This window comes from Leucopleurus acutus (genome assembly GCF_964270905.1).
Source record: "Leucopleurus acutus genome assembly, chromosome: 13".
In the NCBI taxonomy this organism is placed as follows: Eukaryota; Metazoa; Chordata; class Mammalia; order Artiodactyla; family Delphinidae; genus Leucopleurus; species Leucopleurus acutus.
In genome coordinates, this window is record NC_139155.1 from 73,059,797 (window position 1) to 73,130,178 (window position 70,382).

Sequence of the window (70,382 nt, forward strand, 5' to 3'; positions counted from 1 at the left end):
ACACACAGGCTTCCAAGGACAGAGCAACGGCAGATGGGGGTAGAAGCGGGAGAGGTGGGCAGAAGGGCTGTTTGCGCTGCCTCTAGAAGCTTCCCAGTTTAGAAACAAACTCGGAGTGCGCGCCAGAGATCCACAAACACAGGCAGTCGGAGGTCCTCCGTGGAGTATTTACACTTCCACAGCCAAGGCGGAGGGAGAGGCTGTCAGAATTGGGCAATTCCTTCTGTTCCCTTCCCTGGGCTTGGCAATAGCACCAGGCAACAAGCAGGAGGGAGTGCCAGCTTACCCGGCGTCTCCTACGTGCCTGGCATTTTACAGGAGCTCAGTTACTCTTTGGAGTAGCTTATGTGCTGTGGCCCATTTTACAGATGAGGAAATTGAGGCTCAAACAGAGGAAGCAACAGGCTACAGGTGCTCAGCCAGGCAGCTGCAGAGGCTCAGCTCTGAACTGCCTTGGCTCCTGAGTCCCCAGGTCTTCCCACCCCCTTCCATGGGTGGAGGGAGGCACCCCCACTTGTTGGACAAGGGTCCCTATAAGACTCAGGGGCCATCTGCTATGGAGGCACTGTGATGCCTTCCCACACTGAAACCCGGGTTTGAATCCTGCTTCCCCATTACCTACAGGACAGTGTTGAGCAGAGTAGCAACTTGTGTCCTGGCCTTGTGAGCAGCCTGTTCCCCTCACCCCCAGCACCCCTTTCTCCAATACTGGGGTAAGAAAGGTATGGCATGAAACTTGCCTTCCAGGAAGGGTCAAGAGAGCCAGCCCTAGGCTCCTTGTCACCTGCCCCTCTGGGCTTACCTCGGGGAGGGGTGTGAGTCTGCCCTCAGCCATTCTGGGCACCCTCTTGGTTGGCCCTCAGCTGGTGGGGAAGTCAAGGATGTTGATGGGGCAATGACAACTTTGGCTCCCAACCCAGCCTGAGGGTCAGGAAGGGCCCTATAACATGGTACCATGTGAGTCTCAGAAAGGACACATAGAGACCTGCCAGGCAGGGGAGTGGAAAGGTGTTCTGGGCATTAGGAGTGGCCGTGTAGCAAGCCTGAGTGCTGGAGTGTGCTGCTGAGGGGAAGAGGTGGCCCTGGGGTGGGTGTGTCCTGGAGGCTGAGGTGATGGGAGAGATTTAAGCAGGGAGAGGATCCAGTGAGGGCTCCCTTCACAGTGACGGAGACCCTGAACATCCCTTCCAGTCCGGGGCGGGTGGAGGGGGTGTGTGGAAACCTTCTCAACTCTCTGAGCAGTCTCCTCTCTCAAGGTTAGCTCCCTACCTTCCACCCGCAGTAATCCTTATCACAGGTCTAATTCCATATAAGCTCACCCACCCCCTATCCCTTCTGAGCTTCACAGTTGCTCTGGACCGGGGCTGCACTGGGCTGGGTTTCTTAATGCCCAGTGGCTCATGATTAAGAGCCAGGCTGTGGAGTGGGTCCACCTTGTTGGCTGTGTGACCTTGGGTGAGTAGCTTTGCCTCTCTGAGCCTCAGTTTCCTCATCTGTGAGAAGAAGCAGATAATAGCATCCACTGCCCAGCCTCGTGTTAGGGATTCAGTGAGGGCTGAGCACAGACGATGGCATACCATAAGCACTCCATAAATGCACATTCTCATGGCCACTGGTAGCCTTATCCTCAGAAAAGGGCCTTGAATGGCTCTCCCAGTCCCTCTTGGAGCCAAAGATCAAAGACCCTAGGGCAGGTCAGGGACCCCCACCCTTCCAGCTGCCTGTGCTGTGTCTCCCACCCACCTTCCCAGAGCACCCCACGTGGTGAGCACACGTGGCTCCCATGTGAGCCCTTGGGGGCCTGGGGCCTGGCCAGGGGCCTCCCTGCCCAATCTCCCTTCTGCCCCCTCCGCCTTCCAGTCCCTCACAAACCGGAGGAAGCTAGCGGAGCAGCTCATATTCAAGGACCGTAATTCAATCGGGCGGCGGAGATTCCTCTGGGCTCCGGGGCGGGGGTGAGAACGGGGAGGCGCACACAAAAGGGCCGCCTTATTACCTCCCGCGGGCCGGGGATTGCTGCTCTCCCCCAGCAGCGGCCGGAGCCGCCTTTATTGTGTTAACCCATTTGCGTGTCAAGAGCTATTGTGCGCTTTCTCTGCCTGTGGGGGGCGGGCTGCGGGAGGAGGGCTGCGCGCCGGCCGGTCACCTCTGCGGGCGCCGCCCACCGCCCTGATTGGTTGCTAAGTGATTTGCATCCAAGGTAATCACTTTTATCTCAGAAGGATGTCGACTATAATTATAAGCTACTGACATCTTTTGAAATCTGCCTAATGACTATTTTAGTCTGCACGGGCTGGGGGTGGGGAGGGGGATTCTGGAGGCTGGAGGGGTGGGGTGAGGGAGGAGGCTGGAAGGGGGAGGGATTCCTTCCACCTGGGCCGTTGGTTGGTTTGTTAGTTGAGAAATATCTGAATGCCTACTGCGTGCCTGGAACAAAAGGCGGGGGGGTGGGCGGTTTGCATTCCTAGGGGTGGAGTTAGTACCATTTTAGAGATGGGAAAAATAGAGGTCCAGGGGATGAGCCACCTGCCCAGAATTATACACCCAATAAGTGGTCAGTCGGGACCTAAGTCTCTCTGACCCTAAATTCACGCGCTGGCCACTGGAGTGGAGTGTAGACAGACATAATAATAGTAATCATTCCTGTCTGATACCTCCCAGCGTTTATGTCCTAGCCCTAAGAAATGCAGATGCTATTACTACCCCCATTTGACCAGGGAGGAAACAGGGGCACAGAGAGATTACATTACTACCCAAGGTCACACAGCCAGGGAGGGGCAGAAGTGTGAGATCTGTTGATGGCCAGAAATAGGGGTGCAGCGTGGGCAGTGAGAAGGGTGAAAGGGCAGGCATGGGTTCCAGCTCCCATCTCCCTCACCCCTTTGTGTTTCCATTTGGTAAACAATGGGCATCAGCCTGGGTTGAGGGCACCCTGCTGGCCACTGTCTGGGTGGCAAAGCTCTAAGGAATCTGATGGCCTGCAGCCTCCATGGGGAGAAGATGAGTCTGCAACTGACTCGAATTATAGACAGAGCCAGAGCAGGGCTGGAGGAGAGACACTGAGGAGGGGAAGACTACAGCTGGTCGTGGAGGGCTTCCTGCAGAGGAGACTTTTGCTCTGGGCCCTGAGGACTGGGTGGATCTGCCCAGTATGGAGTGAATGGGGATGTCACTAAGAGGGAGTTTGAGAACCCAGGGGCATGACCAAAGGGGCAGGGGGAGCTTATAAGAGGGCGGAGGTAAAAGGGAGTTAAGCTAGGAGGATGTGCAGTTAAGCTAGGAGTGCTGCGCTAAGTACCTGAGCTGTCCAGGGGAAGAGCAGCCAGAAGCCAGTGAAGGTGTCTGGCAGGGAGGGGTGCAATATGATCTGGGTGCCCGTAGGCCAGTCTGGCAGCCTCTGTAGGGGCTTGGGTGTTGCAGACTGGGATGAACCTTGGCTCCATTCTCGCTGGCTGTGTGTCCTCAGACAAGTCACTTTGCCTCTCTGGGCCTCACTTGCCTCATCTGTTCAAGGGCGTAATAGCAGTTTTCTCACAGGCTTGTGGGTGGGACGAGCTTGAGTGTGCGGAGTGCTTGGGGGAGCTTGACTGAGCCTTTCAGAGCTAGGTGGGCTCAGGCCCAGGACCCAGCCAGTCATCCTGGCCTCACAACAAACCAGCATCCCGGCCACAGCAGCTGTTTGGGGCCCTGGGAGCCCCTGCCATTGTGCAGAGGGCACAGGGGACAAAGGCCTGGGAGGTCAGGGGGTAAGGCCGAGGCTGGCTGTGAACAGGTTCCTGAGGATGGGGACTTAATGACTCAGAACTTACTGACCTAGAGTCTGTGGGGCAGGGGGCCGAGGAGGGGGAGGAGAAGGGAGGTCCAGCCACCAGCTGTCTGCTCCAGGGTTCGCTGCCAAGGCAGGGGCAGCTGCCCCGCAGGGTCCAGGCCTGAGCTTGGCACTGGGAGAGGCAGAGGTGGCAGAGCCTCCTGGCCTGCAGTCCCCAGGCCTGAACTGGGGGCTCGGCTTTGCCCCTCAGCATCTGCGTGACCTCAGTCTCCTCATCTGTAAGATGGGCCAGAGGTCCACTTTGGAGGGCAGCTGTGAGGTTTGGCAGGAACCGACAGCAAGCGGGCAATAAACAGGAACTGCTATTTTTGCTCTTTATTCATCCGTTCATTCCGGGAGATTCACCGCTCTGTGCTAGGCTCCCTGCCAGAAGCTGGGGATGCAAAGATGAACAAGCCCAGTTGCCTTGAGAGGTGGTGAGGCTTTAGACACACCATCACAGTATAGTGGGTAGGTCGCCACAATATAGGAATTCACAGTGTGCGGGCACTGTGCCAGAGGCGGGGTGACAGCAATGAACAAGCCAGATATGGCCCCTTCCCTCTGGGGCCCCCAGTCTTTCAAAAGCATGCTAGGAAATCAGAGGTGGAAATGACTACTTCGAGCTGTAGTATTCAGGGAGGGCTCCCTGGAGGAGGAGGCACTTTCTATTGCTAGCTTTGGGGGCTTCTGTCTAAACACCATCACCTATTATGGGAATCACAGGACACGGCTGGTGTCTGCTGTGTACCAGACAGAGCTTTCCGCTTCGGCAACCACATCCTCATGTGGTTCTGGGAAGGGTGTTTTCGTCCCTGTTTGTAAATGGAGAAACTGAGACTCAGCAAGGTTTTGTCCCTGTTGTGTAAATGGTGAAACTGAGGCTCAGCCCAGGGCCACATGGCAGGTCAGCAGAATCCCCTTCGTTATCCACACAAGCTTTTGCCTGTCCTCTGCCTGTGAGGGTGCTGGGCTGGGTGGGGCTGTCACAGGAGGATCCTTGGGCAGGAGCTAAGGGGACCAGTTCTGGGCCAGCTGTTGCTTTCATGAGCTCACGACCTTGAGCAATTCACCCTCCGCTCTAGCCTGGCCTCAGCCGTGTCCTTTGTAAGATGTCAAGGATAGCAGATCCGTGGCAGGTCTGGCTTGCTTTACACTGCTGTGCCCTTGGCAGACATTGCCAGTCAGTTGCTGCCCTCTTCCCCCGCTGAGTTCTTCCCCTGACCTTGGGTTCTTGCCAGGGAGGGCTCTGGGCAGGTGGCACCAGTCAGTCAGTGGGGCCTACGTGCTGAAGCCTGCTTGCCTGCCTGGCCTCAATAAGCTCAGGGGTCCCTTTAGCCCATCTTTGTACGGTTCAGAGGACCAGGGTACCAGAGCGAGGGATTTCTGGGGAATCTCCTCTGAGGTTATGGGTTGTTCTTCAGCCATGAAGACTGTTGAGGTGTGAGAGTCTGTTACCTTCCTCCAACTCCCAGAGTTGCACAGCCCATCACATGCTCAGCATGGAGTGCTGTAAGCAGATTGCAGATGCTTTCAGTCTGGATAATAATAATAGCATTTATTGAGCTCTTCCTGAGAGCCAGGTCCTTCCTGGGCACCCTCTCATTCATCATTCCCCAGAGCACCTGCAGTGTGCCTCTCAGCACTCCTAGGAAGAAGTCTTAACCCATTTTAGAGATGTGGAAACTGAGGCTAAGAGCCATTAAGCAGAGCAGGGTTACATACTTACTCAGTGGCTGAGCTGGCATTCAAATCCAGGTCTTGAAGTCCACAGCCTGGGACAGACCAGGCAGCCTTCCTGGAGGAGGTGTCATTAAAGGCCAAGGCCTTAAAGGATGGTGGACTTCTGACAGGTGGAGCTGGGCCTTCTGGGAAAGGGAAGGGGGTCCTTTTAGGTGAAGGGAACAGCATGAGAAGCAGCTCAGAGGCCACAGGCAAGAGTGTTTAAGGTTGAGGGACTAGTGTATGGCTGGATGTGGCTGGAATGTTGTGGGGGACGGGGCTGTGGAGGAGACTGTGGTGGTCTTGGCATTTAGACTCTGCCCTCCCGTAGTAGGGAACTATGGCAGATCTTGGAGCACAGGAATGATCCAGTCTTGTCTAAGTGTATTTATTCAGCGCCTCCATGAACCCAGGGTGAGGTCAGCTGGTGCTTGGGGCTACCTCTGGTCTACTGGAGGCTTTAGCCTAGAACCTTGCCTGGCACATAGTAGGTAGGCATCCAAGAAATGTTTGTTGAATGAATCAATGAATGAAAATGCTTACCGGGTTGAAACGCTCCTGGTGTCCCTGTGGGCCCAGCTGCAAGGAGGAGAGAGGCCAGTCTCTCTCGCCAGGAAAAGTTGAACACCAGGCCTGGGGGTGAGGGCTGGGGGAGGGAACCAGGCAGGTACCTGGGGCAGGGACTTCCCGCCTTCCCCAACCCTGCTGCGTGTCCCCAAAGCCCTCCTAGACCTTTCCACAGGGCTGTCCGCCCTCCTCACCACCAGGCGTGGCAGGCAGCCTGGACCCAGCGCTTGGTGGGGATAAAAGATGAAGGTTCGTGACCATTTTTTAACTCAATAAAGGGAGAGACAAGCTGCAGGCTGCAGGCCGGAGATATAATTAGTTCACAGCAGTGGTGCTTTCTTGATTTAGCTTCTAAGAGAACAAGACAAGGATGTTATACCCAATTAGCAGTAACATCCAGTCGGGGCCTCAATAGGTGAGATAACAAGCTATTTTTATGACTTTTCTTTCCCAGCTTGGAGGGGGTGAGGGGAAAGGGGGTATCGGGGCCTTATTTCTTTTCATCGGGGAACAATTATTAGTGAGCGCGGGATTTCCCAAAGCCAAATGATGCATTTATTAACCCAAATTAAGCAGACATGCCAGCGTGGCAGCTGGGGTGGCATTTTGAGGCCAGGACTAGTGGAAGGGGTGCAGGCCCCTCACCTCCACTTTGGAAACCCTTGGAAATGGCTCCAAATGCAGAGGGTCCCTTGGTGTGGCAAGGGGAAGCCCAGGCCCTTGAGATATTCTTAGTGACTGCCTCGATTTCCCTACCTGCTTCGAAGAGGTACAAAGAGGCTTTGCCAGTTCCCCTGGGGATGAGGAAGGAGCCAGTTCTGGCCCGCGGCAGCTCTTCCTGGCACCACCTGATATCCTTTCTGCCAACTGGGCCAGAGGTTCTGGCTCCTCAGCCTTGAACCTGGCATTGCACTCTGCCCGCTGGACCCCCATTATGGCTCGTGCTGCCCGACCACACTCCTGCCTGTCCTGGGTCCCAGCCCGTCTCTGGCAGGGACTGAGTGGTGATTACCTCCTCCCCTCCCCCCTCATTACCCACACAGCCGGGGCACCCAGCACTGGCCAAGTCTCCGCTGGGTAGGGGAGCCCTGCCAAGCCCCACCCCAGCTGCCTGGCCATACTCCGACTCCTGGCGAGGGCTGGGGGATGCCCAGAGAGGGAGCTGGCATGGCTGTCTCAACACACCATCATCTTGGGCCACAAGCCCAGAGCAGGTTCGTGGGCCTCCAACCGTCCTGCAGAATGTGGCCCCGCCCTGCCCCAAGTCCCGTCTCCCCGTCAGTGTGGAGCCCCGTGCTTGTGGCTCACACAACTGACAAATCCAGCCGTGCAAAGTGGGAGTTTAATTGCAAACAGTTTTTATGGATCATGGGCCCATCTGTGCCACCATATGCAAAAGGGAAAAAAAAAATTCCCATAAAAAAGAAAAAACGTTTCTCCCTGCCCCATCCCCCCAAACTGACTCCAAAAGAAACATTTGCCAGGGTTTTTCTGGCTGGAGCCAAGCATGGAGCTGGGATCCACCCTGGGGGCTTCCTTTAGTGTGGGCCCGGCAAAGCCAGGGGGCTAGGCGGGGCGGGGTTGAGCAGGCCCCGTGGGGCCTGACTGCTGAGACGAGGCTTTTTTGGCCTCAGCAAACTGCCAGAAGTTCCTGAACCCACTGGGTTTTCTCTGGGCTCCGGGCCTTTGCACATGCCGTGGAGCTGTCCAAGTATCTGCTGTTCTTTCTTGGCATGGAATGGGCATTGCGCAGTATCGATGCAAATGTGGGCACGAGTGGGGCTCCTGGAACGAGGCGCCTCTTCTTCCGTTTCTAGCCCAGGAAATGCAGCCCCAGGAATTCATTTCCCGCAGGCTGCCCAGGCCTCACAGACTCCACTCTTCCCATTGGTCCTGGCCACCTGGCATGGTGCCCAGCCCGGCTGGGCAGATGAGCCCTGTCCATGGGGTCAGCGCTCCTTGGGACCTCAGGAAGGGCTGAGTGGGCTGGTCATCTGAGAGCACTCACCTCTGGGGCAGCCTGCTAGGGTTCTCTTGCCGCACCACCTCATCCCAGCTGGGGGATGTCGGACTGTTGTTTTTTTCCCCTCCATGCCTCAGTTTTTTCCTCTGTAAAATGGGGATAAGAACTAGATGCGGTACTGCATGTGAAAAGCTTCTGTTATCTGCCTGTCGTATCTCTTCCCCAAGTGAAGGTCTTTGTTCACTGATGTCTTCCCAGGTTCCTAATCAGGACACTCGATGTTTATTGAATGAATAAGTCAGCGAGTGAGTGAATGCATGCATGAGTGAGTGAAGTATTTGGAGGACTCTCTGGGGAGGGAATGAGACACAGGCTCCAGGCCAGCCAGAAACTCAGGGTTTTTACACCCTTTCTATTGGAGTCTAGAAACCACTCTGCAAACTGTGGGGATCATGAGTTCCATTCTACTGATGGGGAAAACTGAGGCCCAGAGAGAGCCAGGGCCTCTCCCAAGGTCATGCAGCTGGAAAGAGGCCCGAGTTGGGACCGGAACTCTGATCTGACCATGTTCCTCGCCCTCACATTGTAGGTGAGGAAGGTTAGGCCCAGAGTGGGGAAGGGATTCAGCCAAGGTCACACGGCAAGGAAACAGCAGGCAGCGTTTGTGGGGTCCTTCCTAGTCCCTTGTAAACTGAGGAAACTCAGCCCCTCCAGCCTCGGAGCCAGGCCAGCCAAGTGTGCTGCTCCTCCCTCCTCCCCTGCCCTCCAGCTCCCCCAGGTCTGCACCAGGATCCCTGTGCCAGTGGGTTTCCCCATCAACTTCACCAACTGGCAGCTCCAGGCCGCATGCTGGGGTCCTGGTGCCTGAGGCCCGGTACTTGGGGCAGCCCTCCTGCAACAGGTAGCGGGGAAAAGGGGACCCCTGGGACCCGAGCAAGCACAGGCCAGCCAGGCCCCTGGCAGGAGCCCAGGGCAGACACCAGGCAGCCCATTCCCCACCTGGCAGTGATCACCAGCTCCCGTTGTAATCATTAGAACTATTAGAAGGAAACGTTCGCTTGAAGCAAATGTCAGGCGCCGAGTTGTGCTTTGTAAACGCTCACAATTAATGCCAATCAGGGCCGGAAAAAAGCCGGCCCGGAATCCTGTCTGTTTCATCTCATTTGTCAGCTGGTGCCGCTCCGTGTTGCACATTTTCATACAATTGCTATAAACATAAAAGGGAAACTCCACAGTGTTCCCGGGCGCCCGGATGGTGCACGCCGGCTTAATTACTTGGGATTCTGCTGTTCACTTGGCCGCCCCGCGCCCATGGAAGGGAGAAAGGGGGACTTTGTGTTGGCAGGATGCGGGCTCCTGGGGGTCAGCCAGGGAGATGGGTCAGGCGCCCGGCCCGGGTCTCCAGCCATACCCTTCACAGGCTGAGGATGACTGTGAAGCAAGGAAAAAAAAAAAAAAAAAACCGCCTAAAATACGTCTGCAAAATCCTCAAGGAGAAAAGAGGGGCTCAGTGTTCACCAGACTTTGGCTTTGAATCCCATCTCCTAGAATGATCCATCAGGTTTATTGTCCTCCCCCTGCATGCCAGGCCCTGTGCCACTTGCCAGCCGGGCCTCAGTTTCCCCACCTGTGAGTTGGGAGTCATAGCCCAGTAGGTCAGGATTTCAGGCTGGCTGGGGCCAAGCTCCGGGCTGCAGGCATGAAGTAGGCTTTTTCTCATTTAGTTGTTACATGGACCCTTTGAGGGCGGGCTGCTCTTCTTAGCAACAGGGAGTGTGAGGCCCGGAGTCTCACAGCCAGAAGTGGTGGAGCCAGGATTGCTGGACTCCAGAGCCCACCCTGCTGTGCCCTCCCAGGGTAACTGTAGTGTCAGAAGGAGATGATGGAGCTAAAAGTCCCAGCACACAGTAGGTGTTTTCATAAACAGTAGCTGCTGTCATCCCACTGCCTGCAGATGGGCCAGGGGTAGTAAGGGGCTCAGGCCCAGGCCTGAGGGACAGCACCAAAAGACGTAGACCTTGCTGGATGGAGGTAGTGAGAGGAGTGGTCTATAGGGGGATGCTGCCTGCCGCCCCCTCCCGCAGTTGCCTCTGACCTGCCTCGGAGGTGCTGGGTGCTAACTGCATGCCAGGCCCGTATACCTAACCAAACCCTCCACTGCCCAGAAAGCTGGGCAGGTTGTCATCATTGCCTCCATTGTACAGATGAGAAAACTGAGGTCCAAACTGATCTAGGGCTGCAGAGCTAGGAGGTGGGGAAGCTGGAGCCAGATTCAGGTTTAGCCACTCCAAAGCCCTTCTCATGCCTTTCCAGCCCCCTCCCCATCAGTGGCCTGGATGTGAGGCCTGGCCAACTCTACGAACCCTCCCCAGGACCCTTTTGAGCTCTCTGGCTCTCTGTGGATGGGGTCTTCTGAGGCCAGGCTGGCTCGGCAGGGACACACCGTCCTTTGTGTAGGCTTGGGCAGGCTTGGGCCAGGCGGGGCAGCCAGTGGAGTGGGGAGAGGCGGTGCAGCCCAGCCGGCCAGGGACAAATGCTCAGAGCAGGAATAGAGGCTCCTTTGTGTGGTGCTCAGTGGGGGAGGGGGTGCTGCCAGCTGCCACCCTGTGTGACCGGGGAGGCCTGAATCCTCCACAGAGGCCTGCCGCCATCCCCAAGGGACTGGCCAGGGAGCCTGTCATCTTCTCCCTGCCACCTCCTTCCACCATTATTTGCCTGCCTCTTGTTTTCTGGGGACCCCGGCTGCTAGAGGAGCCAAGGGCAGCCATTAACCTGGTTTGCCGTGGGCCTACTGTGCGCCAGCACTGGGCCAGACACTCCACCACCCCTGCAGGTCAAGAGCAATAGTCCCACTTACAGGTGAAGACACTGAGGCTCAGGACAGGCCACTTGTCATAGTCACACAGCTGGTCCTGGGGCCAGGATTTGGCCGACTTTAAAGCCTTTTCTTCCCATGGAGTTGCCTTTTGGGCCTAGACCCAGAGCTGCAATTTGAGGTGCCGCCTCAGTTGCCGGGGTGGCCTGAGGAAGGCTGCTGGCTGTCTCTGTTGCCTGGGCAACAGGGTACCAGGTGTCCATTCCATCCCCATCCTGGCCAGGCTCTGGGCTAGCAGCTGCAGCTTCAGTGGAGACCAAGCCCGGGACCTGTTGAGGGCTGCCCTACCCATTAAACCTGCTCTGAGCTTTGATCCCCTTGGCTTAAAAATGAGAATGAAATAGAATCCACCCCTGGGAGCATCAGGGTTGCTGGGCCAGGGCGCAGGTAATGTGCCAAGCTCAGTGCCTACACGTACTCAGGCTGCACAAACGTGGCCTGGGGTTTCCCGGCACCCCTACCACCTCCTGGGAGAGGTGAGAGGACAAGGCAGTGGGTGGGTGGCAGGGATGTGAGGGTAACTCTTAGGAGCACAAGCACATGGCAGGGATTGGCTCACTGTGTCCCTGCCGTAGCCCCATTTTGCAGGTAAGCAGACTGAGGCTCAGATAGCTGAAGTGGCTTGTCCAGGGTCCCAGGGCCCTAAGGAGCCCAGGAACACAGGGGAGGTAGCTTCCCAGAAAGCCCAGCTCTTAGTGTTTTTCTGACCCCCACCTGGCCTGCAGCCACTGACCAAGTCCTGTCTGTGATACCAGCCCTGTGGGAGGCCCAGAACCACCCACAGGAAGCCCCCAAAGGCCACTTGGCTTCCCATGGCGTAGTCCAGCAACCTGGGACCAGCTTGCATCCAGCAGGTCGTTCCCTGCTCCGTGCCTTTGCTCAGGCCGGGGCTCCCAGGAAGCCCCGGGAGCGCCTTCCCCACCCCACGCTCACGCGGGCACGCTCCTGCCTTCTCTTCAGGGGTGGCTCCAACTCTCCTCTTCCCTAAAGGGCTCCAAGTCCCTCCTCTGGGCCTGTACCCTGCTCACCAGTGCCACAGCCCCAAGCCTCTTTCTCCAAACTCTCCGTCCACAGTGTGGCATGTAGTAGGCCTTCAGTGAAGTCTAAACAAAGATGCAGCCCTGGCCATCAGGACCAGGTCCCTGCCTAGCCTAGTGGAAGAAACAGATACAAACAGATCAGTGACAAGGCTGCATTGCATGTCTGGGGATGGGGTCAAGTGCAGGACATCCGAGGAGCAGGCAGGTTCCACCCCAGCTCTCCCTCCTCTACCCAAGGGAGCCAACACTTCCAAGCCCTTACTATGTTCCTGGAAGCTCGGCCATCTCGGTTTAATCCTCCCAGGGCGAGGCAGGGGTTTACGGATGAGACAGAAGGCTCAGGAAGACAGATGCCGGTTGAGGTCACACAGCTTCTGTGGGCAGAGCCTCTGTTGGAGGCTTGGACCATCCGATCCCAAAGCCTGTGCCCTGCTCCCGGGTGGAAAACTCAGGTACCCACGTTGGCCAACCAGGTGACACAGTGAACAAAGCAGCTGCCACTGGGCCTCGTGGGAACGTGGGCTCCAGAGCTGCCAGCTCTAGTTTGTTTTCAAGAGAAACCAGACAATGAGAATTTTAGATGGAATTTTAGTTCTTTCCTTTTCAATACTGGCAACCATGTCACAATTTCTTTTTACTTCAACAAACAGAGCACAGAAAAGATGTTTGTGGGCAGGATTTGTACCCTTCACTGATGTGGTGTTGTCTGGGTGGCGGGAATGATGGGGCTCCCAGGATGTCTTGCCTTCCCCATCCCCGGCCAACAAGAGTCCCCGGAACCCAGTGGCAGCTCCACGCACCCCTGAAGGCACCCCCAGCCGCCGCCTTCACTGCTGGAGGCAGGAGGCAGGGCCCGAGCCCCACGAGGGCACCATCCAAACAGCTATAATCAGCGCCTCGCCAAGACTTCCAACTCACCCAATTATCCTGCGAGAGAAAAAAAAAACACAAAATGAAAACAAATTAACATGTTTGCATAGAAACCGCTGCAGCAACACACACAGCCACGCACACGCACGTGCTGGCGCATGCCCCGGCGAGGCTGGGAGACACCGCTGCCACCCCTCCCCAGGCCTGGCACCCACCTGGCAGGGCTCGCCGGGCCAGGCTGAGCCCACGGCCCGGGGCCAAAATGTGCCCTAGGCCCAGCGACCTGACTGTCCCCACACCTGGCTGGGCACTGTCTTAAGTCCCCTGGCTTTCACGTTCTTCACTTTTTTGTTTTCTTTTCCAATTTAATAAACGCATGAAATTCATCGTATGCCAAAATTCAGCCTCACTGATCTGAACCCCTTTCTTCAGATGGGGAAGCTGAAGCACGTGGAGGTTAGTTGACCTGCCCAAGGCTGCACAGCTGGAGAGGAAGAGCTGGGGTTTGAACCTAGAGGGGTCAGCCCTGGAGTCCTTGCCCACCCCTGCCCAGCGCGCTGTCTCGTTCCGAGGGCTGTGTGGGTGTGGTGGTCAGGATCGCAGAGCCACGTGGAGATGAGTTCAGATCCGTCAGTCCCTCACTGGATGGCTTTGGGCAAGTGACTTGGCCCTCTCTGTGCCTCAGTTTCCCCTCCTGGAAGACTGGGATAATAATGGTCCCTTCCGCAGGGAGGTTAGGAGATTCGGTAGGTGAATGACTGCAAAGTACTACCTCTGGCACCTGCCCACGGGGTGGGGTCCTTCCCAGGTCCACACCGTTCAGTTGGCCCTCCAAGGCCTGGCTTGTCAGAGGATCCCCTGCTGGGGGCCTTTGGGCTCCGAGCCAGGCGCTGCCCTTGCCCCCGGAGCACACAGTCAAGGGGCTCAGCGGCCCTCCCTGCTGGGAAGCTGCTCGTCCTGGGAATGAGCCCTCTCCTGCGGGCTCCCTCGAAGCTCCGTCTGACCCAGGGTTGGGATTGCAGGGCGTGCGCCTGATCCTCCCTGCTGTGTCTGATTCTTCTTCAGGTCCTCGCAGCCTGGCGCACAGCTGGCGCTCAGGCAAGGCTCTGTGACTGGAGCCATCCCCTCGCTCCCACCCCCACCTGGGCATCTCTGGGGCTTGGCCCTGGGAGTTGAAGGAGAAACTGTGCTGGAAGGACTTGGGGCTTAAGATCTTGGGGCTCAAGGGTCCCCAGGCCAGGGCTGCGGACGCCTCCCCAGCCCCCTCCCCCTGCCCTGCAGGACCACAGACAAATCCCTTCATCTCCACAAGCCCCTTGCGTTCATCTCTGGTCCATGATGGTGAAAGCTGAGAGTGGACATCGCCAGCACGGTGGGCACCTAGTGGGCAGTGGATTTGAAGTTGCTAAGAGGGCAACAGAGTAGCCTCTGCCCCTGATCAAGTGACAGTACTTGATCACCCGGCTTAGTCCTCACCACGACTGGGTGAGGGAGGGGAGGTTTCTAGCCCCATTTTTCAGATGGAGAAACTGAGGCCCCAAGGAACTCAGACTCAAGAGAGTCCCACTGGTAAGTGGCAGGGCTGGGGTACAAACACAGCAGTTCTGGGTTTGCGCTTTAGCCGCGGTACTGTTTGGCCCTTCCTGGATGCCACCGGTCCGGGGTGAAGGGGGCAGTGTCTGGCAGGTCTGGACAGTGAGGACCAGCAGGCCGCCGTCCTGGTGGTGGTGGTAGAGGGTTAACTTCATTGGCCTCAGGTTATTTGGCATCAGCCTCGGCCTACAGTCACGCCCACCACTCAGGGCCATGGTGGCCCCCTGAGGGCGGTGGCCCCCTGAGGGCGGTGACCCAGTGCCCCCCCCAGGGGTGGCTGGTGGGACATTGGGTGCCCACTTGGAATCCCAGCCCTCCCTTGGCGTGGCCCTGCCACAGGCCTGAGAGTGCAGCAGACGCAGCTTCATGCCCCCACCCCACCAGCTGGCCTCAGACAAACCCTTGTCCTGTGTCCCCCGGGGGCATGGGAGGCATGGCTGTGCCCGCACCTCTCAGGATGGGCTCAAGCTTGGGACGTGGCTTCAGCATGTGGTCGCTGCCGGCTGAAGCAGCCCCTTGCTCAGACCTGTGAGGAAGCAGCCCTACCCCTCTTCCAGAGGATTCCCAGCCCTCGCGCCTCCGGGACACAGCTTGGGATGGGGCTTGCGTGGCCTCCCATCCGACGTGCCGCTCACCCACCTGCGTTGACAAACACCCGCTCGGTTCTCTGGGGTCCCGGGTGTTCCAGACGTGCAGAGGGGTGTGTTGGATTGAAGTGGTCAACTGTGCAGTGAAACAAGGAGGGGAGAGACCCCAGGGGCCAGGGCAGATGACCAGAGAGGAGAGCTGTGAGCCCCGGGCATGCAGGGAGTGTTCGGGAAAGAAAGGCCCTAGTGTATCCTCTGTTCAGTGCGGATTTATTGAGCATCTGCTTTGTGCCTGGCCTCAGAGTGGGAAGACTAGAGCTGGGTCTGTGAGGCCCCAGGCTCGGCCGCCTCCCGGCTGTGCAGCCCTGGGCAAGCCAGGCAGTCTGTCTGGACCCAGCCTCCTGCCAGGGGGCTGTGGAGAGGGTCAAGGTGGGACGACATTCAGTACGAGGTGGTTGAGAGCCAGGGAGTTCCACCCTCAGAGGTTCAAACCCCTGCCCTGCCCCACCCCTTGGGGGTAGGTGGGAGCCGCTTCGGTGGCTGTGTGTGGAGGGGGCATGGCCCCTGGTTCTGAGAGCAGAAGCTGGGGGCCGGTGGGGTACAAGAAGTAGGGAGAAAGTTCTTTTTCCTCCCCTATGACAAAAGTAATATTTCTCTTTTAGTGTTTGGAAATGACAAGTCTGATGAAGAAAAATTTGGCCGTCATCCAGCTGCCCAGAGCTGGGGACTTGGTCTCACACTGGGGCCATCCTTCCCAGGTGTAGGGCACTTGGGGAGGGTCTGGTCTTGCGTGGCATGAACGGCCGTCCTGGTCAATCAGACCTCACGTGAGTCGGTGCAGGGACACGGCCAAGTCTCGCCTGGGCCCCGCACCGATCGGCACGTTCCGGCCTGGGCTTCTGGAGCCACCTGCCCGCTCGCCTGCCCACCCGGCAGCCCATTGTCTGGCGTGTAGGGGCCGGAGCAGACGTTGTTCTGCACACATCTGATCCCGTCTTTTCCACATCAGATCATTTGTAACCGTCACCAGGCGATCGGCCCCGTCGCTGATTCAATCTCGGCTTTGTGCTGTCACAGCCGTTTTTCTGCGCCGGGCTGATTTTGAAAGGAGGCCCATCTTCTGGGCCCGCTTTTCAGAAGCAGGGGGAGGGGGGGGGCCTTTATGTGTGCGTGTGTGTGTGCACGTCCCCCCCACATGTGCGCACACACACACACACAGGCCTCTGCCTCTCATCACTGAGAGTAGAATTTGGAATGAGGCAGGCAGACGAGGGCCCCAGGCTGCCACCTCCACCCCCTACCACCTGCTCACCCTGAGTACCTACTGTGTGCCCCAGTGTGCAAACACAGCAGAGTCTGTGCTCCAGTACAGGAGGTAGATGTTAAACCATTCCTCAATAAGATCATTTCAGAGTGGTAATGACAGTGAAGGAGCTACAGTGGTGACAGGATAGTGGCCGGGGCAGAGGGTTGCCAGCTTAGACAGAGTGATCAAGGAGGGCCTCTTGGCGGAGGTGATGTTTGAGTTGAGGTGTGAACGAGGGGACGGAGCTGGCACAGAGAGTGCCACCCCATCTGAACTGAGATGTCTTCTACGTGTGAAATCCACCCCAGATTTCAAAAACTTACTATGGAAAGAAGGTCATAAAATACCGCATTAGTAATTTTTGAATACTGCTTCCATGTTGAAGTAATACTATTCTGGATATATTGGATTAAATAAACTATATTATTAAACATAATTCCCCCTGTGGGTACTAGAAAATTTATAATGACATTATATTTCTATAGGAGAGCACTGGATCTAGAGTATTTAGGTAGAGACAAAACTGTAATTGCAGAAGCCCTGGGGTGAGACCAGGGTCGGCCTGTGAGAGGACCAGGTGCACCAGGGGAGAGTGACAGAGTGGGCAAGGAGTGAGGAAGGGGTACGCGCAGGGCCGCGGAGGATATTGCTCGAAATGCCTTGGAGGCCAGCGGGGGAGTTTTGAGTGGGGAAGGCAGTGAGTTCCATATAGGAAAGCTCAGCCTGGCCCCTGCAGGGTGGAGTGTGGAGTGAAGGGGCCCGAGTGGAGGCCTGTAGGTGATGGGGCGCATGGTGGCACCAGGGCCCTGTTGTAGAAGAGTGGTCCACAGGACCTGCTGGAAGCTGGGCTAGACCCGATATGCTTCCATCTGTCTGTCTCTCCACTCCTGGATTTCGATGCCTTCCCCTCCTCCTGTCTCTCTCCCCGCCCACCTCTACCCTCCTTGGCCGCTGTCTCCCTGTCAAGTCAGTGAATTTACAGCACCCCAGCTTTGTGTCCAGGTGGTCAGTGGTTGAAATCCCTTCCGAAAAGTTATTTTTAAGAAAACAGAAATGATGACATATTTACCATAGAAAAATTATAAATGCAGAGAAGCACAAAGAGGAGAAATCAAACCCCCCAGAGGTAGGGGAGGCTCTGACCCAGCTGGGGTTTGAACCCAGGTGGTCTGGCCCCTGCGCCCCAGCACTAAAATCATGGCGCCCTGTGGCCAGATGACACGGAGGGAGCTCCCCTACCAGAGAAGGGCTTAGGGACACTGCATCCCCAGCCTCGCTCATAGCAAGGGCAGAATGGGGAGACCTGGCCCACACAGAAGTGGGGTTTGCCTCTCAGGGGTTAATACTTTTATGTTTGTGCTCTTATTGGTCCCAAGTGCCCTGCCCTGTTCCCCCACCCCTGCCTGGAAGGCTCTACTGATTTCTGCCCCAGCCTGACCCCCAGAAGCATCTGTTGATCCTTGATTTAAAGACTAGCCCTCACCGGCCGCCCCCACCTAGGCTTTTCTCTCCTAAGCACTCCTGGCCATTCCTGCCAGGGCCCAATCTTCCATCGTTCTTCCCCTCCCCCCAGGGTCTAAACCTCATGCCCGGCTGGCCCCAGGCCCCAGGCCCCACCCCAGGCCCACCTCTACCAGCCCCTCCCCCTCCTGAGGCCTCTGTTTCCTCACGGGTACACACACCATGGTAATCATCTCTCTCCTTCTCCCAGGCCTGGGGTGGGTTACATGAGGTGATGTCTGTAAAGTGCTGAGCCCATGGGGAACACTAAAAATAAAAACGAGCTCCTATTATTGCTCTGAGTATTAGATTTTCTCCTTCTCCGTTGCTGGGTTAACCCTGAACTGTGGATGTAGGGACCTGGATAGGCGGGAGGATGGCTGGGCGCATCCAGCCGTTCCTGGCTCTACAGTGGACCTTACCTGTGCCCTTTGCACACAATGTTTCTTCTTCCACACCCCTTATCCCTAGAGTCATCTGGTAACGTGTTGCTCCTCTTGGAAGGGTCCATGCCCTCCTCCAAAAATACTGGGTTGGGCCTTTCTGCTGGGTTCCCCCCCTGGCCCCCATTGTAGCAGCATCACAGCGCTGATGACGTTTGGTATTGATTACGGCTTCACCGCATGCCCCGCTCCCCACCCCCGCCCCACCCCTTTGCTGGAAGGTGACTGCCACTTTGTCATTGAAGAGCCAAGGCCAGAACCAGGAGAGGAACACATGACTTGTAGGATGGGACCCCGCCCCAGACTTCCCCCCTTGGGAGCTGACTCTCAGAGAAACTGGCCAGGGGGTTCTGAGACTTGGGGGCTTTGCTCTCCAGCCAGGGCTTCCCGAAGGTTCATTTTCCTGCGAATGAGCCTTTGTGAGCCCCCCACCTAGGGTACTGTGGTGGGGGCCTCTGGGATAGAGCCAGCCAGGCCTGCTGCTGGTGGCAGTGACTGCCCATCTCACCCCATCACTGATGGGGCGGCTTTTGAGCCTTTGTGAGCCCCCCACCTACCCATGCACCCAGCACCTGCTCTTAGCCTCTCCTTGCCCTGACCCAGCACGTGTCCACAGAAAGCGGCTCTCCCCACCTTGAGGTTTGGGGGACCCTGCCGCTGTCCCCTCTGTCCTGGTGACCCTGCCAGGCCAGGACAGGATGCTCTCGGTCTTCTCCAGCAACCCAGAGCTGCTTCAGGTTCTCCATACTCACTGATTTCTTTCAGGTCTCCAAAAGCTTGTCTGTGTAGCTCTCTGCTTGGGACCCCCTCCCCCTTGCCTTGTTCACTTGGCTGTTTCCTGCTTACCTGTTGATAATCATCATAAATGATACTAGTAATGGCTACCACTTAGGGAGTTACTACTGTGACCCTAGCACTTTCTTCGTACTAAGCTGTGGTAAGGAATTAACTCCTTTTTCAGACGAGGAAACTGAGGCTCAGAGAGATGGAGGCATTTGCCCAAGGCCAGACTTAACGGATGAAGCTGGGATTTAGTTAAGAGACAAAGCTCAGGCATCTGGCTCTGAAACCTGGGACACAATACTGTCACCCTCCTTATGAGGCAGTGGGGCTGCCCCTTTGTCTTGACAGCCCCCAAGCTAGGTAGGACGGCTCCATCAAGGGTACACTTGTCACCCTGCCTTGTAATCGCCCCTCTGACGCGCACACCCCTCTCCTGGCATCTGCCTCAGCATCTAGCACAGGACCTGGCACATAGTAGGTGCTTAATTTGTCACGTGGTCATCTCTGTAGGTTGGAGTGCTGCCCAGGGCAGATCACGTCAAGGTAGTTCCCATGGCGACCGACAGCTAGGCTCCCAGGCTCCGCCCCAACCCCTTTTTCCAGGGTGCCTGAGCTGGGAGCTGGCCATGGTGCTGAACGGCCTGGGGACCGCCGCCCACCCCAGCCCGCAGCCCTGTGTCCCAGTCGGATACGTCCTGAGCCCCGCCTTGCCCTAGCTCCCTGGGCCAGCCTCTCGCTCATCCTCCCTTCATGAGAGGATTTCCTGAGGGCCTTCTGTTCACAAGCACTGGTCATGGCACCGTGAACCCATGGAGAAGGGATCGGGGAGAGCCGCTCGGGGCACTCCAGTTATTCATCAAACATTTATCGGGCATCTCGTGTGTCTCCAAGAAGCCTTTGAGGAACCTGGGCTTCAGGTGAAGGCTGAGTAGAATTTCAAGGGCTTCACGCAGAAGGGGCTGCATGGGCAAAGGCCTGCAAGTGTGCAGGTGAGAGGCATGTCTTGAGGGATGCCTGCCTCTGGACTCTGCTGCCCGCCATCCAGAACTCGTGGCTGGTGGTTCACTCTTTGGCCTCCCCTGCAGCCCAGAGCCACCAGCATCTGTGGCTCCAGTGGTCTGCCCAGGGTAGGGCCCAGACAAGGTGCTAGAAACTATGAGTGAGGATTAAATGGAGGGGTGCTGTCCCCCAGGCAGGAGGCTGGCATCTCTGTCCTAGGAACAGAGGGAGCCAGGTTTTGCTCAGTGGCCAGATTCGCATTTTAGAGAGACCTCCGGCCTCTGGGGGTGGGGATCGATGCAGTGGTAATACTTGGCAGTAGATGAGGCCTCCTCTGGAAGGGGCCAGAGCCCTCCCCCTCCCCCAACCTTAAAAAGAAGAAAGTGAAACTCCCCTTTCTGGTGCTGCAGCCCAAATGGCAGTGGGAAATAATCACTTTTCACAGGCCCCTTTATCCACAGCCAAGCCCTGCGCCAGTTTAATCAGCAGTGCCAGTGTGACCTGGAGATTCCCGGGCTTGAGAGATCAGGAGAGGGGTTAAAGAAAATTACCCTGCCTCCTCCATGCTAATGCAATCTCTAACCAGATCTGCCTAGCCGCAGCTCAAATTGCTTTTTAGATTAACATTTAATTATTAACAGGGTCCCCTGGAAGGCCTCGGGCTCGGGCTTGGAACAGGAATGGGGGAGGGAGCAGCAGGAGGGGGTGGGGGAGGGCTTCTACTCTGGCTGCCTTGCAGAGAGAGTTGGGGCGGGTTGGAGGGGGAAGGGGTAGGGGAGAGTGGGGTCAGGAAGGGAGTGAGAAAGGAGACAGCAGGGAGGAAGAAGGGAAGCGTCAGGATAGGAAGGCAGATGGAGTGAGCGACAGCCATAGAGACAGGAGTGAAGGACAGACAGTGGATCCACCCATCGTGGGGGAAGGGTTGTGCACCCAGGTTCCCTATGGCACTCTCGGGCAAGGGCCCCCCCACCCTTCTCTCCTGGCCAAGGGCAGGCAAACCCTGCCCCTTGTGGTTTAGGGGGCCCCGGGCTTTCTGAGTATTTGTGCTGGCCTGGCTCATGGTGGTGGGGACCCATCCAGAGAAGGATGCCGGTACTCAGGGCCACACAGCCAGGATCCGACCCAGCTCTTCCAGGCTCTCCATCCAATGCTCATTCCCCTCCCCAGGCCCTCGGCCTTCTGCCTCTACTTCAAATTCTTCCCTGCATTTGGGGGCAGGCTCTGGGGCCAGGACAGGGTGAAGGAGAGCAAGGCTTCAAGTGCAGCCCTGGGGATGGAGGTGAGAACTGGGGGGCGGGGGGGGGGGAACTCCTGCCCCCTCCCCGTGAAGGTTGTGAGGCCCTGGGAATAGCATGTTTCTCCTTCGCCTGTTTTTAGGGAACTCAGAGTCCCGACTGTCCACTCAGCACTTAACGTGCTGGGTTTTACCAGCTTCCTGACTCAACATTCCAAATCCCTCAAGAACAGACTACATCTAGAACCCACCCTATGTGGACTCAGCCCTGTGTCTTGCACACAGGCAGTGCACTGGATTGAAAACCACATGGTAACATCCCCTCAAAGGCCCTCCTACGATCGGCTGGGCCACTGCCCGTCAGGTTTCAGCAAGGGAAACTGAGACTCAGAGAAGGGCTGTCGCTTCCTGAAGGTCACTCAGCCAATCAGAACCCCGGTGCTTGCCCCCTGCCCGGCAGGTGCGACCCTAAGGCCTCCGGGGCTGGCCCTCTACTGTGAACTTCTAGTCCCGTTGGACGCAGGGAAGGCCTCACATGACCTTCTCCTCCTAGCCACAGCGGGTCTTTGGCCTTGAGTGGAGCCACAGAGGCCAGAGTAGGGAGCTCCAGGGAGGAGGGAAGGACGGGGGCTGGCAGCGGCACCGCTCATGGCCTTCACAGGGTCACAGCCTCCTCCTGCTGTGGAGCCCAAGTACGTCCCTGCATTCCACGTGCTCCAGGGCCAGCCCAGTCTGGTGAGGGGCAGACTGCTGACCTACAGGATACATGGGGGAAAGTCCTGCCCACCTGCCACTTCAGAGCAATATTGGAGGGCGGAGGGAGAGGCCAGGGAAGTCCACTTTGAACAGGCTGGCCTTGGGAGTAGGCAGTCACTGCCGGTTGGATATTCTGTTTTGGCAGGATGTTCTCTCCGATTTCCATACTCCCAGCGTATGGCATGGGGCTGGCCCGCAAAAGATGCTCAGGGAGTGTTTGCTGCCTGAATGAATGAATGAGTGAATGAATGGCTGGGTAGATGACAGCTGCCTTGAAAGAGTTCCCTCCTGGAGGCAGGGCCTTGCCTTAGCCAACTCTGTACTGTTCTGCTCACGCAAGCCTCTCGCGTTGTCCTCCATGAGTGTTTATGGGATGAGTAGGTGGATTCCTGAGAGTCCCTCTACCTCCTCTCCCTCCTCTCATCTCCCTCTCTGTGACCCCAGCCCCTCCTGGAGTAGAACCAAAGACTTGGGCACCGGGGAGAAGCAGGACTTTGCTTCTGGAGCCAGGGCTGGAGGCCGTACAGTGTGGAGCCGTGTTGACACCCTCGGGCTCTGCCACCCAAAAGCTGTGTGACCTTGGGCAGATTACTTCTGCTCTCTGTGACCATTTCCTAATCTGTGAAATGGGGCTAAAAACAGAACCCACCACAGCAGCTGCTAGGAGGATGCTGTGAGATACAACAGACAGGATGCACACGGGGTGTGGCACAGAGGAAGCATTCAGTCAATGTGCACTGCTACTGTTAGCAGTAACATGCGTATTGTAATTTTCAAGCTCCCTGTTCCCACTGGCAGCGTGGGGGGTGGCTCCCCAACACCCTCTGCAGCCGGACGGGCTGGGAGAGATGACAAAAGGCGGGCAGGGCCAAAGGCCCCAGTTTCCTGTTCTTTTAATAAAAATAAAGACAGCCTTCAGACATCCTTCTGCTATGCATTGTTCTGCCAAGGCGAGCGGCACAGACTCAGTTCCTCCTCGGACTTGGAAAGTTCCTTCCCTTCTTTCCCCTCCCCTGTCACATTTTCTTTATCTGAAGCCTCAGCCATGAAAGGGCATATCGACAGCTGGGGGCGTTATCGGGTGGAGGGGACCTTTTCCTAGGGGTGCTTCCGAGATAAGGCGTCTTATCAGCCCCCACGTCAGGGACGGTGCCGAAGCATTCTAATCATTGAGGCTTGCGACACTTCCCCCCTCCCCCCTTTTTTATTATTAAAGTCACAAAAGACCTTGGGCTTATAAACAGCCCGATTTACTGATAGGGTTTCAGAATGAGCAGCGCTCCCAGGATGGTCCCTGGCTGGGGGAGTAATGAGCTGGGGCGGGGGCTCTGAGGGGCCGGCTTTCTGCAGATGGGATGATGCCAAGCGGGGGGCGGGGGGTGGGTCATGGGAAGATCATGAGTGTTTTAGGCACCTGCTCCAGTCCTGTCTCCAAGCTTGCTGTGTGACCTTGTGCAGGACGCTTGGCTTCTCTGGGCCTCCATCACTTCATCTGACAATAACTGATTCATTAATTTAGCCATTCATTCAACACCTATTTATAAAGTGATTACTCTTTGCCAGGCATTGGGGAGAAAGAGACAAATAAGACATGGTCCTTGCCCCTGAGAAACTCACAGTCCAGTGGAGAAAGACAGACATGAAAATTGGCAATTACAACTCTGTGTGATTAGGGCTGTGAGGGGGGATGCCCAGAGGAGGGGAGCCAGAGTCTGAGTTAAAATGGATCATGTGGCGGTGCTGTAGGCAGAGGGACCAGCACAGGCAAAGGTTTGGAGGTGGGAGGCTGCCAGGCTGGAGGGAGCGCTAGGAGGGAGCTAGGAGAGATGGGGGTGGGAGGCGGGGAGGACAGGTCATAGCGGCCTTGAGGGCCAGGTAGAGGTTAGGCTCTACTCTGGGACCAGAGAGAATTTTTATGGCCAAAAACAGGGCTCTGTTTTGTTTGTCTTGTTTGCAGATGAGGTGGATGATACCGAACTGGCCCCTGCCCACGTCCCACGCTGGAGCCGCCCACCTGCCCCAGCAGCAGGCACAGGGCTCCTGGGAGGATGGGCAGTGGGTTGGGGGGATTGGGGGTGTAGAGAGAGAAATCGCTCCTCTCCAAGTGAAGACAGCCTCTTAGGCTGCTGATCCTCCAGTGGCGAGGGATGAAATGATCCAGGTGGCTGCACCAGAAAAGCTGAGCTGAGGCCTTCACGTGGATACCGTCTCCTCTGGGGGATCCTCTGTGGTCCCCTGGGCTGGACCACGTGGCCGCTCAGCTCCCAGAGCTGCCCGGTCGTCCACCATCCGAGCACTCGGAAACCAGAGTCCTGCTGGGAGGGCAGCTGATGGGGTCTAGAGAGGCCCCAGAACAGGCAGCCTACCCCTCACCCGATTAGCACTGCAGTCCCAGCCTGCCCTTTTCAGCTGAAAAGCATGCTGGGGTGCATGGCCCCTGGGGAGGGGGGGCGCTGGAGAGGGGCTGGGCTTCTGGGCCCCCAGCACCTGGTGAAAGGCCAGAGGTGGGGAGGACCTCCCAAAGTGGGGCTGGGCTTGGCCAGGACCCTGGAGAAAAATGACCTGGGAAGGATCATGGAAGCGCTATTACAAGGCCAGAGAGGGGCAGTAGCTCCCCTGGGGTCACACAGCAGGCACTAGGGCAGGGGAGGTTCCAGGCTTCCAGCCCAGGTTTCCTCGGTGTGCCAGGTGGCTGGCCTCCCTCCTTCCTGGCCCAGCGCTGCCCCAGCCTGTGGGGAGCAGTGTAGCCCAGTGGAGAGGGGGCAGGTTCACCCAGTCACTGTCTGCTGGGTGGCCCCGGGGAGGGTGCTGCCTCCCTCTGGTCTGGGTTTCCCCATCTGTGGAGGGAGAGTGGCTGCTGCTCTGGGCTGGAGCAGGGGGAGGGGCCGGGCTGCCAGGGTCAGCACAGGCCTCTTACCTTCCAGGTGGGCACATAATTGTGCGTGTCCGTGCACTTCCCGCGTATGCTGAGAGGTGCCAGAGGAGCGTGCCATTCGGGGTGGGCGAGGGTATGACGGGGTGTGCCCACCTGCAGGAAAACGTATGCAGCGAGCATGTCCGGGATGCATGTCCACGTGTCCCCAGGTGTCCAGGGGGGCCGGCTGCCCCCATGTGTACGGGTGTGTCCCAAAGGGCCCCAGCATGGCCTGCTCCCGCTGTCCGCGTCCCCAGGGAGCGGCGCCTCGTTCCCGCAGTCAAGGGCTTTCATCCCTGCAATAGCCCTACTTCATTCCCTTTTTAAACCGTATAATTTCTGCCTGATTGTAATGGCATATTTTAAAATTACCAGAAATCAAAGCCAGGAAGTGGATACCAGATCTTTCATTGCATCGCTGCATTAAGGCTGGCGACTGGGCGCGTGGCGCATGAGAACCACCGACCCTCCCCCATCCACCCCCACTTTCTCTCTCTTTTTTTTTTTTCTGAGACAGTAATAGGAGAAAATTGGTTTTGAAACTGAATAAAAGTCCCTTTCAGAGTAAATCATTTCTTTCAGGCTACCTTTGCTGAAAGTAAAATAGAGCATAATGAAAGGTGGGTACGTGATTGTCTTTCATTTACCGGGAGTCCAGGACAGACAGGAGGCTGCACCCGTCTCGGGGAAATAACAAGATTGGAATAATTGCGCTGTAACAAGGAGCTTGTTGTGAAATTAGTATCTTAAGAAAGTAGTGAAAAAAGGCTTTTCCTCATGAATACTTCATTATTAGAAGAAAGCGGCAGAATTTAGGGCTCCAGACACCTGTTTAGTGTTAAATAACTTCTCTTTCTTCCCCTTCAACACACCCTCCCCTCCGCTTTCTTCTTTTTTCAACCCAGCCCAGCTTGGTGGCTCAGGCCTTGGCAGTGGCGGTGGTGTGGGAGCAGGACAGGGTGGGCATGGGGCGCCCAGGCTGGGTGGACATCAGTAGTGTCCAGGGTTGAGCCTGCCTTCTCCTTACCCTGACCCTGGCAGGAGACCTCCCACCCTCTCCGCATCCATCCAGGGCAGGCTGTGTCACCCTGCCCCTCGGGGGCTCTGGGTTCTCGGAAAAGTGGGTTCTGTGAAGATAAAGATGCTCGTTTCTGTGTGAATCTGGGTGAATGAGCACAGGTGGACCTGTGTGGAGCCACATCTGAGCTGCTGCCCATGGGGGACCTCGCCCCAGCCTGGCAGAGCTGCCCTGGGTGGCCCTGCCCTTTCCGTTCGGAGTAGGGCACTCGGTCAGGGGGCCCTGATGGCCCTCGGGGCCTGGGCTCAGGGCTCAGCACAGGTCACCTCTGGTTCTCCCGGGGACACCATCCCGGGCATCTCCCCTCCAGGGGCGCTGTGAGAAGTCTCCAGGCCGGGGATGAGGGCAGACCATCACCTGAATAAGTGGGGACACCCATTCGCCCACTGGCCATTCCCGGGCACCCTTCCATGTTGGTTCCCAAGATGACCAGATGGGGTCTTTGCCCTTGATGAGCTCAAGGCTGAAGGTTGGGGGCGGGGAGGTTGGTACGGATTTGCTGGCAGGCGGTTACAAGAGAGCTGGAGGCCACCACTCTTGGAAGGATGGCCTGCTGGGGGAACACGAAGGGGGAGAGGGTCTGAGCAGGCCTGGGGGCGTCGGGAAGCCCCCTGGAGGAGGTGGCCCACACAGTGAGCAGGGCTGGGCGGGGAGGGGGGAGGTGGGCACAGAGCAGCCCCGGTGACCAGCGCCTCCTCTCCCTCCTCACAGGGCCCCTGCCGCAGAGCGCGTCCCCCCCGCCGCGGGCCCCCAGCTCAGCCATGCTGGCCTGCCTGCAGAGGACCCAGAACGCCCCCGGCCAACACCTGGCCTGCCCGACAAAGAGCCTGGAGCTGCGCAAGTGTGAGTGACACGCCCTCCTTACGGCCCTGGCCCCACCCCTTCCTCTGCCCACCCCGCAGTCCACGGGGCTGCCTCTCCCCTGGACACACCAAGCTTCCCCCACCTCGGGCCCTCGCAGGGCAGCTCCCAGGCGGGGAAAGCCGTCCACGCTCCGGCACATCTGCCCACCAGCACCCTGCTTTGGACCGTCCGTGTTCTCCCAGGCCTTTGCCCAGGCTGTGCTGCCTCCCTGGGGCCCCTCCCCACTCCCTTGGTCTGGCTGACTCCCACTGGGTGTGACCTCCTCCCCAGGAGCCTTCTCTGACCACTACCAGCACCATGGCCCCGACCCCAGCACTTCTTCTGTGACCTGACCGTGTGTCCTGTCTCCCTCTGCATCCGCAGAGAGGATAACGGGGAAGCAAACACAGCCAGCCCTCCAACAATGTAGGTTTGAACTGTGCAGGTCCACTTACAGGTGGATCTCTTTCAGTAGTGAATAGTACAGTACTACAGGGTCCGTGGTTGGTTGAATCCGCAGATATGGAGGAACCGAGGATATGCGGGGCCAACTGTAAGTTATGCCTGAATTAACCACCACGTTGTTCAAAAGTTCACTGTAGTCCTGAATGGGATCCCAGCTTGCGGCCTGAATTGCTGGGTGACCTTGGGCATGTCTTTTCCCTCTCTGGGCCATTAGGGAGCTGGACTTGGTAACCTCCAAGGGTCTGTCCTCCTTTACCATCCAGGACAGGGCTCCCAAACCCTCTGATGTGATTATTTTTAACCACCATAGGTTGTTTGGTTGTTTTTTTTTTTCCCAAGTATTTAGACACATTTAAAAACGGGGAGGTTTGTATAAAAATCTGGATGTAGTGTGTCTTGAACACAAATCAGAGGATCTGGTAACATAAGCCTGTGTTCCTGTCCTGTAGCTATTGGTTAGAATGTAACTATTGCCTCTTTAAAGAGGACACCCATCTCCAGTTCACCACAGTCCCCACCCTTTCCTGTTGCCTCTGTCCAATAGTGCAGGAGTGGTTGCCATTTACCATAGTGTTTACGTTGTTGCTTTTTGCTTTTTTAATATGTATTTTATCTTCAGACATGGTAATATACTCACGTGGTCCAGTATTCAAAAGGAATAAAGGGGTATAGAGATAAAACTCCTCCTCTCCCCGCTGTTGTGTGTCCTCTCAGAAGACGTTTTATGCGCATCCCAGCAAATGTGTGTATATACATATTTTGTCCACTGTCCTACCCCTCACTTTTTCACTTAGCAGTATATCCTATATGTCAGCCTCTAAAGAGCTTCCTCATTCTTTTGCCATATAGTTTTTCATAGCACGGATGATCCATAATTTATTTGACCAGTCCCCTAAGAAGAACCATACCCAACCTGTTGCCATTACAAGCAATGCAGCAACAAACTCTGTCACTGGGTATGTCACAAAGGTGTGAATAAAACTACAGCATAAATTTCTACAAGAAGAAATACTGGGTCGAAGGTATGTGCTTTTGTAATTTTCATGGATGTGGTTTGACTGACTTATCTATTCATCTTCTTGATCTGTTTTTCTCATTGGGTTTTGTCCTTATTAATTTATAGGAGCTCTTTGTATATGATGGAATTAGACTTCTGTCTGCCATATGAATTGCAGATGTTTCCCCCAAATTGTCATTTGTCTTTGATTCTGCCATGGACGAGTTTTTTGAAGTATGGCCTTTGGATTTTGTGTCATACTTAGAATGTCCTTTCTCATGCTGAGATTATTGTTAAAAATTAAAAAAAAGGTGTCCCCAGGGATTCTTCTAGTTCTTCTCTGGTTTAATTTTTAAAATATACGATCTTTGATTATTTGATAATTTATCTGGTGCAAAGTGTGGGGTATGGATGCAAGTGTATTCAAATATCAGTGCGATACTGTTTTCATTGTTGTAGCATTATAACACATTTAAACATTTTTAATGGCTTTATTGAGATATTATTCACGTACCATACAATCCACCCATTTGAAGTGTACCGTTCAGGGGTTTTAGTGTATTTACAGAACTTTGCATCCATCACCACAGTTCATTTTAGAGCATTTTAATCACCTCAGAAGAAATCCCTTACCCACTCCCTCATCGCCCTGGCTCCTCCCTTCTCTATAGATTCCCCTGTTTCAGACTTTGCTAGGAAGGGACTCATACAGTATGTGGCCTTTTGTGACTGGCTTCTTTCTCTCTGCATAGTGTTTCAAGGTTCATCCATGCTGTAAGCATGTGTATAAAACATTTTAATATTTGCTGGTGCTTCTTATTCACCATCCTCTTATGCAGAAATTCCTTGGCTGTTCCATTAGTTTTCTGTCTGGACTGTAGTATCAACTTATCTAGGTAAGAACAAAATCCTGTTTGGGTTTTTACTGGGATTGCATGCAATTTATAAATTAGGAAGAAATGACATTTTTATGATGTCTTTCCCTCCAATAACATGATCTATACCTTTCTGTTTGTTCAGACTTTCTTTTGTGTCCCTCAGGAATGTTTTAGTATTTTCTTCATTTAGATCTTACACATTTTTAAAGTTTCCTTCCTCTGGAAAGTTAATTTTTTTGTTGTTGATAAATTTATTTATTTTTATTTTTGGCTGCCTTGGGTCTTCGTTGCTGCACGTGGGCTCTCTCTAGTTGCGGCGAGCGGGGGCTACTCTTCGTTACGGTACGCGGGCTTCCCATTGCGATGGCTACTCCCATTGTGGAGCACAGGCTCTAGGCGCACGAGCTTCAGTAGTTGTGGCACACGGGCTCAGCAGTTGTGGCTCACGGGCTCTAGAGTGCAGGCTCAGTAGTTGTGGCGCACGGGCTTAGTTGCTCCACGGCATGTGGGATCTTCCTGGACCAGGGCTCGAACCTGTGTCCCCTACATTGGCAGGCGGATTCTTAACCACTGCGCCACCAGGGAAGCCCCTTGCAAGTTTTATACCTTGATTTCTTTGTCTTATTTATTAGTGTTGTCTACTGTCCCTGGCACAGTGAAAAATAATAGTGGTGACAGTAGACATTCTTGCTTTGTCTTTGCCCTTGAGAAGCTTCTAGGATTTCCTCACTACACAGAATGCTGGTTTAGGGGCAGATATTTTATCAGGTTAAATAAGTGTCCATCTATTCCTATTTTATTGAGAACTTAAAAAATCAAGAATGGAATCTGAACTTTACCAAATGACTTTTCAATGTCTGTGAAACTGATCATATGGGTTTTTTCTTTGTTCTGTTAATATGAATAATGATATAGATTTCTTTATATTGAACCATCCTTGCATTCCTGGTTGGTTCCCACGTGGTCACGATAAATATTACGTTATAACATACCACAGAATTGGATTTTATATTTTGTTTAGGAGTTTTGCCTCAATTTCATCAGTGAGAATAGTCTTTAGTTTTCTTTTTCTGGAACAGTTTTTGTTGGGTTTTGCTATCAGTGTTACATTTGCTTCATAAAGACAATGGAGGCTTTCCTTGTTCCTCTGTGCTTTATAACAGCTTAAGTAGAAGTGGATTATCTGTTCTTTAAAGATTGTTTGATCCTTCATGAAGCAGTCTGGGCTAGTGTATTTATTTGGGAGATGGAGGGCTGGGTAACTCTGAGATAATGTTCTCTATTTCTTCTGTAATGATTGATCTAATTGTTCTTGAATGAGTTTGGTAAATTATGTTTCTCTAGAAAAGTACCCATTTTATCCAGGTTTTTGAATTTATTTGCATGAGGTTGCACAAAATAAATTCTTTTAAGTGATTACTTCACCCTTGTTTCTTATATTGTATATTTTGTGTGTGCTCCCCTCCGCATTTTCTTGATTAGGTTAGTTAGCTAATGAGGTTATCTACCCCCCTTTCCCAAAGAACCATCTTTAGGATCCATTTATTAGTAATTACCCTTTTCTGGTTCCTAATTCATTAATTTATGCATTTATCTTTATTAAAATCTTCTTCCTGCTTTCCTTTTTAAAAAATGTCTTGAGAGGCTTAAATCTTTTTACTGCTAAACAAGAAAAAAAGGAAAATTAAGGCTGTGAATTCTCTCAGCACTGCTTTAGCTGTATCCTGTAGGTTCTAGCATGTGTTTTTATTATCAGTATTTTCTAGATAACTTTACAACTTTGGCTTTGATTTCTTCTTCTTTGGCTTCAGGCTCATTTGAGTTCCATCTATCCACCCAGGTAGTAGGTGCCTTTGTATTTTGTTATTTCCCGTTCTATTGCATTATAATCAGAGAATGCTATCTATGATTTCTACTTTTTTGGACTTTAGTGAAGTTCTCTTTGTGATATAATCTCCGGTGATTTTTGTGACTTTTTATGGGAATTTGAAAAGATGTGGCTTTGTTTCCGGGATTCAGAGTTTGGTGTTAACCAGTTATATCTACCCTGTTAATTACATTAGTTAGGTCTTGTGTATCCAAGATGCAATGGGATTTAATGCGCAGGTATTAGTACCTTAAATCTCCATAGTGAACTGCATCCTTCTTGGCTGTATTTAATACTTTTTGGCCTGGATTCAATCTTATCTATTAAGATGGTAACTGCCTATTAAGATGCTTTTTTAATTCACATTTTTCTTGAAACCTTTGCCAGTCCTTTTATTTCAACCTTTCTGAATTACTTTGTTTAGATGTGACTCATATAATATAGAGTTGAATTAAGCTTTGTGATCCAATCTGAATGCCTTTTAAAAAAATTTTAATAGAGTTTAGGCCATTTACATTTATTGATATAACAGATGTCTGGTATTAGTTCAGTCATGCTGTGCTTTGCTTTAATTGCTTTGAAAAGTCTTTCCCTGTGTGATCTAAGTTCTCTGCTTTGTGTACCTACTACTCATAGGGAAGGCTGGTGTTCTTGTTCTAGTGGTGTAGCATTAAATAATTCCCTAATTTTTTTCTCTCTTTGTAACAGCATCTATTCCATCTACCCTAAAATGAACAAAATGATGAAATTAGTGTATTTCCTTTTTCTCCCTACAGCACTTTCTCAGCGTTCACTTCACCCTTTTAAACCTCTATTAACTGACATCAGCTTTAAATATCTTTTGATCCCAGCTATTAAAAATGAGGACACCTGTGTACTTATACTACTGTTCCCCTCTTTCCCCCTCCCCTCTCTTCTTAGTGATACCATTACTTTACTCCTAGGGCTTGTGATGTTAACATCTGGTTACATCACCACACTCCCACAGTTCTACCCATCTCAGTCTCCTAGATAAACAGGGTCCATGCTCATCACCAGTTCTTTTGCCTTATTTTTCCACCATCTGAAGTTGCCCTTTAGTCTACGGCTTAAGGCCTCCTGTGAACAACACTCCCGGAATTCCCGCACATTCAGAATGGTCTGTCGACTTTCTACTTGAATGAGCAAAAAAATAATTCCTGGGTCACTTTGTTTTCTTGAGGATTTTTGTAGACCTTGTTCTGTTCTTTTCTTATGTTGAATGTTGCCACGGAGAAGTTGAAGCCTGAGCCCTCCTCCTTTATATTTCATTTTGATCTTTCCACATCTTTCATGCCATTGCTTTACTAGCCTGTGTCTTGAGATTGACCCTTCAGAGTCTGTTTCTCCTGGAACAGTCTGTGCCTTTCGACAGGCAGTTCCAAGGCTTGTATTATTTCACTTTCCTTCTTTTGGGGACTCTAGTTAAGCACAGATTGGCTGTCTTTTGCCCATCTTCCCTATGTACCCTCTTCTAATTACGCCTTTCTGACTCCCTATTTCCCTTTCATTTTGATCACTTTTCATCCTGTTTTCTATGACTTTTTTTTCCTCCCTGTGCTCATTCCATTTCTCCTTTTATAATAAGTTTTTTCCTCCTACTCTTTGCATTTCTGCTTTATGGAAACAGTTGCTTACTACATTGTTTCCTTCACAATGAAATATTTGGCCATAATCTTCATCTCTCCTGTGGCCACAGTTTTCTGATGGGAAGTGTTTATTTGCCAACCATTACTTATAATTTGCCTTTCCTTCCCTTTTCTTACATATTTTGATTAGGTCCTGTGCTGGTTCAATTTTGATTACTTGCCTCTGGAGGGTATTTCCAGAAAGACAAGGGGGACCTAAGATGTTATATCAACATCCTCAGAACTGAAGGTCCTCTGATGGTGTTCTTTCAGAGATAGGGGTTTACAGAATACATGTCTGCCTCATCAAAAATAGAACAATGACAGATAATCTGGAAGGGCCTTCGGTTCCAAGGAAGAATGTTTTTCATGCACAGCCCCCTTCCCTCCTTTACATGGCCTCCAGGGAGAACACGTTCTCTTTTATAAAATTAGATACTTCACTGAATAGATTGTCCGTGGCACATAATTCAGAAGGCATGAGAATTTACGGTGAAAAATAACTCTCCTTCCCAGAGGAAACCAGCATTAGCAGTTTCTTAAATACCCTCCTGAAAAATGCATGCACGTAGGAGGGGCAGTAAATACCTTTTATGTAAACATTTGCACCCCGACATACTTCTCAGCTCCTTGCCTTTTTTCTTACCGATGTGTCTTGGAGATTATTCCTCACCTGACAGAAAGAGTACCCTCGTATTCCATTGTACAGATGAATATAACATTTTAACCGTCTCCCTGTTGATGGACATTTAGGTTGTTTCTAGTCTCTTGCTATTCTGAACGGTGCTGTAATGAACATCAACTTCGTACACGTACGTATATCTGTGCAAAAAATTCTTCCAGGATGGGCTTGCTGGCTTAAAGGATCTGTGCATTTTAACCTCTGATTGCCACTGTCCAGGTGCCAGTGTTTCCTGCCTTGCCCTCTGCTGCCAACTGGCTGGAGATAAGGGCTGGGCACAATGACCTGGGCCAGTCCTTCCTTCCTGCCTCAAGGCCGGAACTAGAGAATGTGGAGGGCCACCAAGGATGTCCTGCTTCCCCTGCCCACTGAGACCCTTTGACATCTTTGCACTTATTGGAAAAGACACTGACTCTACCTGTAACTGAAGAGCACAGGAGAGAGGGCGGCAAGAAGGGAGATAAGCAAATTGAATTGGGTGCCCTGCTGCCTGGTCAAGGCCTGGAAAGACTCCCGGGCATTCAGGACTAGGCTGACCCTCTTGTCCCTGTGGCCCCCAGGCAGAACCGAGACAGGAAGGGCTGGCCCTGAGCTTTGTGACCAGACCTCGGGCTATGCTGTTTCTCACTGAGGGAGAAAGGTCTCGACTGGGCCACATGTAGCGTGACCTTGGATGAGTCAGTTGGCCTCCTGGGGCCTGCATTCTCCCTTCTGTAAAGCAAGGGGTCAGATCAGATGGACTTAAGAAGCCATCCAGCTCTGACCATCTGTGATGATAATGTCAAAAAACCGGTGGGGAGAAGACGTGGCCTGGTCTGAGCGCCCCCTCCCTCTTCTTCCTGTGAAATGGGATCAGAGCTGCCTGACTACACTGGGCTGCACGAGGACTGACCTCCACAAGCGCCCAGAACATAGTCAGTGAACCAGAAATGGCTGTTTACCTCTCTAGGACCTGAGGTCAGGCAGGTGGCCGAGCCGGGGGCACGGGCAGCCACGTGTCCAGGAGCCCAGGTGGCTGGCTGTTGTAGCCTGTTCCAGCTAACCGGAGAAAGTGACCTGGAGAAAAAGAAAGGGAAAAAGATGTGGCGGGAGGCAAAGTCCATCCCCCTTCCCTACCTCAGGCCTGAGATCTTGGGCTACTCCCAGCTGGGTAGAGTCCCTGGGTCCCAAACAGGACCCACCCATCCCTGGGACAGAAGCCTGTTCTCAGCTGCTCAGGACCGTGCCCCTAATAAATATTTGACTTTCTCATCATGGTTTTGATACACAAACTTTGAGTCACACGCCGCTAAAAGTATGGGCCAGGCAGAGAGGCACCATGGGGGCTTGGCTGGTGCAGGGGTAGACTCAGGGACCTGTCATCCAGGGAGGGAGGGGCCGTGGCAGCTACCCTAGGAGACTGGTGTGAGCGTCCAGCCTCGCTCTGCCGGACCCTGGGTGAGGGACGCAGCCTCTCTGTGCCTCAGGCTGGTCCTCTGAAGATGAGGATTGAGTGACTGCCCTGCTCTCTTCCCCAGGAGCCCCCAGGACACAGGCTTTGAGACCAGATGGCCTGGGGGTCAAATCCTGGCTGTGCCCTGAATGGGATGTATGTGTGGTCTTGGGCAAATGACGAACTGGCCCTCTCTAGGCCTTAGTTTCCTCCGCTGTGTTGTGGGAATAAGAAGAAAAGGAGAGAATCCCCAGGGCCTGGCAGCAGACTCAAACCCTTTACCTGCCCCCATCTCCCCCAGAGGGCAGGACCCCTTTCCCCACACCCATACCCACAAAGGGATAAGAGGTTCCCCAGCCCATCCCTCGCATCTTCACAGATGAAGCTTCTCCCCAACGCCCACCCCTCCTCACCTGACTCCTGCCCAACGCCCCCGGCCCCAAAGGCTGGCGCCATTGCCCCTGTGGGCCATAGCCCCACAAGCATTCCTGCAGGTGCAGCTGCTTCCACTAACACTAATAAAATAAGGAAGAAACAAAGCAATTTAAAATTCCAATAAAATTAAAAACCCACCGCTGGCCGCACCGCAGATTCAATTACAGAGCTGTTGCTGAGCACAGCCCCGGGGATGGAGGGATGGTCCAGGGCCACCCCCGCCTCGGAACCGAGCCCAGGAGAGGAGAGACGCTCAGAGGTGACAGCCAGGACAGGCCCGGATGGAGTTAGCCTCCTTTTACGATTGAATGAATAAAAATAAGCTCTTAGCAAACTAGGACGGCAGGCAACTTCCTTCTTCTATTACGGAGGATACAACCACAGTCCACCACAAACCAACCCAAGGGTTGATAAAATCAGAGGAGGACAGGGACCCAAATCACTGCCTTCCCACACTGTACAAAGGTCCTGGCCATCTCAGTAAGACAGGGGGTAATAAATAACAAGTTTTAAGGATTAGAAAGAAGTCAGACTGTCTGCATAGAAACCTCAAGAGAACAAGAATTCAGCAAGATTTGCAGACAGAACATCAACATACAATACATGAAGTAGATAACCAACAAGGAGCTACTGTACAGCACAGGGAACTATACTCAATATCTTGCAATAACCTATAATAGAACTATACTCAATATCTTGCAAAAACCTATAATAGAATATCTTGCAATAACCTATACTATACTCAATATCTTGAGTATACTCAATGTCTTGCAGTAACCTATAATAGAAAAGAACTATACTCAATATCTTGCAATAACCTATAATAGAAAAGAATCTAAAAGAGTATATGTATATATATACACACACGCATAACTGAATCACTTTGCTGTACACCTGAAACTAACACAACATTGTAAATCAACTACATTTCAACAAAGTTTTTAAAAAATAAAAGTGGAATAATAGAAAACAGTTTTTAAAAAAAGAATATCAACATACAAATGCAATTTCATTCCTCTACAGCAGAAGTGGGCAAACTTCTTCTGTAAAGAGCCGATATTCGGCCTCGCAGGCCACACAGTGTCTATTGTAACTACTCAGCTCTGCGGCATCGTGGTGCGAAAACTGCCACAGACGCACAGAAATGAGTGTGCATGGCTGGGTTCCAATAAAATTTTATTTACAAAAGCAGGTTGCGCACCACATTTGGCCTGCAGATGGTAGTTTGCCAGCTCTGTATCTATAACAAAGAGTTGGAAAATGTGTATTACAAAAAGATACTATTTCACTTGGGGGTGGGGACAGTTTTACATGTATGGTAACAGGGACTGTACAACTCACCCATTAAAAGTATACTAGTGAATTCTTTTTAGCATAAATTCACAGTTGTCTAACCATCACCAATTATGAACTTCCAGACCATGTTCTCCTCACCCACAAAAGAAACCCCATACCCAATAGCAGTCACTGCCCAGCTACCCCTCAGCCCCCTCACAGCCCTAGGCAACCACGAAACTACTTTGTCTCTCTAGATTTACCGACTTTGGATATTTCATATAAATGAAATCATGTCATATGTGGGCTTTTATGTATGGCTTTTTTAACTTAATGTTTTCAAGGTTCGTGTTGTAGCATGCATCAGTACTTCATCCTTATTAGTGCCGAATAATATTCCATTGTTTGGATATGCCACGTTTTGTTTATCTACGTATCAACTGATGGACATTTGGGTCATCTCCACATTTTTGGCAATTATGAATAATGCTATGAACATTTGTATATAATTTTCAGTGTGGGCGTATGTTTGCATTTCTCTTGCATATGCACCTAGGAGTGGAATTGCTGGGTCACATGGTAATTGTTTGCTTACGTTTTTGAGGACCTGCCAAATTGGTTTCCAAAGCAGCTGCGCCATCTGACATTCCCACCAGCAGTGTATGAGGGTTCCAGTGTCTCCACATCTTACCAAAACTTGTCATCTTTTTGATCGCAGCCATCCTAGTGCAGATGAAGTGGTACCACTGTAGTTTTGATTTGCATTTCCCTGATGGCTAAGGATGTTGAGCATCTTCTTATGTGCACATAGGCCTTTGTATATCTTCTTTGAAGAAATGTCTATTCTGCTCTTTTGCCCATTTTTAAATTGGGCTGTCTTTTTATTAAGTTGTAAATGTTCTTTATATATTCTAGATACAAGTTCCTTATCAGATTCATGATTCACAAATATTTTCTCCCATTCTAGGGTTGCCTTTATCACTTTCTTCATGGTGTCCTTTGAAGTACAAAAGGTTTTAACTTTGATGAAGTAAAAATTTCTTTTTTCAAAAAAAAAAAATTTCTTTTTTCACTTGTGCTTTCAGTGTTGTATCTAAAAAGGCTTTGCTTAACCCTACATTAAGGAGGAAAATTTACTCCTATGTTTTTGCCTAAGAGTTTTCTAATTTTAGCTCTTACTTTTAGGTCTGTGATCCATTTTGAGTTAACTTTTGTGTATGGTGTGAAGAAAGGTCCAACTTCATTCTTTCGCGTGTGGCTATCTTATTCCAGCACCATTTGTTGAAGAAACCAATCTTTCCCTCTTGAATTGTTTGGCTCCCTCGGCAAAAATCAGTTTACCATAAACGTGAGGGCTTATTTCTGGATTCTCAATTCTTTGGATCTACATGTTTTTCCTTATCCCAGTGCCACACTGTCATGATTACTGTAGCTTTGTAGTAAGTCAGGAAATCAGAAATTGTGAATCCTCCAACTTTGTTGTTTTTCAAGATTGTATTGGGTCTTCTGGGTCCCGTGAATTTTAGGATCAGCTTGTGAATTTCTGCAAAGAAGCCATCTGGGATTTTGATAGGGACTGTGTTGGATCTGTACAGCAGTGTAGGGAATATTATCATCTTGATATTAAGTCTTCTAATCCATGAATGTCTGATGTCTTTCCATTTATTTAAATCTTCTTTAATTTCTTTGAAAAAAATTATTTTCAGATTGTCACTTTTGCTCTTTTGTTAAATTTACTTCTAAGTTTTATTTTTTGATGCTCTTGTATATGCAATCATTTTCTTAATTTTGTTTTGGACCGTTCATTGGGCATGTATAGAAATACAGTTGATTTCTGTACACTGATCCTGCAAACTTGCTGAACTTGTTTATTCTAATAGTTTTTTTAGTGAATTTCATAGGATTTTCTTTTTTTTTTTGTAAACTTATTTATTTATGTATTTTTGGCTGCATTGGGTCTTCATTGCGGTGCACGGGCTTCTCGTTGCAGTGACTTCTCTTGCTGAGGTGCACAGACTGTAGGCGCACGGGCTTCAGTAGTTGTGCCACATGGGCTCAGTAGTTGGCACGTGGGCTCAGTAGTTGCGGCTTGCAGGCTCTAGAGCGCAGGCTCAGTAGTTGTGGCACACAGGCTTAGTTGCTCCGCGGCATGTGGGATCTTCCTGGACCAGGGCTTGAACCAGTTTCCCCTGCATTGGCAGGCGGATTCTTAACCACTGAGCCATCAGGGAAGCCCTCATATGATTTTCTATGTGCAAGATTATGTCATCTATGAAAAGAGACAATTTTATTTCTTGCTTTTTAATGTGAATGACTTTTTCTTGTCTAATCACCCTGGCTAGACTCTTTAGTACAATGTTGAATAGAAGTGGCAATCTTATTCCTAATTTTTGAGGGAAAGCATTCGGTCTTTTACCATTAAATGTGACATAATCTGTGGATTTTTCCTAAATACTCTTTCTCAAGTTGAGGAAGTTCCCTTCTATCCTAGTTTGTTGAATGTTTTATCATGAAGGTACCTTAGGTTACATCAGATGCTTTTTTGCATCCACTGAGATGACCATGTGGTAGTTGTCCTTTATTCTATCTATATGGTGTATTACATTGAGTTTTGGATGTTAAGCCAACTTTATATTCCTGGGATAAGTCCCACTTGGTCATGGTGTATAATGCTTTTTATATATTACTGGATTAAGTTTGCTAGTATTTTGTTGATTTTTGCATGTACAGTCATGGTATCCATGGGAGATTGGCTCCAAGACTCCCCCCTGCCCCCCGGCGATGGATACAAAAATCCACAGATATTCAAATCTCTTATATTGATACATAAAATGGCACAGTATTTGTGTATAATCTATGCATATCCTTTTTTCTTATTTTGGCCACACCGCGTAGCCTGTGGGATCTTAGCTCCCCGACCAGGGACTGAACCCCGGCCCTCAGCAGTGAAAGCGTGGGGTTCTAACCACTGGAGCACCAGGGAATTCCCCTGAATATACTTTAGATCATCTCTAGATTACTTATACCTAGTACAATGTAAATACTATGTAAATACTTGTAAATATAATGTAAATGATATGTAGATAGTTGTAAATATGATGTAAATGCTGTGAAAATAGTTGCTGGTGCACAGCAAATTCAAGTTTTGCTTTTTGGAATTTTTGGTCCTCGGTTGAATCCACGGATGCAGAGGAGGGTCCTCCGTAGGACCAAGTACATATTCATAAGTGATATTAGTCTATAGTTATTTTGTGGTGTCTTTGTCTGGTTTTGACATTAGGGTAATACTGGTCTCACAGAATTAGTTTGCAAGTGTTCCCTCCTAGTCTCTTTCTTAGAAGAGTTTGTGGAATAATTGGCATTAATTCTTCTTTAAATGTTCTATAGAGTTCAACAGTGAAGCCTTCTAGGCCTGGGCTTTTCTTTGTGGGTAAATGTTTTGATCACTAATTTAATATCTTTATTTGTTATAGGTCTATTCAGATTTTCTATTTCTTCTTAAGTCAGTTTTGGTAGTTTGTGTCTATGTAGGAATTGTCCATTTTATCTAGGTTATGATACTATTACAATTTATTAAGGGACCTAAAATAAATTGATAAAAGAGGTAAATGACCTCTATGGAGAAAAATTTAAGTTTATATAATGACAGTTTTTAAAGACCAGAACAAACTTAGACATATGTCCTGTGCATGGACAGAGATTCAATATGGAAAAAATTCAATCCAATCCCTACATCCTGGCCATCCTGTGTATAACTTGAAAACCTGGTGTGGAAGTTGATAAGGAAAGAACAAAGGGCCAAGAATGGCCAAGGTGCTTTTGATGAAAAAGTATAAGGACCAGGGACTTCTCTGGTGGTCCAGTGGCTAAGAATCTGCCTTCCAATGCAGGGGACGATCCCTGGTCGGGCAACTAAGATCCCACGTGCCGCCGGACAGCTAAGCCCACACACCACAACCACTGAGCCCACGTGCTGCAACGAAAGATCCCGTGTGCCACAACTAAGACCCAACTCAGCCAAATAAATAATAATTAAAAAAAAAAAAAGAAGTATAAGGGCCAGTACTGCCATGGCTTAAGGCTGAAACCATGGGACTAACAAAGGGAAAGAGGGGACCAGGGGATGGAGCAGAGCATCTAGAAATAGATCCACACACTACCAGCTCCATCTAGGATGAATTGGGTCTTGCAGATCACTGGGGATGAATATGCAGTGCTGGGACAACTGGTTATACATATGGAGTAAATGACATTGGAGCCTTACCCAACACCATACATCAACAGGAATTCTAGGAAAAAGTCAAGATGAGCCCCCAAACTGAGAGAGGATGTCTTCAGCACTTAAAACGGACCAGTATCCTAAATAGAGAGCCACGATGTGGTGGCACAAAGACAGCAACGGGGAGGGGCAGGGAGCCAGTGGTGGGTGGGAGGGGGTGAGACTAAGGACTGGAGACAGAGACTGGAGGGGGGAGGGAAGGGATGGGGGGGGTCAGACCAGCATGGATGTGGACAGACAGGAGTAGGAAAATGGCCAAAAGGAGGGAGAGATGAGGCAGCAGTTCCAAAGGGCAAAGACAGCTGCCACGAAGACAGAGGGACAGGGACTTCCCTGGTGGTCCGGTGGTTAAGACTCCGAGCTTCCACAGCAGGGGGCGCAGGTTCAATCCCTGGTCGGGGAACTAAGATCCCACATGCATCATGGCCAATGCAGCAGGGTGAGACGGGAACACAGGCAAAGCCCAGGGTGGGGGATGGACATTGCTGGGTCCTGGGAGAGAGTGAGGGGTGGGCTCCCAGAGACCGAGCCCAGTCAGGGAGAAGGCCAGGGAAACCGAGGTGCAGGAAAGTCAGACTGGGGAGGGACTGAAGTACTCCCAGACCTGCCTACGGGGAGGGACACCTTGGCCGCCGCAGGGCTCTAGCTGGGGCTCCAGCGGGGAAGGAGGATGTAGACACGGGTACGTGTGCCTGCGAACACCTGCCAGTCTCTGCATGTACAGGATGTCCCTGAATATCTGGGCACACGTGGCTCACACGTGTGACCCTAGGCATCTGAGCATGTGTGTGAGCTTGGACATGCGTACACACACATGCCTAGAGAATGAGAGGACCCTTTGTGCGGTGCCCAGTGACCACCACTACCTTGTACTGCCTGCTCTGGCACAGAAAGAGCTAGAAGGCAGGCAGCCAGCCTTCTCTGAGCACCACTATGTACCAGGCATCCTCTTGTTTAATCCTCACTCCGTCCCCTTAGGAGAAGTGGCGGCCAGGGAGCTGGGGCCACTCCCCTACTCCCAGCTGGTAGCTGGGGCACCTGGAGTGACACCCGGGCCTGACCTCCAAGGCCCTGGGGCTGCCACCGGGGCAGTGGGCTGGAGGCAGGTCAGGGTGGCTGGCCGCCGCCCTTCCCCTCCCTGCCTCCCTCCCAGCAGAGGCCAGAGAACAGCTGCGTCTGCCCCGGCCCAGCGCCTTCCCCTGCCCGCCTCCGGGACAGCCTCATTAGGGATTCTGCTGGTGCCACCAGCTGATTAGTGTCACGTTAATTGAGCATTCAGAAGGCTGCCACCTCCAAGGGCAGTGTCGGCAGCAAAGGGGAATGCGGATACGGGCTGCTCCTCCCGGGGGGCTGGGGCCAGGCCCCAGGCCCAGGGACCCCTCCTGTCCTGGACACCCCACCCCAGCCCCGTTTCAACACAGATCATGTCCAGTTCCTGAGCCTTAGGGAGGAGGTGATAGGCAAAATCTGTGACAACATAAGAAGGAAAAAAACTCACCAAACACCTGCTGTGCTCCGGTGCCCGGCACACCTTTCATTCTCCCACCCCTCCTCTAGGAAAGCTACAGTTATCAATGGCCCCATTTTACAGTCAGAAAGTCTGAGGTCCACCAAGGGAACAACTTCGCCGGGGGCAGGGTGGTGGGGACGTGCAGTGCCTCAGCAGGAAGCCGCACTCAGCCGCACAGGGACTGGCGTCTGGCTGGTAGGTGCCTGGGGGCACCTGGGGCTGCCACCGGGGCAGCACAGAGAAGCCCGGAGCGTGGGAGCAGGAATCCTGGGCTGGGGTCCTGCCCTGGCCACCCCTCCCACCTCCACCTGCCCCCTGATGGGCAGGTACCACGTGCCTGCCCGTACAGAGTATCACGCTGACTTCGGCAACCCCTGATGCGCCCACCCCTTCAGCCCCTTACAGACGAGAAACTGAGGCTCACGTCCAGCGGCTGCCCCAGGTCACCCCCAGCAAGTGGCTGAGCTGGGCGTGGGCCATGGCCTGCCTCCAGTCGGAATCCGAGCTGCTCACCTCTCCCCAGTCTCACCCCTCCAGCTTCTGGAAGGCAGGGTGCCACTGAGGCCCACTCTCCTGTCTCCCTGTAGCAACATTAAATCCCACTCAAAGGGCTGCTTTTAATTGGCTTAATGTACTTGTTAATAACTGCGTCTATTTAACACACCTGTAAAAGGCCCATAACATTAACTTAACGACAGCGACGGCTCGCCTGCACCGCCAGCCAGCCAGGCAGTCTTTCACATTTCCCGACAAGGCTTTCACAGGGGCCATGGCGGGGGGGGGGGGGGGGGGGGCAGGGGGCAGGGGCAGCCCAGTTCATGGGGGGAGATTCGCTAGACCCCGCACCGTCATTCACGCAACGCTCCCGGGCAGCTGCCGCGGCTCCACACATTCTCTTAGGCATCAGGGTGCTGAGAAGGAGCAAGGCCTGCCCTCAGACAACTCGAAATCCAGCCCAGGAGACAAGCCAACAGCTACAGCAGGGGAGTGCTGGGGGCAGGCAGGGAAGGCTGCCTGGATGGGGGCCGCGGCCGTGTCTCAGCTGAGACCGGGGGTGTAAGCAACACCTCTTCTTCATCCTCTCGGCACATAATTCAGGCACCTACTGCGTGCTGGGCACTGCATGGACAATTCCACCCCACCCCAGGTTCACCCTTCCAGATCAGGTACTGGAGGGGACCCAGAGATGGGGCAGTTCTCCTCGGGGTGTGGGGCGGGGGAGACAGACGGACACAGACTAGACGAGCAGGGTGTCCAGGCCATCGGCATCAACCTGAGAGAACCGGTCCAGCCATGGTGTCCACGGTGCCCAGTGATTGAGAGCAGGGTCCCGGGGCACAGATGCCCGGGGCTCAAATCCTGGCTCACAGATTGTTTCTCTGCCACCAGAGGTCTCAAACTGGCAGCCCACAAGCCACAGCCTGCCCACCAGGTGTGTGGTGTGTCCTGCTGGTGTCTGAACACTGTTTCAAAAGAGAACACCTCTGGGGATTTCCCTGGGGGTCCAGTGGTTAAGACTCTGTGCTTCTAATGCAGAGGGGGCGCCGGTTCAGTCCCTGGTCAGGGAAGTAAGATCCCACATGCCGCGCGGCCAAAAAATATAAAACAAAAAACCAAAAGAGAACACCTCAGGGCAGGGCACGCCTTCCCCGTCCACCTCTGTCCTTGCCCCACCTGGGCTCTGGCTCCTTGGCAACCCATCTGTCTGCCAGCAGTCAGCAAACCACGCAGGGATTTGCGTCTGCAACCCTCACCGATGTCCTGTCCCTTGAATGCCTATCCTTCTCTTCTGGAACCCAGGGCCCACCTCCCAGGGCCTCCACGGGGCTGGCAGAGGGGCGAGGCCCGGGTGTTTGGGGCGATGCCGGACCCAGAGGTGGCACTCAACAGAGGGGGGCGGTCAGCATGTACAGGAGGCCCGGGGACACCGTGCAGGCATCCAGGGGTCTGTGGGGGGGCGCTGCAGAGGGAGGTCAAGGCCACGTGGCCTGAATGCCACCCTGAGCAGCTAAGACTTCATGCAAATGAGGGGCTCACGGGAGGGTTTTACAGAGAAAAGCAAGGCAGCTGGGGGCCTGGAGGCAGTGAAGGGACTTCAGTGAATTCATCACCAACAACCTTGGCACCCACTGAAGGCAGGCACCCTCTCCAGTGCTCACAAAAACTCTCGAACGTCAGCAACAGCAGTATCATCCCCATTTTACACAAGAGAAAACCAAGGCTCAGAGGGGGCAGCAGCCTGCCTAGGGCCACACAGCCAGTGTGTGGCAGAGCTGGGATTTGGCCGTGATTCCTTCTCAAAAGGCTGCCGACCACCCTCTGTGCTCTGCCCAGGAGCAGACGCTGCCCTATGACATGGGGAGCCGGGGAGCCTCAGGCTGCTCAAGGCCAAGGGCAGTGGAGGATGCTTTGAAGCAGACATCAAAGGCAGCACCCTGGGAGGAATGGGCGCCTGTGCCTGTCCCCCACCCTAAAGCAATACTCAGGTGTAGCTGGCCACCGGCAATTACAGAAAAGCACAGAGAAGAAATAAAATATGCCTCCTTCCCAGGCCAGCCCCTGTTGGCATCCAGGGCTTTTTTCCTTCAAATGTTGGTTCGAGAGGGAAGGAGGAAGACACAGCCCCCTTTGTGACCTCTTTCCACATCCCTGTACTGTACCCGCTTCCCGGCATCATCAGAGCCTTCCAACACCCTAAGCGTTAGTGCCCAGCGAGGTGTGTTTCTGCCAGGGGCCTCCTGGGTGCTCTGTCTCATAGGGACAGTCAGGCTGCTCCCGGGATGACTTCTTCCTGTTTCCCACCCAGTAGCCTTAGGGGTCCCATTAAAACCCACATCAGGTCATGTCCCTCCTCTGCTCCCAACCCTCCCCTGTGGAGCAAAGCCCAGGTCCTCTCAATGGCCCCAAGGCCCAGCCCGTTTGCTCTGTGCGCCCCCTGCCTCTCCGGTCCATCTCCTATGACCTTCCCCCACCGGCCCCGCTGCGCCCGGCGCACCCATCCACTCCCCTCAGCCTCTGCTCCCGGGACCACTCTCCCATCAGACGTCCACGCGGCTCACTCCCACACCGCACCTCCTTCCGCGGTCCTGAAGAACTGCTTTATCAGAGAAGCCTCTGCGCTGACTGCCGTGTCCGAACGAGGCGCCCTTCCATCCCATCCCTCTCCGTCCCCCACGCCCTGCTGTCCCGATGACTACGGCTGCGTAACAAATCACCCCAAAGCTCAGCGGCCTCACACAGCTCTGTTGTATGCTCAGGACTATGGACAGGGCGCCATGGGGTTGGTGTCTCTGCTCCGTGATGTCGCTGGGAACGGGGCTGGGGTAGGGGGCCTTGCGGGAAGACCCGGGCTGGGGCTGGAATCTTCCGAAGGCCTGCTCCCTCACACATCGGGTGGTGGGTGCCGGCCGTCGGCTGAAACACCCACACATGGCCTCTCCACGTGGCCTGGGCTTCCCAGAACATGATGGCGGGGAGGGACATGACTCCAGGGATGGACCTCCTGAGAGACAGATCCACCTGGAGCTCCAGGAGGCAGCCATACGCCCTCAGGACTGAGCCACGATAGTCACCAGTGCCACTTAGTGATAGCCATGACAGTCACTCAGCGCCACTGAGCCACGATAGTCACCAGTCACCACGCGTTCTGTTCAGTAGAATCGAGTCGCTTAGTTGGTTCATGTTTAAAGGAAAATTAGCCTCCGCCGTTTGTGGGAGGAACGCCAAAGAATTGTGCACATAAACTACGACACCTGCTCTCTCCTTGTTCGCGGGGCCTATCGCTGCCGGACGCATTACACGTTATTGTCTGTCTCCCCCGACTAGATGGCAACTCGGAGGGGGCGGGGACTTCAGTTTGCTTTGACCGCCGCTCGTCTCCAAGCCCAGGACAGTGCCTGCACATGGGAGGGCTCAGGAGACACCCAGGGGATGCGGGCTTGGGGGGAGGCGTCTCTCCATGGGGCTGTCTCTGGTTTAGTTCCTCCCAGGACCAACTCTCCCAAGTGGCGCGACTGGCGGTGAACAGGGGCTCCCAGGCTGGACGGGTCCCTCTAGCCACAGCCTCGTCATTCCTTCAATGCAACATTCCTGAGTTCCTACTCCATGTCCTGTGGGCAGTGGGGACAGCACTGAACAAGCCAGCTCAGGGAGCCCAGTCTGCTGGGGCAGCAGGACAAGCCCAGGGCAGTCAGAATCTGCCGTGGTGCCTGCGGCGATGCACCAGGCGCCGATGGAACCTTCGCTGGGGCGCCCTGGCCAACTCGGGGAACCAGGCAAGGTGGGCCCTGGGGCTCCCCAGGGGACCCACAGGGCCATGGGTCCCCTCCTCTGCCCATTAACCCCGTGAGCGCTGCCCCCCACCCTTGCCACTGCATAGAAGCCTGCCACAGACAGCTGGCTGGCTGCTTCCTTCACGTGAGGCCTTTTTTGTGTCATGACGTTTGCCAAAATGGGGCTGTGCAATTGCACTGAACACTGGTGGTGGCGCCCACCTCCGGGGGAGGGTCAGGAGCCTTCGCCCAGCGGGACTCGGGGGCCCAGCCTGGCCCGGGTGGCCAGAGGACCCCCCCGCCCAAGCCAGGGCTACTGTACGCTGGTGGACAAGGCTGGGGTTGAGGCCCCCTGGGTGGCTCAGCAGAAAGCCCTTCAGGAACAAGGGAGACAGTAGAGGCTGCAGATGCAAAGACTCACAGGGGTGCAGCGATCGAGCCAGGTTTGGAACAGGGCGACCCTGGTACACGCCCACCCAGAGACAAGCTCGTCCAGGGGAGGCCTGCCGAGGGCCGCCGGCCGGCAGTCTCCGGGAGCCGAGGGCAGCCGTGAGAGCTGCCCGGCCGTGTGCCCTCTGATGGGTCACTTCCTGCCTCTCTGAGCCTCCGGGCTGCCTCTATAGTCCCTCCTCAGGACTGTCCGCCTCCTAATTCTAAGAGGAAGAGGGGGAGCCTCCTGAGTCTCCTGGCCTCAGCTGGGGCCTGCCTTGGGGTGCAGGTGAGGGGATGATGACATGGAAGGCAAATCGCAGCTCAGCCCCTCCCCGGCTGTGTATTCTCGGGAAGCTTCCATCTCCTCCTCTGTGAAATGGGGGCCTGGATTAGTCAGCTACTGCTGTGTAGCAAGTTGCTCCAGAACTCAGTGGCTTAAAGCATCAGTGATCACGTACCGTCTCTCACCATTTCCGTGGGTCAGGAGCTCAGGGGCCACCTAGCCAGTGGCTCCGCTCCCTGTCTCTCGTGGGGCTGCAGTCCTCTGGAGGCTTGGTCAGGGCTGGAAGACCTGCCCCCGAGAAGGCGCACGTGCCTCTATGGGGGCCTCCCCCTCGGCTGCTCCGGCATCTTCACAGGCAGCCGCTTCCCCAGAGCAAGTGACCCAAGAGGGGAGGAGGCCACAGAGCCTTCCGCGACCCTGCCCTGGAAGTCACACTCCTTCACTTCCAGGGTATCTTACAGGTCACACAGGTCAGCCCCATGTGGAGTGGAAGGGCGTGAATACCAGGAGGTGAGAAACGGGGACAGATCTTGGAGGTTGCCTGCAAAGTGCCACAACTTGTCTGCTTCCTTATCTGTAAAATGGGACCACCTCCCACCTCTCGGAGCTGTCAGGTGCTCCAAACAAGAGGCATGGAGAAAAGCTGTAGGCAGGGGGCCTCACATATACTAAGCGCTCACCAAAGGACGGCCTCTGTGTCACGGCACCACCGTCGGCTCCAACAAAGTGGAGGGACCAACCCACCCTGGCTGAGCCCTGGTGACCAGCAGAGGGGCCAGATGGGCCCCTTCTTTCAATGAATGGAAACTAGTAACAGGCATTGCTCTTTTTTTCTTCTTCTTCTTAAGGTTTTAAGCACCTAATTTATTCCATCCATTAGATGGATTTTGTAGATTCAATCATTTTCACAGTTGGTGGCTCATTCGATACTCAAGATAAACTCCAAATGAAAGTATACGGGCGAGGACAAATGAGTTTTCACACCACAATGGCAGAAACTTGCTTGGGAAGAGAGTTTAAGAGGAACAAAAATACATACAGATATAATTTTTTTCCCCCGGCAGCCGCTTTTGCTGACTATAGTAGGTTACCACAGTTAATTTCACCAGTTTTGTTCATCTGTAAAATTGCATAAAAGTGACATTTTTGTGCTCATTATAGCAACTGCTGATTTATGGCTGGTAAATGAAGAGCTGGTCCCTTTTTTGCGGGACTCTCCGAGCGGCGCTAAGTGCCCATGAAATTGCTTGTATAATGTAGTTTAAATCCAATCTCGGAGAAAGATTCCCCCGTTGGCCAAAGTGACATTTCCATTCTCCACACCGAGTTTATTTTAGGCCACTTAGGAGTGGGGGCTGCCCCAGGCAGGGTCGGGATGGGGGGCCTGGGGTCAGCTCCACCCACCTGGCCCAGGTTAGGCCACACGGATGGAGGGGCACTGCCCCAGCCTCCTTGGGGTACTCGGTGCCGCCACCCTCTTCCCTCCCCACTGTCCTGCCCAGGTCAGACCACATCCCTGCGCCTCAGGGCAGAGAAGAACGGTCTTCCTAACGCAGGCCTGCCCTGCCCCTCACCTGCTTAGAACCTTCCACAGCTGCCGATGCCTTGGGCGAGGGCTCCCAGCACAGCAGTGCAGACACCAGGGGCCTGACAGGTCTTTGTCCTGCGCATCGCAGGGCGTTTAGCAGCATCCCTGACCCGTACCCGCTAGCTGCCGTAGAACCCTCTCTGCAAGCTATGACAACCGAACTCATCTGCGGATGTCAACAGTGTGCCCTGGGGACAGAACCATTGAGAACACTGCCCCACAGCGAAGAGGCCCTGCTCTGGCCCAACACCCTCCTGAGCTGCCTGTCGTGGTCTTTCCTCCCCTGCATGCCTGCTCTGGGCTTCTGCTTTTATTCTGGTTTATAGTTCCCACTGAGACAGGCTTCCTCACCTCTGGACCTTTGCCTGTGCAGTTTCTTCTGCTGGAATATGTTTCTCTCCTCCCTCCTCGCTCTTTTCGCCATTGCCTTTAGCAGGGATGCCCTTTCTTCCAGAAAGCTACCTCTGAAGCCCTGGGGGTGAGGCTCCCCCATCACGGCATGCATTTTGCTCAGACTGGCTCTAAGTCCACAAGGGAGTCGGGTGAGGCTTGGGAAGGAGGGGATGTGGTGGGAAGGCCTAAGGAAGGCGGTGGGGTCTGCACTGTGTCCTAGCCACAGTGCCAGGCCCAGCCATGCACAAGCCCTACCCCTTCCTCTCCCAGGAAGACCCCTGTGCCAGGCAGGTGGGAGGGGTCTTAACACACTTAGAGAGACCCACTTCTGCTAACGCTCCACCGCACGACTCATGAAAGCCTCACAGCCCTCCTGGGAGGTAGTGTTAGCAGCGGTGTAACCCCATTTTATATGAGGAAACTGAGGCTCGGAGTGGTGAACACCCCCCCACACCCCCGCAGGAGTCACTGTTGGGTCCCAGGGATGCCCACAGGGCCGAGAGGAAGGCAGTGCACCATGAGACCTTGTAGGGTCCTCCTCACCCAGGGGCCCAGCCAGGTCACGATCTCCCATCGCCTACTGTTTGTCTCACCCCCTGCTCGGCCCCTTGGCACAGACATTCCTTGAGGCCGCCCTGCAGATCTGCCACAGTCCTTATCCCCATTCCATAGGTGGGAAAACTGAGGCTCGGCCAGGCCAACAACTTGCCCAGGGCCACACAGCCCTGCAACCAGACAGGACTCCACCTAGGCAGCCAGCTCCAAAGCCCAGGGTCTCTCCATCTGCCTCACGCAGGCCTCCTGCTCCACTCCCCACCCCAGAGGGGGTCCTGGGCGGCACTGAGGAATGTCTTAGGACCAGGGAGGGGCTTTGGATGGGAGAAGGGGGTCTACCCACCGGCAACCCGCCTCCCCCACAGCAGGGCCCAGTTGTGCCCACTGACGGTGGGGACAGTCAGCCTGTCACACAGAGTACACCCTTCAGGGAGTTTCCCGGCGGTCCAGTGGTTAGGACTCCACGCTTTCACTGCCGAGGGCCCGGGTTCAATTCCTGGTCAGGGAGCTAAGATGTCACAAGCTGTGTGGCGTGGCCCAAAAAATAAATAAATAAACAAAGTACACCCTTCAGCTGACGTGCTGACAGCTCACAAAAAAGGCAGTGGCCACCACACAGGTCTTGCAGGTGACAGGCAGACCTGGGGAGGGGAGGGGCAGCCAGCGGGGGCAAAACTCCTCCTTCCCGGCTGCCTGTTGGTTGAACGAGGGTCGGTGAGCACCAGGATGAAAGCCACCTGCGGCAACTTGCCCCGCGCGAGGCCACGTAGCAACTCACTGAGCCATCCATGGGCCATCATCACCCCATTCTGCACATGAGGCGCCGAGAGGACAAGTAAAGGGGCGGAATGAACACCCACCAGAGTGGTGGTGTTGGGGTTGGCCAAAAAGTTCGTTCCGGTTTTTCCATAAGATGGCACGGGAAACCTGAACGAACTTTTTGGCCAACCTACTACAATGGACGACGGTACCAGGCAGGTGGAGTGGAGGGTTTAGAGCCCCCGTAACTCCCGTGCTGGGGGGGGGGGGGTGTGTGTGTGCGGGGAGCGCAGCCGGCACAGTCTCTTCGGCAAGTTGGGCATTCTCTCCTGAAGCTGAACATTCTCGTCTCTCCTTTGTCCCAGCAGTTCTGCTCCTGGGCCTATTCCCAGCAGGACTCACTGAATACGTGCCCCAGGGGCTGTCACACTATTTGTATCAGCTCCAAACCAGAAATGACCCAAATGCCATCAGCAGTGGGAAGGATGAGTAAAACTGTGATGTAGTCACACTCAAACATCACACAACCATGAGAATGAACAGACCGCCACGCCCATGGCCACCCGGATGAACCTCGAAACATAACCTTAAGTGGCGGAGACCCGACAGTGCAAACGAGCATGCACTGCAGGATCCCAGCTCACCTGTGCCAGGCCCGGGCACCATGAGTCCGCGCCGTTAGGGGCCAGGAGAGCCGTTCCCTTGGTGTGGGTACTGACTAGGAGGGGGCGCAGGGGGCCCTCTGGGGACTGGCACAGGCCTCTCCCTTGACCTAGGTGTCACACGAGTGTGTTCTGTTTGTGAAAGTGCAGCCAGCTTGTGATGTATGCAGTTTCCTTTAACGTACTTTACACTTCGATCCGAAGCTTAACGATTTAGAAAGGATGAATGACGGAGCAAGTGACAAAGCGAGGGGGGTGGCGAGCCCCTCCGCGGACAGTGGCGGCGTGCGGCCCGCGGGCCTCGCGGGTCGCAGGGTCGGCTCCCACCTGTGCTTCCTCCCCTCCTGTGTCCCCACAGGCGAGGCGGCGGCCAGCTCCATGCATTCCTCCCGCTACCCGAGCCCGGCCGAGCTGGACGCCTACGCCGAGAAGGTGGCCAACAGCCCGCTCTCCATCAAGATCTTCCCCAGCAACATCCGCGTGCCCCAGCACAAGCACCTCAGCCGCACCGTCAACGGCTACGACACCAGTGGCCAGCGCTACAGCCCCTACCCGCCGCCTACGGCCGGCTACCAGGGCCTGCTCGCCGTCGTCAAGGCCGCCGTCACCTCCTCCGGCGTGGCTGCGCCCCCCGGGCTCACCAAAAGCGTGCTCAAGAGTGCCGAGGGCAAGCGGACCAAGCTGTCGCCGGCCGCCGTGCAGGTGGGCATCGCGCCCTACCCGGCGCCCAGCACTCTGGGGTCCCTGGCCTACCCCAAGCCGCCCGAGGCGCCCGCCCCGCCACCCGGCCTGCCCGCGGCCGCGGCCACCGCCGCCTCCGTCATCCCCCTGCCCGGCCGCGGCCTGCCCCTGCCGCCTTCCAACCTGCCCTCCATCCACAGCATCCTCTACCAGCTCAACCAGCAGTGCCAGGCCCCAGGCGCTGCGCCCGCCGCCTGCCAGGCCGTGGCCGTTCCGCACCCCAGCCCAGCCCAGCACGGCCCGGTGCCCAGCTTCCCCAGCCTGGCCTACCCGGCCACTGCCGGCCCACCCGACTGCCGGAAAGGCGCCGAGCTGGGCCAGGGAAGCACGCCGGCCTTGACGTTGGCTGGGGCCACCAAGCCCACAGGGTACGCAGACGGAGGCCTGGATTACCTGCTGTGGCCGCAGAAGCCGCCGCCGCCGCCCCCGCCCCAGCCGCTGCGGGCCTACAGCGGCGGCACGGTGGCCAGCAAGTCCCCCGAGGCCTGTGGGGGGCGGGTATACGAGCGGGCCGGCGGGTCGCCCGTCAACTGCGGCGTGGGGCTGCCCACCAGCTTCACCGTGGGCCAGTACTTCGCCGCCCCCTGGAACAGCGTGCTGGTGACCCCCACCAGCGACTGCTACAATCCGGCAGCCGCGGCAGTGGCCGTGACCGAGCTGGGGACGGGGGCGGCCCGGGAGCTGGCGGGGCCCCCGGCGGAGACCCTCTCAGGCCTGCCCAGCAAGAGCGTGTGCAACACGGCCGTGCTGAGCAGCAGCCTGCAGTCACTGGAGTATCTCATCAACGACATCCGGCCCCCGTGCATCAAGGAGCAGATGCTGGGCAAGGGCTACGAGACGGTGGCTGTGCCCCGGCTCCTCGACCACCAGCACGCCCACATCCGCTTGCCCGTCTACAGATAAGGCCTGCCTGGCAGATGCACAGACGGACAGGGCGCCCAGGGGGGAGGCAGGCCGCAGAACAGGGTGGGCAGCACGCGGGGCGGGGGCGCCAGCCCCGCCCTGTGTCCGAGTGCCCATTTATACCCACAGGGAAGCCAGGCCGGCTGCTGCCGGCTGCTGCTGACATGGAGTGGCAATGTGACCTCACTCGCCAAGGCCCCTCCCCACCATCAGCTGCCCCAGGACACACGGAGGGCCGGGTGGGGGCGGGGGCAGCTGCCGACATCCACACCTTCCTCCATCCAAGCTGGCAGAGGCAGGGAGAGAGAAACCACTTAAAACAGAAGCGGTTCTTTCCGGCTCTCCAGGGGAGGGGGTCAGACCACAGTGGGATGCAGAAGGAAATGTTAGGGTCTAGAGTCGGGGTGGGATCAGAGCGGCCCCCGGGGCTTACACAGCTCCTCCCTCCACGAGCTCCCCAGTCTCCTGGAAAAAGAGCAGAGGGGGCCTAGAGGAAGTCATCAAGCCCACTGCGCCCTCACTGCCCTCTCCAGGCGAAGACCACTCGAATACAGGCTCCGGGGACTACAGGTCCCCCTGCTCCTCCTCTTCTAGACTCTCTTCCCCTCCTCACCATTCCTTCCCAACACAGAATCCCATCTCCATTCTCCAAACCCTGGACTACCACCTTCTCCCTTCCCTTCAGTACATCTTACAGGGCTTCTGGGCACAGTTGTGCAGGCTGTGTACTGCACAAGGCAACTCATCTGAGGAGACACCATTTGCATCCTAGACTTGTATATTTATTACAGCAATTTTCTGAATCTTGAGGAAGGGGCACCATTCACCCATGTGCACAAAGGCGCCATAGGGGCTAACAATGTCAGAGGGACCAGACCCCGCCTCCTTCAGGGGTTCTCCTAGGAGCCAGTTCTGGGGGCAACCTGCTGGTTTTAATTGGGAGATCCAGTCCAACTCTTTTCCTGCAAGCCACCCTCCAAGGCCTGCCCCACACCATTCCGGGGGATAAGGCAGGCAGGGGGTCCCCCCATTAAGTCTCCAAGGCCCGATTTCCCCAAGTCCTGGCCCCTCTGGCACTCCAGAAGCGGTACTGTATCTCTCTCCAAGGCCTGTTCAAGCACTAAGTGCATTTACAAATCTCTGAGAATGTTTTTTTTTTATACTAAAATTGACCATTATATTCTACTGTGAGAAGTGCAGTCTGCACTATATTGTTTTAAAAACGAAGAGAAAGAAAAAAAAAAAAGGAAAACACAGATGGTGTCTCAGCTGTGGGATGTTTTGCAGCTCTTGTTTTTGTTCGTTCTTCCTTCCTCCCCTTAGGAGTAAAAGGGGCTGTCTCCTCCCCTGCTGACTGGGCTTGGAGCCCTCGGAAGCAGGCCAGGAGCCTCCTGGCCCCTCCTCTGCTGGGCCACTTCGTATGCAATGTTTCATTTACTTCTCCAGCTCTTTCGAAGTGGACACTGTCATTTACCCTGTTTACGTGTCAGCCACTCAGTTGGGTCAGGGATCGGTCCTAGAGCAGCCGAGACAGAACTGAGCCCGGGCCGCTCTGGCTCATTCCCTGAGGGGTACAGAGGTGGTCTGGGGCTGGTGTTCCCCTGCATCACTAAATTCCTTCCCAGCTCTTCCTCTGTGCCTGGCACCATCCCTGCTTCCCTGGAGGCAGAGTGGCTGGGGACAGGCCAAAGTGGCTGAGCAGTGGCCACCTCCCTGGCCAGCCGCAGCACACACCCACCCCGTGCCCTGGTGCCTGGGGATGTCCAGGAGACCATCCCTGCTCCAGGATGCTCAGCATTTATCAGGCACTTACTGTGTGCTGCCCATTTTCCTATACACGGCAGCTCTTTGGAGCCTCACCACTGCTTGCAAGGTACGGGGTGTTCTAGAGGAAGAAGCGGCTCGGAGATGTGAAGCGACCTGCCTGAGGTCACACAGCAAGTCTGTGGAAAGTTGTAGTTCAAGCAGCAAAGCACAGACTCTTCCTCACATCCTGTCCCCACCTTCTCCCCTGGCTTGTTGGCCCAATGTCTGAACAGGGGGAGTCCCCAGTCTGATTCAGGCCTCCCCTCTCATGCATGGAGCCCTGTCTGGATGCCTGGCATGGTAGGTTCAGGGCAGAAGAGGGACAGAGGGAACACCGTGGATGTGACCTTGCAGTGCAGACACCCACCTCCCTAAGGCCAGACCCCTGAGCCTGGCAGCACACGGAGGCTCCGAGAGGAAGAGGCTGTGTCCAGGGCGGGACCCGGGCCCTTCTGAGCTGGGTCAATGAACCAAACACACCACCCAGGCCCTGGAGAGCAGGAGCAGGGGTCCTGCTGGGTGACAAGCTAGGGAAGTCAGCGCTGCGTGAAAGGCCCCTGGGAGTTATCACAAATAGGACGTAAACGGCAGCTGACACAGTGCTTTTCTGACCACACATAATTGAGTCTCATGACAGCCTTCTCAGGTATGTAATAAAAGCATCCCCACTTTACAGATGAGGACGCAGAGAATCTGAGAAACGGCCACAAGGATGGTAAGAGGGAGCCAGGTTCCGGCATCAAGCCCCACACCCTGGGCCAGGCTGCCTCGACGCTCCACCCTCATCCATCACTGAAGTACGCCTGGGGGCATCGCAGCTCCCAGGGCAACCCAGCCCCTGGAGTGAGCTAGCCCTGGGTGCAAATCCTACCAACGGTACTTTGAGTGACCCAGAACAGGTCCATCCTCAAAGGGGGCAGCGCCAGAACCAGAGATGGGATTCAAGGAGACCACAGCACGGTGCGGGTACTTGGGAGAGGGACAGAGCAGCAGGGTCTACAGCCAGGTTTACGGCTGCTCGGCAGCCTGTGGCTCAGCTGTTCTAAGGGGCTACCAGCACCAATTCTAGGTAGCCCAGGCCCCCACGTCCTGGGCCCACCACCAGGCCCGCCCACACTGGGGCATCAGGAGAGAGGACAGAGATGGGAGCCACCCTCCAGGTCAAGTCCCTCACACCGGGGGTGAGGACCCGCCCCCTATCCTGGGAAGAATCTTACCCTCTGCAGGGCGGGTCTGCAAGCAGGGCAGGTGCAGGCACGGAGCACAGCCAGTCGGGGCCTGGCCCCAGGACCCAGCTGGGGTTCTAGCTCTGGCCTAGCACTGGCTTCCTGGGTGCCTTGGCCAGCTTTCTTCTCCCTGGGAGCTGAGCTAGCTGATCTCAAAGGGCCCTCCAGCCTCGTCATTCTGGCACGAGGCAGTCCTGCCCTTTATACCACATTGGAGGAGCAGCGCAGGTGATAACGATGTTATCATTACTACAATTACAGACAGCCCAGTTACTGTGGGCAGACTGGCTACCAGGCTCAGCATTAAATGGTATTTAGTCCTCACAGCCGTTCAGGTGCACGTGATATGGGCCCAGAGAAGAGCAATCACTTTGCCTAAAGTCACACAGCTGAGGATGGAGAGCGGCGAAGCAGCTCGGGTAGAACACCAGCCCTCTGATTCAGAGTCTAAGCTCTTAACTGTTGTGCTATGCAGTGACTAAAACTACCACCGACCCCCAAATATGGCCTGCTTGGCTCCAGAACGCAGGTCCGGCCTCAGTTGCCACACCCCGCGCCGCTGGGACTTCATGTTGGGTGAACGAGGGAGAGGGGAGCCGCTGCCAGCCGATCCAGCCCCCTCCCCCCACCCGAGGTGCAAGCCTGTCTCTTCATAAGGACGCTAGGAGCCTCTTCTTCTCCGTGTAGCTGTCTTGGGTTCACCCCCAGTTAGAGCTGAGCTGTCCAATACGGTAACCACGTGTGGCTGGCCCAGAACCGCGTCTATTACTACCGCTTCAGGTCATAACAGCAATTAGAACATCACCCCATCTTCCAGAGGCATCAGACTGGAGGGAGGGCTTCGACAAACATTTGAGTGGAGGGAATCCACGTGGGGAACACTCACCTTTTCAGGGTGGCTCCGTGTTTTCCTGACTCATCCCATCCTTTAGATCCCGCTCCCATTTCGAGCCCTGCCTTGCCTCCAAGCAGCGAATTCGAACCCGCACCGCTCAGCTCTGAGCTGCATCTGAGACTCCACGTGCGCCTGGGTTTCCCCCTGCGCTGTATTGCGCCTGCGCGTCCCGGGTGCTCTTAAAGGGCCCACACGGCCGCCACAGGGCCCCCTTCGCTGGCCATTGGAAGGGGGCCCAGCCAGGGGGGCGGGCAAACCCGGTGGACAAAAGGTTTTTTGTTTAAATCATCACCATCACCAGCTCACTAAAGAGTGGCAGGAGGAGGGGAGGAGTCAGGAAAAACTGGCCTCAGTGTCCTCATAGACTCCATGTGTGACCCTGGGTGACCTGTATGGCCTCTCTGAGCCTTGGTTCCAGTTCTCTGAGCCTCTGTCAAAGGGAGTGGAGGCATTTGAAGGACTGGGATGGCATCAGGTGATGTGTGATCAGGATGACAGGGCAAATTAGTCCTGTGAGTGGGACCCACCCCCAGAGCAGTGGGGCCCAAAGGTTCCAGTCCTGAGGCTACCGCCCACCAGCATGTGGCCTTTGGCAAGTGACTGCCCCTCTTTGAGCCACCTGTGTCTCAAATGTAAAGTGAAACTAATATTACAATGCACGTACCATGTGGTGTTGAACAGAGGAGACAGGTAGTCAGATCCACGAGGCAGCACAGATCCTGTTCTGTAGATGTATTATTTCTGTCTTCACCTAGTCTGGCTGATTTTCACCTTGGAAAGTGGGTTTCTAGGTTAAAAGAGTTTGAGAAATAGATGCCTGTGTCCCCCTCCCCCCACCACCTTGGAGATGCACAAATCACATTAGCATATTAAAGGCTCTGAAAAGTCCTGCAGGCAAGATACCCTTCCAGCTTTAACCCAGCATTTCCCTAACTTTTTCCGATCACCTAAGTTTTTGTTCCTATCTGTTAGCATACCAAGGAACAAATGGGACTTAAGGAAATACTGAGTCCTTACTCTTGTGTTGCAATGGGGGAAACTAAGTCCTTTCTCCTCACTGAGCCTCAGTTTCCCCAATTGCAACACAAAGACTCCTAATGAGTTTGCTGCAGAGCCAGAACTGGAATCCAACCCTGACCTGAGTTGTTGGGCCTCACATCCTAATTGGCCTTTGTCCACTGTGTAGAGCTAGGCCCCAAAGAAGGGAAAGACCACCAGGGAGAGAAAGGAAGCCCTCACTTGAGAACAGGGGATGATCCTCCATTTTGAAAATGAAAAAAGGTTCAGAGAAGGGAGGCAACTTGCCTGAGAGCACACAGCAACTAGGTCCTAGACTTTCCAGAGGCAGATATAGACTCCTTTTTCTCCTTGTGGGAGTGGCAGTGGCAGGGTTTCCTCAGTCTTGTAACGTCAGCCTCACTTAATGAGGAGCTCACTCTAGGGGCTCCCGACCACGTCCCCAGGTTCCAAGTTTCCCTAAGGCCTCCTCCGAGGAGACTCCCGGATGTGACTACAGCAGCCCCTGGTGGCCAATCTCCACGACCAGCCACCCCACCCTGTAGTGGCCAAAGGCAGATCTGTGGGATCCAGTGGGTATATCCCAAACTGAGGGGGGAGTCTCTGATGACGCTGAGAAGACTCTGAGCTGGGATATGGGGATCTGGGTTTGAGTCCCATCTCCACCCAACCTGTCCCATCTTCACCTGTTAGAAGCCATCACAGCCTGTTGCTATAGAAAAACAGAATGTCCCCGTGCTGTGGAAAGGCCAAATCGCTAAAAAAAAAAGAAAGAAAGAAAGAAAAAAAATCCTGCCACCCCCCAGCAGGGGTCTCCTTCTAAGCCAGAGGATTCAAATCCTGAGTCCACCACATCCAGGCTGTGTGTGCTTAAGCAAATGCCTTTACTTAAGCACACACAGCCTGTGGGTCTCACTTTCTTCATCTGCAAAATAGGCAGAAAATTTTGTTCTTATATCTTCATGATTTTGACAGGGTAATAGGAAATCCTGACTCATTGGTATAAATGAGGGGAAAAAATGGACTATCTCAAACAATCATAAGAAACCCTATGGTAGGGTAGCTCCAGGGTTCGTTAATTCAATAGCACAATGGTGTCATCAAGGACCCATGTCCTTTTCATCTGTCTGTTCCACCAAGCCCTTTCATGGTCACAAAATGGCTGCTGCAGTTCTGGGCATCACATCCAGACCTGACAGTGCCCAGCAAAAGAGAAGACAGTGTTTTTTATATTTCTCTTTTCCCCCCCAGAATTCTTCCTCCTTTGGCAGACTTTCCCTTCTGTCTCACGGTCCAGAACTGGTTCACATGGCTATTCCTATACCAATACCTAGTAAGGGAGATAGAGTCACAGTGGTTGGCTCGGCGAAAGCCCATGACTGTAGAGCAGAGTGGAGAACTCTGAACAAAATGAGGTGCTGTGAATAAGGAAGACAGTCATGACTTTTGGAGAGGCATCCACACCAGTCCATGAGGTCCCACACATGGTTCCTGAAATATGAATGCCAAGCACTGAGCACAGCGCCTAACACATGGCAGGTGCCTTATGTGTGTTCATTTGTTCTCTCCTTTTTGGGCTTCCCTCCAAAAACACAAGACTCCCAGCCTGGCCTCTCCCGACCCAGCCTCCCGCCCTCCATCCCTCGGGCTGGGGTCTCCACTGCCCAATGCCCCTTCTACCCTGTCCTCTGGTTCCATCACCACCACCTCCTTTTGTTTCTGTCTCAAAAGCTTGGGATGAACAAGGATCTCCCCATTGTCCCCCATGACTTCAGATTCCTAAAAAATAAAAGACGGGACGTGCTCGATTCTCATGCAAATGCTTTTGCCAGGGAGTCAAAAATTACTAACAGTATAAACAGAGGCCTGGAGTATTAACCACCCCGTCCAAGCAACCAGAGTGATCAGAATACACCGTTATCCGGGCAAGGTGTGGAGACTGCCTGCCAACTACATTATTACCTTCGGAAATGTCAGAAGCGTGCGAACGCCGGGAGGAGATGAACAGTATGGTTGAAAATGACTTTTGATTAAAAAAAAAAATCCCCAGCATTCATCTAAAACAATAATAACAGCCAATAATAACAGTGCATGTAATAATGAACTATTCACAGGCATAAGAGGTAATTGTTCAATTAAGATCCAAGAGTTTCTGAGACTGTCTTTTCTGATGGGGTCCCATTGTTTTTGACTCTGGTAGCACTAATTATTTCCCAGTAGCGCTTTAAAGTTGGGATGAAAAAAACCCTGCTGTCACACATGACATACAAGTGCTTTAACATTATTAAATACACATACACGCACATAATAAGAAATCCTTGTTGGAATAAAGTTAAGCGTATGTTCAAACTGACAGTCTCCAGGGTTCAGCGGAAGTGGCAGGCAACAGCCAGGGTCTTACCCCACTGCAGAAGCGATCTGGCCTCACCACCTCTCACCCCTCAGGGGTCAGAGTGTTTTCTCTCCAGGATGGGGTCTGAGGGCAGAATGCCTGGGTTCAAATCCCACCTCCACCACTTACCAGCCAGCTGCCCTGGGCAAGTGTCTTCCCCTCTCTGAGCCTCCGTTTCCCCATTTATAACATGGAGTGCAGTGGACATTCAGTTTTTTGGGTTTTGTTTTTTGTTTCTTTTTGGCCTCACCAGATTCTAGTTACTCTTCCTTCTATTGTCCGTATTCATTAGCTATTGCCACAAAACTGATGCCTGCACTTGAAAAAAATCACAAAACTCAATGACATACAAAAAAAATGTTTTTGGTCCCGCATCTGTGGGGTCCCTCTGATCTCTGCGAGGCTTGCCTGGGATGACATAGCTCTGTTCCACGTTCTCTCACCCTCCTCCCGGGTGCTGGCGCCGGCATGTCTGCTAACATCCCACTGGTTAAAACAAGTCACATGGTTAAACCCAGGGATGCAAACTTATGCTTTGCCCACAATCGAAAGACAAAGTTGTACTGCAAAGGAATGGCTAAAGGGAAGAATCAGGGCCACTGAAGCAGTCTAGCACAGGTATCAACACTCCAACTTTCCTCGGGAACTTCCCCTCCCCACGCTCAGTCCCTGTAGTCCGGGAGAAGTTAACATCACCCCTGGTTCTAAGCTCTACCTTTCAGAGATCCTGATCCTCAGGTTTTTCTCCATTAAAGAGAGATTAGTGAGTGTCAGGAAGGTCATCAAAAGCCCAGAAACATCAAACTGAGACCATGTCCTAATCAGGAGGGACGTTTTCCTCTAAGTGATTCTATGTCTAATGTGTCCCCTGAAAATATTTTGACATACCACCAGTACCTGCCCTATATTTTGAAGGACATTGGGAAAGGTCATCTTTCAGATCTTACAGGAACAAACAAAATCTCAATGGCCTGAAAATATTTTAAGTTCCCCCTAAACAGCTTTTGAGTTATAGAATATCAACACCCAAACCACCAAATATTTAGAAAATCACAGTTGAAAAAGTTACTATGTATTTAGCTGAAAATGTTCTCAGAGGAAAATTCATAGCCTACAATTCTTTTGTTATTTTTTTAAAAATGAATGAATTAAACATTCACCTCACTAATTTATGGAGTCTCTTTGAGTTGAGAGCGTGTTTTGATTTTGTGGGCCAGCCCATCATAAAACCCCCTAGAGAAATGACCTCTTTATAGCCCCAGAATAAGTCATAGCCGTTTTCCATGACAATGTTGCCCAGATCGGGTAGAGGGTGGGCATCTGGGAGAAGGCTTGTCGCAGATGTTACTGGCTGCCTAGGCAACATTGGTTTCCCCATCCTCCTTTCCCACAGAACCGAGACCTGGCTGGGGAAACTACCTTTCTCCATATTGCTTTCTGCTGCTTTGAGACAACTGCTGCTTCCAGCCTGCTGATTGGCTGAAGCATGGGACACATGACACAAGTCTGGCCAATAATACAAGAGGAGAGGTTGGCTGGGGGACTTCAGGGAAAGGTTTCCTCCCTCATAAAAAGAGACACAGGAAGAACTATTTCTCCTTCTTCTTCTGGATGCTGCCGAACCTGGATGTGATTCCTGAAACAGTGGCGCCGTCTTGTTTCTTTGATGGAGGCCTGTGTGAGGAAAAAGCCAGCACATCTGCTGGGCAGTGCCTAGCACGGTGCCTGATAAATGTTTGAAGGGATAAATGAGCTGGCAGAACCCTTAATGAATCACAGAGACTGAATTAACCAGCCTTACTGCCCTTCCTAACTTGGGACTTCCTGCCGAGACAATAAATATTCTTTTCTTCAAGCCAGTGTAAGTTTTCTCACTTGCTGCCCCAAACACATAACTGTTGGAACACCACAACCACCATCCTCTCTTCTTTGACAGGCCCAGGGAATCATCTGACCTTCACAAAAGCTGTGCCCCATCTTACAGTTGAGGACACTGAGAATCAGAGTTTAGGCCCTACCCACGGTTACCCAGAAGGCTTGGCTCAGCCAGGGAGGGCATCCCAGCCCCCAGCACAGGATTGGCTCAGGCATGACATGTGACCCGAGTCCGCCCAATCAGAATGGCTCTCGGGACCTCCATTGAGAATGGTGGAATGAGGAAGCAAGTAGCCCTGGGAGAAGCGGGGTCATCCCTGGATCACGAGGACAGCCCATCAGCCCCTGCCCATCAGCAACATAGAGGGAGATGGAAAGAATGCATCTGTGGGAAGGTTGGCGCCCCTCAGCCACCCTCAGCGGTAATACAGTGAGTCTCCCCTTCATTCTCATATAGCTGAACAGACTATACACCATCCTTCTGACCGACGGGGACATGGAGGCCCAGAGTAAAGGGACCCATTGCCACAGTTTGGGCAGAGGGTGTGAACGCGGGTCTCAGACCCCACGCCCTGTGCGTCTCCCACTGCAGCTGCCCTTGGCCAGGTCCTCAGAGACCCAAGCTCTTCTCAAGTGAAGCTTCAGAGAGGAAGTAAGGCCTAGTCCAAGCCGGGACCAGGAACCTGGGAGGTCGGAGGGAAACCAGCTGGCTGCAGATTCCTCCACTTCAAGGTGGAGCAGCAGGATGGGGTATTTTGGGGGCCTCTCCTCATGCCCAGAGGCTTGGAGCTGCCCTGGGGGCTTGATCAGCAGCGGGTGGGACCCTGGGAAGAATGGCTGCCCTCAGAAGGGAAGCAGGTCGGCCTTCAACTCCAGCTCACATTCACAGCCCCGACGGCAGGCGGTCCCATCCACAAGCACTCTCACGGCTCCAGTCACCACCGCTGTCCTTACTAAGGCCATCATCCTCAACATCACCCCACTGCTGACACCGGATGGCTCACCCATCTCTGTGCCTGTCAACTCCGCCTCTGCTCTGCCCTCTCCCAGCAGCCTTCCTACCCACCAGCACATCACTGTCCCCCCACCAGCATCACTATCCCACGATGGGCTTTACGATCTCCCCACTAGCATTACTCTCCCCCACCAGTGTCATTACGCGCTCCCAGCATTTCGACAGATTTACTATCTCCCCCCAGCATCACTATCCCTCCGCCAGCACTCCTCCTCTCCTCACTCCCTTTGTCTCTACCTTCCCATCACACTCCACTCTCACCTCCATCTCTCAGGCCACCACCCCCCATCCAGCCCCCACCAACCATCACCCTAAACATCACCTTGGTCGTTACTACTAACCCTCGTTCTGTTCTCATCCCCACCGCCCCATCCCCCCGACACAGGCATCTCTTAGCTCGTCCATCTCTGTGCTGTCATCCCCGTGCCTATTACCGTCTTCCCCACCGTCTCCACCATCAGTGAACATTTATTGAGCACCAACAATCCCCTACAGAACACACAGAAGGCGCAGCCCCACCCCGAGTGCCCGGCCCTTCAGCAATGCCACCCCACTTCAGCCCAGGGTGGCCTGTGTGGCTGCAGCGTGGGGCGGGGCCGGGGGCTTAGCTGGCGGCAGTGCACCTGGGACGGGGGCCTGAGGCCTCTGCCAGGCTCCGGTTGGGGGTGGAGGTTGTGCCACTTTCCTGAGAACAGAGCAAATAAATAAATGGCGAGGCCAGGGTCTGAGCCCAGGTGGGCGGAGAAACTGGTGTTGCTTATGTGACTCCATGGGAGTGAGACAGGCGGCCAGGAGCCTCGTGCCCGGGTGGGGAGGTGGGGCTGGAGGCAGGAGCCTGGGGACCAGAGGGTCCTGGGGCCTCCCTGGCATCTCTACCTGGCCCTCACCTCTGGGGGTCGAACAAGGGTGCGGGGGACACCCCAGGAGGCGCCGCTGAAATGCGGGTGGACTAGAAATGGGCGGTGGAAGGGACCCTACTCCTGCCTGCAGCCCCTAGAGGGGGGCGTCGTCAGTCCTCCACCTGGGGGGATAACTCTGCTGGTGGCCGTCACAGCTGGGGTTCCCCACGTTGTCCAGAGGCACCACCACCTCATCCGGGTTCGAGTTCTTGTTCAGCTCCACCACACGGGGCACCACCGAGGACCAGCGATCTGTAGTGAGCGTGGCGGAGGGAAGGGTGAGGGTTGGCGGAGAGTGCACATGCATATATTGAGCACCTTCTGTGTACCTGGCACTCCACAGTGCTCTAAAGGGGGAGGTATATTATCCCTGTTTTATAGAGGTGGAAAGTGGGGCTCAGAGAGGTCACAGAGTCCGCCCAGGAACACGCAGGAGTAAATGAAAGAATAAGAATTCAAGCCTGGGTCAGGACGCCTGAGTGCCCATGACCTCTCCACTGCATGTCATGCACTCAGCTGAGTGGAACGGAGGGGCCCCAGGCCTTCACAAGCAGCGGAGGAAGCTCAGTGGCCAGCCCATCAGACCCTTCCATTCTACAGATGAGAACACTGAGTCCCAGAAAAGGGACAGGACTGCTCAAAACAAATCAGTGAGGAGCAGGACCAGGGCTCCCCCTCTGCACCCCTGAATGTCCCCCACCCCTGCACTCCGCCCTCTACTCACCCCTCCGGAGGCGGCCCACGGTGTGCGAGAAGCCGTAATACTGGTAGTTCTCGTTCTTGCCGGGGTCCTCGTTAATGATGCCCAAGTTCTGGTTCCAGTGAGACCAGTTTACCTCATCCACCCTGGTGGGGCCACAGCAGAGGGAGGGTCAAGGGGAGCTCCCCGGAGATAGCACCCCTTCCCCACCCCCAGGCAGCATCCCTGTTCCAGCCTCCCAGCATACCCTCCTACTTTTTTTTATTCTGATAAAATATATATAACATAAAATTTGCCATTTTAACCACTTTTTTTTTTTTTTTTTTTTTTGGCTGCACCACGCAGCTTGCAGAATTTTAGTTTCCCTGCCAGGTGTCTGTCCTGGCGGTAAAAGCATGGAGTCTTATCCACTGGGCCGCCGGGGAACTCCCCCCAACCACTTTTGAGTGTACAATTCAATGGCATTAAATACATTCCTAAGATTGTGCAACCATCACCCCTATCTATTTCCAAAACATTTTCATCACCCCAAACAGAAATTCTGTCCCCATTAAGCAATAACTCCCCATTCCCCTTCCCACCAGCCCCTGGCAACCTCTGTTCTACTTTCTTTCTCTATGAATTTAACTATTCCGGACATTTCATGGAAGTAGAATCATTCAGCACGTGGCCTTTGTGTCTGGCTGCTTTCACTTAGCATCATGTTTTCAAGTTTTATCCACAATGTAGCCTGGATCAGTACTGCATTCCTTTTCATGGCTGAATAATATTCCATTGTGTGGAAAGACCTTATTTGTACGGCCATATATCCATTCACCTGTAGATGGACACCCTCCTTCTTGATATTCTCACTCTTATTATTGAGACGCCCTCCTAAAGTCAGGTTATACCCTTTTGGGCCCAAATGGGCTCAAGGTCATTTTTCCTTTCTAAAATTATTTTTAAGTTATTTTCATTCAGTTTCCATTTTTTGAGCATTTTTTCCTATGGGTCAGGACCCAGCAAGGAAGATACATTCTCTGTTGCCATTTTACAGATGAGGAAACTGAGGCTTGAACTATTCATCCAAGGTTACAGAGCTGATCAATCACAGTCGGGGCTTGAACTTCAAATTCACACTGAACAGGACTGACTCGCTGGCCTGTGAGGCGGGGGCTACCGTAGCAGAAACTGACTTTGCCTGACTCCAAACACGATGCTTTCGCTCTGTGCTGGCAACCACGTTACAAAGACTGAGTCCCCTTAAAAGAAAAGACTCACCCAGGGGTTCCCCTAAGAAGCTGGCATTCCCTGTGCATCTGGGTAACGTCCCAAGCCCTGGAAGCTGCAGATAGCTCAGATTCCCCCTTTCAGCCGGAGACCTGAAACCCACCCCATTGGTTCGCCGACAGAGGGCGGTGCCCTGTGATGAGAACCCGCCTCTGAGTCCGCTTCCTCCACCAAAGGACAGAGCAGTAACACCTGTTGCCATGGGGGGGGGGGGGGGTGTCTGTCCCAACGTGCATCAGGTGCTGGCCGTGCACATCTCACGTGCCAACCCGTCTAATCCACACAGATGGCCGAGGGAGTGATGCTATCATTGTCCCCACTTCACAGATGAAGAAACCAAGGCTGAGAACTAAACCAACTGGCCCAAGATCAGCCGGTGGAACTGAGTTCTGGTTGGGCCCATGGGGGCCTCAGTGGCTCGGGAAGTGGCAATAGGTAGAAAATGTAAGGAGGCCCGACGGTCCTGTCCTGCCCACTCACCCGGCCTCACCTGAAGCACCACCTGCGGTCTGGAGTGCCGTCTGAGCTCTTGCCCACGGTCACCATCTCGCCGGAGCGGAAGGCCTTCCTCAGGAACACAGGGAAGGAGCGCTCGATGTCCAGAATGGTGGTGGCCCACTGCGGGGAGGGAGGGAGGGTGGGCAGGCGTGGGTGAGCCGCCCCCAGCCTCGCCTAACTGCTCTCAAGGCGGGAATGATTCAGTGGGCCAGTCTGGGCAAAGAACTAGGCTTCCCAGCTCCCACTGCCTCTGGATTAAAAACTCAAATACCCACAGGGGCCTGGCAGAAGAAAATGAATGAAGAAGGATCAGCAGCCGGTGCCCCAGGACACCCTGTGTCCCCTCGGTGCTGGGCATCCCCAGGGAGGGGTGGGGACTGGGGCAGACCAGGGGGTGCAGGTCCCCCACCCCGCGTAAAGGGGGCAGCCACCTCTCATCTATCTGAGCGCCGCCAGGCAGGAATGTGAGCTCACCTTGCCAGCCTTCCAACCTTTCAAGAAAGGCCAGAAATCTGGATTTTTCTATGAAATCTCTTAATTTAAAAGTGTTGCATTAATTTAAAAAAAATATGGTGATGCAGGAAAAAACTAAATCTGGGCTGGTCAAATCCAGTCCATAGGCTGCCAGTGGCATCTTATGAGTTATACCCAGTGGGGAAACTGAGGCCCAGGGAAGTAAGCGGTATGGATAAAGGTTAAGAGCAAGTCCAGATGGTTCCCTGAGACCCAGACCTGCGAGGAGGACCTTGGAGTTTTTTCTCACTGCGCCTTTTCCTGGAAATGCACCAAGCGATGGGAAATGCGGATGCTGCGTTCCTGGGCCTTACAGCGACAGTGAATTTATCGGGAACCCCAGTTATTGAACTGCATGCACCCAGGCGGGCTGTGACCCCCACCCCCAGGGCCTCTGCTGTCTAGGACTGCACAGCAACCTGTGGGAAGCAAAGGCAGCAGCTCCCCAGCACCCACGAGGCCTGCATCTACATCCAGCCACATCTGCTTGGCGGGGGGCAGGTGGGGAACCTGGAAGCTACCCCTGGGCTGGCAGAAGCCCCTCCGATGAGAATGCCGACGCCTCCTGGTTCTGGGGTGGCCTGCGCGCATGCCAGCCTTGTCTCTTGGGCCAGGGTGGGGCACGGAAGCTGCCCCCCTCCGCCGTGCTCACTGCAGAACCCTCACTGGAATGTGAAACGTGATGCTCTTTGAGCACTGCCTGTGCCGACAGAGCTCGCTCAGTGGAGCCGGGTGAAGCTGACTGTATACCACAGACTGGACCGCCAGGGAATCTGAGCCCACTGTTGGTGGTCAGGCAAGAAGCCACCTGGAAGTGTGTTAGGCGGCTTGGGAAACAGACGGCAGTCTTCGGTGCCCATTTTACAGACAGGGCAGTGGAGGCAGAATGAGATGGTGTGGCTCGCCTAGAGCACAAGGCCGAGGGCTTGAGGCGGGCCAGGTGGGCCCATCTTAGAAGGAGAAGAGTGGCCGGCAGGGTGGGGCTGGGAGTCCGGGGGCCTCACCTGCAGCTTCCAGATGTGCTTGCTCTCCTTGGACACCTGGCCCACCGTCTCCCCCATGAGGGCAATGAGCATGTTGAGGAGCAGCACGAACGTGAGGATGATGTAGGTGACGAGCAGGGTGATGAAGACCGCGGGGTACTTGGTGCTGCTCAGCATCTCCAGGTCGCCCATGCCGATGGTCAGCTTGAAGAGGTCCAGGAGGAAGGTGCTGAAGGTCTCGCTGTCGCGGCACGAGGGGTACGTGGGCACCGTGCAGTTGGTGTGGTCCTCGCTGCACATCTTCACATTGGCACACGGGTTCAGGAGGGAGACCAGGGCTGTGGGAGGGACGGCGGTGATGTTCACCGAGGGTGAGGACGCCGGCTGAGGAGTGGGGAGGACCCTTCCCATTTGATGGAGGGGAACGCTGAGGCCCGGTTAGGGGATAGCGCTGGCCCAAGGTTACTAAGCGAGGAAGCCACGCCAGCAGTCACATCTGGGCCCTCCTGCATGCAAAGCCTTTGCTCTGTCCACAAACTCTTGTTAACAAGGAAGAGGTTCCCAGGACCTAGTCCAGTGGTTCTCAACCAGGAGTAATTTTTCCCCCAGGGCACCTCTGGTAGGTCTAGAGACATTTTTGGTTGTCACAACTGGAGGAGGGAGCACTACTGGCACCTAGTGGGTAAAGATTAGGGATGCTGGGACTTCCCTGGTGGTCCAGTGGTTAAGACTCCGCACGTCCACTGCAGGGGGCGTGGGTTCAATCCCTGGTCAGGGAACTAAGATCCCGCATGCCATGCGGCATGGCCAAAAAAATTAAAAAAAAAAAAGACCAGCAATGCTGCTCAACGTCCCACCATGCACTGGACAGTTCCCACCACAGAGAATTATCTGATCCCAAATGTCGGCAGTGCCAAGGCTAAGAAAAACCTCATCGTGCCTATTGTTCTTAGACATCTTGGGAGCCTGGAATGCCAGCATTCTGGGGGCAGACTCTCTCATGTGCTCCTGTTTCCCAGCTCACAGCAGCCCAGAGAGGAAGGGTGGAAGAAGCTGTTCTCACTAAGACCCTCACCCGCTCCAGACATCTCAAACTGATCGTGGTGCTCATCCCTTCCCACTAAACCCAGAATAAGCTTCAGAGTCCTTCTCAACACAGTTTAGCACCAACATGTGCATCTGCTCCTACACCATTCACAGCAGGGAGCGTAAGGGGGCTGAGCCCCTTCAGTCAGTGGGGCATAGACTGTCACCATGCCTTCAACCTGGGATTACAGTAAGCAGGTTCCAACTCATATACTAATGTTATTCAATTCTGTAGCGACTGCTGAAATACGTGTTGAGAAGGATTCTGTGATCCATTAGCAATGTCTGTCATGGGCACAATAGTGGGAAACAGCAGCACATGTACCATGTTTGGGATATGTTAGCCTCAGAATGAAGATCTAGTGTTCCCTAGCAGGAGAAGCCCTGGGACCAAGCTGACCACTAAGTTGCTACTTTAACCCCTAGGTTTCTGCCTCAGTTTCTATATTTAGGACTGTGGTATGGCTGGACTCTTGATATGACTTTCAAACCATTGGAGAATCCTTGACAATCTATCTAGTTCTTTCCAGTCCTACTCCTGGTAGGGGCAGTTGGCCCCTGTCCCTCTCTCCCCAGCTAAGCTAAGGCCACAGTTCTCCTTCTCCAAAATAATCCACACAGAGCCTTGGCACCATCTGGGTTAAAATATCACCATCATCAGATTTCCTGCTGCCAGTGCTGGTTCCTAGACCAACCTCCTCAGATGTGAATGTGGGCTGGTGAAGCCTGAGTTGGCCACTCCCGTTTGGATACTAGGCATTGGATGGCAGATCACCCACCCCTTGGGAACCAGCCCAACAGCTTGATTAGTTTCCCCATCCCTGGTCCTTCCCCCATGGTCTGTGCCACTGAAGTCCCACAGCATCAGGTCATCAAGGAGAAAGCCTATTAGAGGGAGCCAGTGCTGAGCCTTAAGAAAGACCTGGGCTGGGGCTTCCCTGGTGGCGCAGTGGTTAAGAATCTGCCTGCCAATGCAGGGGACACGGGTTCGAGCCCTGGTCCGGGAGGATCCCACATGCCGCGGAGCAACTAAGCCCACACGCCACAACTACTGAAGCCTGCACACCTAGAGACCGTGCTCCACAACAAGAGAGGCCACCACAGTGAGAAGCCCGCGCACCGCAGCGAAGAGCAGCCCCTGCTCGCTGCAACTAGAGAAAGCCCACATGCAGCAACGAAGACCCAACACAGCCAAAAAATAAAATAAATAAATTTATATATAAAAAAAAGAAAGACCTGGGCTGGTAGATGAATGATTAAAATGCACCCTCTCC

The 70,382-nt window shown here is 54.0% G+C and overlaps 2 protein-coding genes across 5 annotated transcripts in view; one reads left to right on the forward strand and one right to left on the reverse strand.

Moving 5' to 3' along the window:
- Positions 1 to 26,760: 26,760 nt before the first annotated feature.
- FAM222A (family with sequence similarity 222 member A) lies at positions 26,761 to 52,934 on the forward strand (the record flags this gene model as incomplete). The annotated part of the gene is made up of 2 exons (XM_082853086.1): positions 26,761 to 26,881; positions 51,649 to 52,934. Exons 1-2 carry the CDS (start codon positions 26,800 to 26,802, stop codon positions 52,932 to 52,934), a joined length of 1,368 nt encoding a protein of 455 aa, XP_082709212.1. The 5' UTR covers positions 26,761 to 26,799.
- Positions 52,935 to 64,031: 11,097 nt separating this feature from the next.
- The window catches only part of TRPV4 (transient receptor potential cation channel subfamily V member 4), a gene marked incomplete at its 5' end in the record, with an annotated part of 22,231 nt that continues 15,880 nt past the window's right edge, over positions 64,032 to 70,382 (reverse strand). For all 4 annotated transcript variants that reach the window (XM_082852773.1, XM_082852772.1, XM_082852770.1 and 1 more), the window contains 4 exons: positions 64,032 to 64,311; positions 64,784 to 64,905; positions 66,519 to 66,646; positions 68,044 to 68,360. In XM_082852773.1, coding sequence (XP_082708899.1) covers positions 64,154 to 64,311; positions 64,784 to 64,905; positions 66,519 to 66,646; positions 68,044 to 68,360 — 725 coding nt within the window. In that variant the 3' untranslated portion in view covers positions 64,032 to 64,153. The remainder of the gene's footprint in view (positions 64,312 to 64,783; positions 64,906 to 66,518; positions 66,647 to 68,043; positions 68,361 to 70,382) is intronic.